Source organism: Salvia splendens, chromosome 3 (genome assembly GCF_004379255.2).
Source record: "Salvia splendens isolate huo1 chromosome 3, SspV2, whole genome shotgun sequence".
NCBI lineage: Eukaryota > Viridiplantae > Streptophyta > Magnoliopsida > Lamiales > Lamiaceae > Salvia > Salvia splendens.
The window spans coordinates 11,176,094-11,245,027 of NC_056034.1; the positions used below are offsets into that span (position 1 = coordinate 11,176,094).

At 38.9% G+C, this 68,934-nt stretch overlaps 8 protein-coding genes across 12 annotated transcripts in view; 5 read left to right on the top strand and 3 right to left on the bottom strand.

The window, feature by feature from the left end:
* The first annotated feature begins 10,179 nt into the window (after positions 1–10,179).
* On the top strand, positions 10,180–15,029 carry LOC121794921 (heat shock protein 90-5, chloroplastic-like). Its single transcript, XM_042193324.1, has 19 exons — positions 10,180–10,636; positions 10,846–10,919; positions 11,072–11,197; positions 11,271–11,364; positions 11,472–11,555; positions 11,670–11,813; positions 11,995–12,111; positions 12,257–12,301; positions 12,400–12,480; positions 12,576–12,680; positions 12,756–12,896; positions 13,016–13,108; positions 13,202–13,279; positions 13,368–13,622; positions 13,822–13,924; positions 14,065–14,239; positions 14,338–14,443; positions 14,533–14,622; positions 14,705–15,029. The coding sequence occupies exons 1-19, from the start codon at positions 10,358–10,360 to the stop codon at positions 14,894–14,896; spliced, it is 2,382 nt and encodes a 793-aa protein (XP_042049258.1). The 5' UTR covers positions 10,180–10,357; the 3' UTR covers positions 14,897–15,029.
* Positions 15,030–16,799: 1,770 nt separating this feature from the next.
* Positions 16,800–24,290, top strand: LOC121794923 (DNA-directed RNA polymerase 1B, mitochondrial-like). Its single transcript, XM_042193326.1, has 19 exons — positions 16,800–17,731; positions 17,884–18,093; positions 18,245–18,372; positions 18,479–18,545; positions 18,675–18,733; positions 19,865–19,982; positions 20,105–20,218; positions 20,404–20,535; positions 20,623–21,039; positions 21,245–21,295; positions 21,651–21,721; positions 22,072–22,156; positions 22,374–22,526; positions 22,692–22,766; positions 22,854–22,943; positions 23,053–23,100; positions 23,203–23,317; positions 23,401–23,504; positions 23,625–24,290. Exons 1-19 carry the CDS (start codon positions 16,925–16,927, stop codon positions 23,733–23,735), a joined length of 2,955 nt encoding a protein of 984 aa, XP_042049260.1. The 5' UTR covers positions 16,800–16,924; the 3' UTR covers positions 23,736–24,290.
* Positions 24,291–24,635: 345 nt separating this feature from the next.
* On the top strand, positions 24,636–28,660 carry LOC121794924 (putative U-box domain-containing protein 42). 2 transcript variants are annotated; one of them, XM_042193328.1, is made up of 4 exons: positions 24,636–25,024; positions 25,247–26,419; positions 26,560–26,869; positions 26,962–28,660. In XM_042193328.1, exons 1-4 carry the CDS (start codon positions 24,995–24,997, stop codon positions 28,569–28,571), a joined length of 3,123 nt encoding a protein of 1,040 aa, XP_042049262.1. In that variant the 5' UTR covers positions 24,636–24,994; the 3' UTR covers positions 28,572–28,660. The 2 variants fall into 2 exon arrangements, with proteins under 2 accessions (XP_042049262.1, XP_042049261.1); XM_042193327.1 differs by having other exon boundaries at positions 24,636–26,419.
* A 773-nt stretch (positions 28,661–29,433) lies between these two features.
* On the top strand, positions 29,434–31,044 carry LOC121794927. Its single transcript, XM_042193334.1, has 3 exons — positions 29,434–29,586; positions 29,680–30,308; positions 30,381–31,044. The coding sequence occupies exons 1-3, from the start codon at positions 29,434–29,436 to the stop codon at positions 30,529–30,531; spliced, it is 933 nt and encodes a 310-aa protein (XP_042049268.1). The 3' UTR covers positions 30,532–31,044.
* On the bottom strand, positions 30,176–34,135 carry LOC121794925 (putative pentatricopeptide repeat-containing protein At1g68930). 2 transcript variants are annotated; one of them, XM_042193331.1, is made up of 3 exons: positions 31,644–34,135; positions 30,819–30,962; positions 30,176–30,304 (listed from the first exon to the last, which is right to left on the bottom strand). In XM_042193331.1, the coding sequence occupies exon 1, from the start codon at positions 33,983–33,985 to the stop codon at positions 31,706–31,708; it is 2,280 nt and encodes a 759-aa protein (XP_042049265.1). In that variant the 5' UTR covers positions 33,986–34,135; the 3' UTR covers positions 30,176–30,304; positions 30,819–30,962; positions 31,644–31,705. The 2 variants fall into 2 exon arrangements, with proteins under 2 accessions (XP_042049265.1, XP_042049263.1); XM_042193329.1 differs by lacking the exons at positions 30,176–30,304; positions 30,819–30,962 and adding an exon at positions 31,129–31,259.
* Positions 34,136–34,259: 124 nt separating this feature from the next.
* Positions 34,260–37,846, bottom strand: LOC121794926 (transcription factor bHLH49-like). Of its 2 annotated transcripts, none has more exons than XM_042193333.1 (9): positions 37,595–37,846; positions 36,130–37,008; positions 35,793–36,020; positions 35,606–35,671; positions 35,454–35,522; positions 35,284–35,355; positions 34,990–35,184; positions 34,820–34,904; positions 34,260–34,743 (listed from the first exon to the last, which is right to left on the bottom strand). In XM_042193333.1, exons 2-9 carry the CDS (start codon positions 36,919–36,921, stop codon positions 34,706–34,708), a joined length of 1,545 nt encoding a protein of 514 aa, XP_042049267.1. In that variant the 5' UTR covers positions 36,922–37,008; positions 37,595–37,846; the 3' UTR covers positions 34,260–34,705. The 2 variants fall into 2 exon arrangements, with proteins under 2 accessions (XP_042049267.1, XP_042049266.1); XM_042193332.1 differs by having other exon boundaries at positions 34,820–34,910; positions 37,595–37,845.
* A 24,213-nt stretch (positions 37,847–62,059) lies between these two features.
* LOC121794929 (ubiquitin carboxyl-terminal hydrolase 15-like) lies at positions 62,060–68,222 on the top strand. The gene is made up of 13 exons (XM_042193337.1): positions 62,060–62,210; positions 64,016–64,459; positions 64,646–65,081; positions 65,205–65,465; positions 65,593–65,681; positions 65,781–65,866; positions 66,169–66,331; positions 66,470–66,593; positions 66,688–66,845; positions 66,924–67,008; positions 67,096–67,308; positions 67,397–67,458; positions 67,533–68,222. Exons 2-13 carry the CDS (start codon positions 64,173–64,175, stop codon positions 68,044–68,046), a joined length of 2,478 nt encoding a protein of 825 aa, XP_042049271.1. The 5' UTR covers positions 62,060–62,210; positions 64,016–64,172; the 3' UTR covers positions 68,047–68,222.
* Positions 68,223–68,282: 60 nt separating this feature from the next.
* LOC121794928 (protein PHYLLO, chloroplastic) overlaps positions 68,283–68,934 on the bottom strand; it is a 9,375-nt gene continuing 8,723 nt past the window's right edge. For both annotated transcript variants that reach the window (XM_042193335.1, XM_042193336.1), the window contains 3 exons: positions 68,866–68,934; positions 68,664–68,771; positions 68,283–68,564 (listed from right to left, as the gene is read on the bottom strand). The exon at positions 68,866–68,934 is cut by the window's right edge and continues 89 nt beyond it. In XM_042193335.1, the coding sequence (XP_042049269.1) occupies positions 68,333–68,564; positions 68,664–68,771; positions 68,866–68,934 (409 nt within the window). In that variant the 3' untranslated portion in view covers positions 68,283–68,332. The remainder of the gene's footprint in view (positions 68,565–68,663; positions 68,772–68,865) is intronic.

Below are 68,934 nucleotides of genomic sequence, written 5' to 3' on the forward strand. Positions count from 1 at the left end.
TTAAAAATTACATAATTAAACTCCTAAAAATAAAAAATTACATGATTATTGGCTAATATTACCCGAGGAAGACTACGCATCCGGCGACACCAACCCCAATTATTTTTAGAGACCCAATATCATGTCCTCGTGCGTTTGAAGTTGCGTGGGGGTCATAGTTGACCTATCGGCCATATTGAGTTGGGCCAAAAGGGCCCACAACGAGTTGTTCGGGGGTGGAGGTGGAACATAGGGTGTGGGTTCGGGGGCGGGGCCGATGGAGTCGCGGAGCCCCGGCGGTCGGCCGCCGCCTTCTTCCTTCCTTGCGGTCGGCGTTGGGAACCGCTTGGTCCGGCGTCGGGGCTACCCAAGTTAGCTCCGCCGAGTTGGCTAGCCACTTCTTCAGAGCCGGAGTCAGATAGGGATACCGACCTTGACCGTTTGGAGGAGCCGCTAGAGGAGGATGTTACGCCTCCCATATACCTCGGGTGGAACCGCGTTTCCTGCCAAACGTTGAGGTACTTGAACGACTTTCCGTTCAAGGATTGGTAGGTGCTCAGCGCGGCAATGATGATGTCGACCTCGCTCCGGCCGCTCCCGGCATTCCGCGACTCCTGGAGGAAATAGCGATTGAACTTGCTAATTTCTTCGTTGGCTCGGCCGATGCAGTTGCGCACCATACTCTCGTTGCGCTAGATCGTTCCCGGCGGCCGGTTTGCATTGTACCGGCGAGAGACGCGCCACCAAAAGTGATCGCCAGATTGGTTCGTGCCAACCGCCGCATCTTCGGAGATTTCGAAGTACGCCTTGAACAATTTATCCATCTCCGCCGGAGTGTACGGTGTGCGGACACCGGCACGAGTAGGAGGAGTCGGAGTTTGGGAAGGGGCGGTCGACCTAGGCTCCGGTGTCCACCCGTATCGCCCTTCGGAGGCACCTTGGTCGTCGATTGGGTATGACCGGTAGTCACCCGGAACGGCCGAATCTTGGGTGAGAGGAGGGGTCGAATATTCCATTTTCGGACTAGGAAACGGTTGTCCCCCGAACCATTGGGGGTTCCAACCGTGAGAGGGCGGGTTGTCATCGCCTTGGCCGGACATTGTTAGGGTATGAGAGAATGAAGATGAAAATGGATATGGGAGAATGAAGATGAGAATGGATATTGGAGAATGAAGATGAGAATTGTGTAGTTTGATGTGAATTTTTGGGTGTGAAAGTGGGGGTATTTATAGATGAAAGTGTGTATTTTTGGGGGGAAAAAATAAAAAAAAAGTGTAAAAAAAAGGTAATAAACGGTTATAATTTTTTTGGGAAGTGAATTTTTTTTTTTATCGGTTTTTTAATTAAAACCGATTTTAAATAAAAAAAATTTAATTTTGAAGGCAACGGCTATGCCGTTGCCCAATCCCATGCCGCCACGTCAGCTGCTCGCTGGCGCGGCGCGAGCGCAGCGGCGGCGGTGCTTCGCCTTGCTAGCGGCGCGGACGGCGGTGGCGACCGTCGCCACCGTTGCGGATGCTCTAAGGATTGTGCACGTGGATGAGAAATAAATAAATATTTTATTAAAAACTTAATGATGTTGGATTGGAAGAGGGTTATGATAAGTGGTTCAGCATTAAAGATAGTGAAAATTTACCTATGATTAAATAAACTATGATCAGTCTCGGGCCGAAATAATGGAGAATAGCATTCACTCCGTCTTACAAGAATATGCATCTTCAATTTAAGTTTTTTCTCTTTAATGAGGTGGAACTCAAACTCCACTAACAATACTTTAATTATTTTTTCTCTCTACTTCTCTCTTACTTTACTAATTTTACATTAAAATCTGTGGTGAACCCAAAGTGCATATTTTTTGGGAACGGCGGGGGTAATAAAATAGTAGTAGTAAAAAGTCCTTTTGCCAATTATCATTGGAGGATAATGGGTAAGGATCACCTACTCCACTAAGAGCATCCTTAACGCCGCGGGCAGGACCGCACCTGGGTCCCGGCCCGCGGCCCCGCGAGATGGAGGTGATGAATTTGCGACCCAGGCCGGTCCCGAGGACTCAGTCGCTGCCCAGGGACGCGCCCGGGGTCCGGCCTGCATGCGTTAAACCGTGTCGTGCCGCACGAGATGAGTCCCGGCCCGGCGTTGGATGTCTTCCGGGCCTGGCCGCAAGTCCCCAACATTTGATTTTTTTTCATTTTATTACCTATATATACTCCATTTGTGCCCCATTTTTTCCACACTTTCTCAATTTCAATCCTCTTGTATTATAATATTTTCGGCTTCTATGGATTGGTTTAACAGCGATCAACGACAGATGGACGATTTTGTCAACGCCAACAACTGGTAAGTGCCGCCGTCGCCCGACCCTAATGCAACGCCTAGTCCGATGTTGCCTACTAACATGGAAATAACATCGTCAGTTAGCACTGATGAGTACGAAATCAGTGATATGGAGCCCGCTGTAGAGAGGGGCAAGGGCAAGGTTGCGGATGATGAGGGGCCGAAGAAGTATAGTCTGCAGAAGACATTCTCGCTGGCCAAGAACTTTATCGACGCCTCCGAGGATCCTATCATCGGCAACCAGCAGAGCGTCAAAGCGTTCTAGGACCGGATTGCGGAGAAGTACAACGTTGGTTGACCTAGAGGGTCGTTCGAGCGTAGCTACGTGAAGCTACGCAAGCATTGGGGTCGGGTCCAGAAGGATGTGAACAAGTGGAATGGCAAGTGGACTAACGTAGTCCGGATGTGGCCGAGTGGGCACAGCGAGATGGACCTCGTGGAGAAGGCTAAGGTGGATTTCTTCTCTGACGTGAAGAAGCACTTCAAGTACTTCGACGTTTGGAAGCTAGTCGAGAAGAGCCCGAAGTACACCGGTGGGGCAGAACCGGCGGCAAGTGGGGCGCCGAAGAGAACCAAAGTTTCCGCCGCCGGACACTACTCTTCGAGCGAAGGAGGTCCGGCGATCGAGCTCAACGTGACAGACGACGACGTCTTCCTCTCATTCCTTAGCACTCAACGCCGTCCGATGGGAACAAAGACGGCAAAGAGGAAAGCGAAGGGGAAGAAAACTGCGAGCTACTCCGCTATGCCGCCACCGCCGCCCAATCAGTCTCTGGATAAGATCGCCGACTCTATGTCGGAGATGAGTATTACCTGGCGGATGAGCCACCTGACGGAGTTGACATCGAGGGATATCTAAACAATGTCGGAGTTAGATCTCGAATTGCACCATGAGATGATCGCCTATCTTCGCGCACAAATGAAGAAGTAGTAGTTTTATCCTTTTTTTAAAAAAATGTATGACTTGTGTTTTTATTTTCTAGGATTTTAAATTTGCTTTGTTTAGGATTTGTAATTTTAATTTCTACTGAACAATGTATTTTCCCGATTTGAATTGTTCAACGTATTGCATTTACGAGTAAAATAGGTTGAAGTTGTGAATAGTGCAATTTATTAGTTGTGGCCCGGGTTCGGGCCTGCAGGGTTAGAGCAGTTGTGGCCTGGGACTCAAATTTAGGGGAATGATGACGTGGAGGGGACTTGGGGCCTGAATCCTGGCCAGGGTTAATCCTAATCCTAATCCATTACTACTCCACACTCACAATAAGATAAAATAATCTTATAAACATGAGCAATTTTAATAAGTGATGATGGGTCCATTTTATTTTATTGTGAGTGTGGAATAGGTATGGATTATGATTAGTAGAGTAGGTGATCCTTACAGGAGGATAATTGCAAATGCTGAAATGGCAAAATCCACACCATTTAATTTATCAGAGCATCCACTACGCGTCCCGTCACCGTCCTTCGTTCCGTCACGGAGGGACGAAACGGTGGCGGGACGCGTTGCAGCAAGTCGTTCCTTCCCCAGCCCGTCCCCGTAACGTCCCGAGACCCGTCACGCCGCGACGCGGGACGCGACGTCTCGCCACGCGCCGAGGCAACGTGGCGAGCTCCCAGGCCATGCGTGACGCCCACTCGCTGGCTAGCGAGTGGGTTTCGTCACGTTGAAGTAATAATTCATTTTTTTTAAAAAAAATCGAATTTAAAAATAACTTTTTTTTAAACGGTAATGTTACTGTTTTTAGCCATTTTTCAATTTGTTTTTAATTTTTTTAGTTTCTTTACTCTATAAATACTCCTATTTCATACTCATTTCACACACAAACACGCATCTATTCCTCTCAAATCCTCTCTATATCCACTCCAATTTCCATCTCAAATCAACTCAAACTAATGGATCCTTTTGAGCAAATGCGTCAAATAATGGAACAATCACTTGAAGAAGATCGACGCCGGGAGGCGGAGGAAGCCACGCCGCACCAACTAGGGGTGTGTATTCGGGTTTCGGTTCGGATTTTGTCAAAGCCGAACCAAAACCGAAAAACTGAATTTAGTTCACCAAACCGAACCGAACCCGAAAAACCGAAAAACTGAAAACCGAACTTAAAAATTGAAAAACCCGAACAAAACCGAAAAAACTGAAAAACCTGAAAAAATAAATATAATATTAATATATATATGTGTGTAATTTATTTTATTTTATATATACTAATAGAATATTTATATATAATATAAAATTAATAATACATATAATATATATAATATAGTAGAATTTATTAAAAGAATATACTATATATTATATATAATATAATATATTAAATTAATAGAATATATATATATAATTCGGTTATTCGGTTTTTCGATTTTTTTCTTCGCCCGAACCGAACCGAACCGAAAAACCAAAAATTTTGTATTTTCAAAACCGAACAGAACCGAACCGAAAAGAAAAACCGAAATAACCGAACCGAATTTCAAAATTTCGGTTTGGTTCGGTTCGGATATTCGGTTTCCGATTTTTTTGCTCACCCCTAGCACCAACGACGCTCCCGGACGTACATCCATCGTAACCGGGAGGAAGCCGCCGCAAGGTTAGTACGCGACTACTTCTGCGATAACCCGGTTTGGGGAGATACCTACTTCCGTCGCCGTTTCCGCATGGGGAAACCGCTATTTCTCTACATCGCGAATACTTTGGCGGCCAGGGAAGAGTTCTTCCGAGAAGGGTTCGACGCGGTCGGCAGTCCCAGCCACACGACGCTGCAGAAATGTACTGCAGCAATCCGTCAGCTTGCGACTGGACAAACGACCGACATGTTCGACGAATACCTCCACATCAGAGACACCACTATGCACACGTGCTTGCTCAAATTCTGCAAAAGCGTCCGGGTAGCCTTCTCCGACGAATTTTTCCGGAGGCCAAGAACGACCGATTGTCAGTTCCTCCTCGACCTGCATGAACAAGTGCACGGATTCCCCGGGATGCTTGGCAGTGTCGATTGCATGCACTGGCAATGGAAGAATTGCCTGGTGGCGTGGAGGGGGTCCTACACGAGCGGCCACAAAGACACCCACCCAACCGTTGTACTCGAGGCCGTTGCCGACTACCGACTTTGGATCTAGCACGCGTACTTCGGGGTCCCGGGGTCGAACAACGATGTAAACGTGCTCCACCAGTCTGACCTCTTTACCGAAGTTTTGGACGGTAAAGCGTCGGCCATCAACTTCGTCGCCAACAACCGACTGTATAAACTGGAGTACTATCTCGCCGACGGCATCTACCCAAAGTGGCTGACCTTCGTGAAGACGTGCAGTAGGCCTGCGAATCCAAAGCAGACTCTTTTTGCGCAGAAGCAGGAGGCTGCTCGCAAGGATGTGGAGAGGGCATTCGGGGTTCTCCAAGCGCGTTTCAACATCATCAAAGCTCCGGCTCCTTCGTGGTTCATGGAGAGCATGGTCGACACCATGCATACGTGCATAATCTTGCACAACATGATTGTCCAAGAGGAAGGACCCGAGGTGGGAAATTGGTTCGACCACGAATCCCGGGAAGCTCAACCGCAAGTAGTCCGCCTCGAAGCGGAGCGCATCCGTCTATACAAGACTGGTTATCTATTCGTGCAAGGACACGCGACTCTAGCGTCCACACCCAACTCCAAGAGGATCTAATCGAGCACATTTGGGCAAACTTTAGCGGATGAAATTATTAAATTATGTATTTTTATTTTTTAGGAAATTATTAAATTATGTTTTTTTACGAATTTTATGTTGTAAGTTTATTTTATTTAATTAAGTGTGTTTTTATTAATTGAATTTGGTTGGAAATAAAAAAAATGAAATTGAATGAATAGTAATTTAAGGGACGGATAAGGGACGGAGGGTTGCAGGTTCCGTCCCTTAGTTAAGTGATGGAGTAAAAAAGGACAGTGAGGGCCCTCAAATAGTAGTTTAAGGGACGGTTAGACATCACCACTGTTCGGGAACCGGCGGTTCACGGTTCGGAACCGCCGGTTCCGGTTCAAGAAATGAGTGAACCTGAACCGGCCCGGCCAAGGTTCGGCGGTTTCGGTTCGTGAACCGTGAACCGCTGGAACCGCCGGTGCATATCTGGTTCGTCCGGTTCGGTGGTTCATTTTAATTTTTTTTATACATTGTAAATTTGTAATTCAAGTAAAAAATGTAAATATATTTGCATAAATAAATTAGAATAAAGCGATGTACAAATGCAATTTTATTGATACAAATTACAACTTCAAAATTACAAATTACAACTTTAAAATTGTAAATTACAACTTTAAAATTACAACTTAAAATTTACAAATTACAACTTTAAAATTACAAATTACAACTTAAAAATTCTAAATTACAAAAGACTTAAAGTCTTGATTACAATTTACAAATTACATATTCGAAACAAAGGGGAGAAAAAAGAAATAAAGGAAAAGGACTTGAGCTCAACTTAAATTTAAAATTTAAGTTGAGATGCCTACGTATCCTCAATGCTCAATTGCATTTTGGAATCAAAGTCCACGTAGTTCTCTTACCTTGCTTACCTATTTGGCTTGATCGGAGGAATTGGCGCCTACTCTTCTTCGTCGGAGAAGTAGTCTTGGTCGGGTTGTACTACTTGATTGTCCCAATCCGGTTCTTGGTCTCTAATTTCGGCGGAGCACCAATCATCAAGTAACATGGTGGCTTCCGTGTTTTGCCAGGTGAGTCTACTTCTTCTGTCGTCCAAGACGTTGCCTCCAACACTAAAGGCGGACTCGACGGCGACAGTGGAAGCCGGAACCGAAAAGATCTCCTTGGCCATTGATGCAAGGATGGGAAAATCTTTCTCGTGTGATCCCCACCAATCTAGGACGTCGATTTGTTGGGGAACAGGACCTCCTTCTTCCTCATTGAATGAAAAGTATGAGTCAAAATATAAATCTAACTCACTTGCCGAATTTGCCGTCCTTCCTCTGCTGCTGAAGCCGTATAGGTCCGCCAATTGGGATTGGGCGTCGGGGCCATCAACTTGGAAGAAGCCAAAGTTATGTGTTTGACGGGGGGTCTAGGTCTCACTTGGTGGGTACTATTGTACTTGTCTTCGTAATCGTGAAAGAGAGCCCGTAAGTCGAACTCAAAACTTTTTTGGAGGGTTGGGAGGTGGGGGAGGTTTATTTGGAATGTTTGGGCTAGGTTTATGTAGTTTTCGTCCTCGTCATTTTGCAAAGCTTGGAGTGGTTCAAGATCAATAGAAGCCAAATTGTTGTAATAAAATTCTAAAATTTTTAAAGTACCAACTAGTTTCCATTTTGGATCCAAAACTTTGGCAAGCAAAAAAAACGTTGGGATCTCATTGAAATACTTGAGCCATTTTTCAACCATGTAATATAAAACACACATTAACTCAAGATTGTTTGTGGAATTTTTCATTGCAGTTTTAAAACCAAGTGATATGTACATGCAATATTCTAAAACACGAACGGATGTGCAATAATACACACCCGATAACTCAACGGTGGCATTTCGAAAACATTTGAATAATTTAAATAAGCTCATGCTTTGATCCCAACAAGAAGAGGTTAGATATAAATCATCAACAGAGCAAGTTCTATAAAAATCAACCAAATATTCTATATGCTCTAATGTAGAATGTAACATATCATATGTAGAGTTCCATCTAGTAGACACGTCTAAAGTAAAAGTTGTGTACCTTATTTTCTTCGAGTGGCAATACTTTTTCCACGCCTTGCCAATTTGAGGCTTTCAGTGGATCAATGATACAACTGTTGTAATAGGTTGAATATGTCTTTACCATAATGACAAAGCATATTGTACACATAAATTTAATATATGACAAATACATCGTTGGTGAAAATACTTACCACTTATCACCGGGGAGCAAGCCGCAATTAAATCGGGTATACTTGCGGTGTTAGCGGTTGCGTTATCAAAACCAACCGAAAATATCTTGTTGCATAACTCATAATCATTCAAAACTTGAATAATTAAAGATGCAATTGCTTGTGCGGTGTGTGGTGAAGGAAATTGTCTAAAACCAATCAAACGTTTATTTAAAGACCAACTATTGTCTATAAAATGACATGAAATTCCCATGTAAGAATTTCGTTGGAAAGAATCCGTCCACACATCAGAGCAAATATTAACTTTGTGCCCCAAGTTGGATAGAAATTTTCCAACCTCTCTTTTTTTATCAAAAAACTGCCGGTTGTTAGATCTTTGAGCAGTTGAGGGGGAAATTCTTTTTTGTTGCAACATTAAAAGCGGTTTGCATAGTAACTTCATATTTTTGTCATTAAAAAATTGAACGGCAAATGTTTCATTGCCGCACATCTTACCATGGCATCGGTAACATTTTTGGGATCATATTTAAATAGAGGCGTACCTGTTTGAGACGATGAGCTGACGGGGAAGTTTATTTGGCTTTGGGACTTAGTATGCCCATATTCCACGGGGTGTTTTGTCTTCAAATGGCGATGGAGAGTACCATATCCCCCACCGGTTCCAAATGGATAGACTTTATCGCAATAGTTGCAGTATGCTTTGAACTCACTTGTCTCCACGGTAGTGGTCGGATCATTAGGATTTGAAATTACCACCGGGATCTTCTTGTAATGTTTGGTGAAGATATCGGATTTCAACTTGGGATGCATCTTCTTCTTTTGTCGTCCTGCGGAAGGAGGATCATCGACCTCCTCATCATTTTCGCCAACTTGGCCGGTGCTAGAAGGAGGGAATTGATGCGATCCATCATCGCATTCGTCCGACGATAGATTCACATCGTACTCGAAACGCGAAGCCGAATGTGAATGCCCCCCTTGTTGGTCGTCGTCGGCGAGGGCAAGTAACAAGGCCGCATTTCGATCTTCTTCCTCTTACGAAAATTATACAACTAAGTAAAAATACTAACACAAAAATAAAACACATAGACACATAGATGTTGAAGAATGAAATTATGAATTTAATAAAAATGAATTAACAAAAAACAAAAACATATTAGAACTTACTTGTGCTCGAAGAGCGGCTACCTTCCCACCTCCTCCGCAACTTGTGCTCTAGTAGGGGTACGTCGACGACGAGTATCACTTTGAACTTGGGCAATTCCCTTGGCCCGATCACCACGACGACGAGATGAAGACATGATATTTATGGAAATTGAAAGTGCAGAATAGATAGTAGTGTGATTGTGTGAAGATGATAACGTGAACAACGTGAGTAAATTATGAGCGCAAATAACGTAAACAACTTGAGAGAATGAGGATGGAGAATAGAGAAATTGAGATTGAGAAGAGAAATTCTTATTAACACAAGAATGCGGTGAGTAGAAATGAAGAGGAGGGGGTATTTATAGGGGAAAATTGTGATTAAATTTTAAAAAAAATCAAAATTTTGAAAAAAATAGTGGAATCAGCGGTTTTTCGATGGATTCAAAATTTCAAATTTTTTAAAACAATGGCGGAACCGCCGGTTTCGTCAACGGTTTTCTGACGAAAACCGGCGGTTTCTGTAAAGGCCTTTGCTAGGGGTAGGTCGGAAATAGGCCTGAAAAGTTGTCTAGAACCGCCGAACCACCGGTTCCGAACCGGCGGTTCTGAATCGCCGGTTACGGTTTGCGCAAAAATTAAACCTGAACCGGCGGTTCCGGTCACGGTTCAAACTGCCGCCGACGGTTCCAGTTCCGGTTCCGAACCACCGGTGAAGGTTCCGGGCTGGTTCGGTTCGGTTCGGTTTGGGGACCTCTAGGGACGATATAGTGACAGCGTAGTGGATGGCCTCTGCAGTACTTCCAAATTAAACCCTAGCCCCCTAATTCAGAAAATTCTAGAACCCTCCACCCCTCCCCTTAAACCCCATTTTCACTACGCAACTCTCACTCCTCTTATCTACTTCACCAGTTCACTTCCAACCTATGCTACCTAACCACGTGAAATAGCCCCCTTTCTGCCTCTAATTCGATTGACCCACCAAGGAAAGAGACTGAATTTCAGACGAAAACACAAAGATTTCACCCGCACTTTCTCTAGAAATTGACAAGATGGCGCATGTGTTAAGCAGAAGTCTGGCCTCCGCGGCGATGACCGTAACCCCAAATATGTCGTCCTTTTCTATCAAGAGTGCTGGGAAGAGCAATAGGGGTTTTCTGAGAAGCGCCTTTCTGCCTAATTGTGGGCTAAAGAACACTTTTTTAAGGAGCGGGTTGGAGTGGAAGGTGGAGGGGCGGCGGAGCGGAGTGGTGGTGAGATGTGAAGCCGCCGCCGTGGCTGAGAAGGAGGCTCCGGAGAGCTCTGCAGAAACATTTGAATATCAGGCGGAGGTGAGAATCCTTTCCTTTTTACATTTTTGTGTGGGGATTGAAAGAAAAATGATGTTAGGAGCGAATAGTATTGTTATAAGCATTACTACTTATGATAGTTGGTGATTGAATTGTTTTGCTTTGGGTTGTTAACTCATGTAATTATGTAATTTACTTATTGAGGTATTGGATTTTGATGTTGTGGTGTTGGATGTTTTTCTTGATTTTAGGTTAGTCGATTGATGGACTTAATAGTCCACAGCTTATACAGCCATAAGGAAGTTTTTCTCCGGGAGCTTGTAAGGTGAGGCGCTGTTGTTTCGTGTCTTGTTATTTCATATTTTGAGTTTTGTGTATTGTTTTACAGACTCCATTTTGAGGAAGGGAATGTGTATATTATGTTTACAAGAGTTTGCTGCAACTCGACCTGAGTTTTTACAATTTTGTTTTCTGCAGCAATGCAAGTGATGCTCTCGATAAACTGAGGTTTTTGAGTGTGACTCAGCCGGAATTACTTGGAGATTCAGGTGACCTAGAGATTCGTATCAAACCTGATCCAGACAATGGGACTATTACCATAACGTATGTATTTGTTTATCTTCTTTGTAGTTACTGTAATGGTTGATTAGCTTAATGTTGCTTCGTCCTTTTTCAGGGATACTGGTATTGGAATGACAAAGGAGGAGCTGATAGACTGTCTTGGAACCATTGCACAGAGTGGCACTTCTCGATTCCTGAAGGCGTTGAAGGTCGTTACTTCTTGTCATATTGTGTTTGGATGTCCATCTGCTTTCCATGCTTAATGACTTAACTAGCTAAACCTTACATGTGAAATTCAATTTTTCACTTCGTGCAGGAGAACCAGGACCTTGGGTCTGACAATAGCTTGATTGGCCAATTTGGTGTGGGGTTCTATTCTGCTTTTCTGATTGCCAAAAGGGTATTCTTGGGCTCTCACATCCTCTAATGCACATTCCTGATAGTTTGTTGAATGTTTTTTCTGTTCTTTCTGTTGATACCGGTTTGATGTAATTTGTATTTTCTATTATCATAGGTAGTCGTGTCGACAAAGAGCCCCAAGTCTGACAAGCAGTATGTTTGGGAATCTGTCGCCGATAGCAGCTCCTACTCAATTAGAGAGGAAACTGATCCCAGCAAGCTCATCAGTCGAGGCACCCAGATCACTCTTTATCTCAGGGTATGATCTTTTTTCACTTCACATTCAGATTTTCCTTGTGTCAAATGGCTCAGCCTATTAGTATAATAGTATGTTTTAAAAACTTATACATTTACTAAGATTCACATTTGATTTGTTCTTTAGAATTTGATAGTAGTGCCTGTTTTCGTGTTAAATCAACATAGTAATTTTTGGTTTGCAGGATGACGATAAGTATGAGTACTCCGAGCCTATGAAGATCCAGAGTTTGGTCAAGAATTATTCACAATTCGTATCATTCCCCATCTATACCTGGCAAGAGAAGTCAAGGACCATTGAGGTTCGACTTTTATATCATGACTAGTAGGCTTGGACTATGCTTTGCTACTGATGACAATGTTGCTGAGTCAATTGTTACTTTAAGACTGCCGTAAGGTTGTGCGGGAAAAGCTTAAGACCGATTTACAGTTTTCAATTTTTGGCAGGTAGAAGAAGAGAAAGAACCAAAAGAGGGAGAAGAAGTACCCGAGGTAATGGAAATTTCAATACAGTTGTCGATGATTTTGCTTCTTCTCTTATTAAGGATATGATGATCATACCAATTTTTACTTACTGGTGCTTTTCCCAGGGAGAGAAGAGAAAGGTGAAGAAGACCAAAACTGAAAAATATTGGGACTGGGAATTGACAAATGAAACAAAACCTATATGGGTATGTCACTACTTGAATCAATCTCGTATTTTTGCGTCTCACATTTGAATCTTTATGCATGCTTTATGCTTTTCTTTTTTGTATTTAATATGCAGATGTGCAACCCGAAGGAAGTTGAAAAAGAACAATATCAAGAATTTTACAAAAAGGCATTCAATGAGTTTTTGGACCCACTTACTTATACCCATTTCACAACAGAGGTATGAATGTTCGTGTTGATGAGTTGGTGGAACTATCAATGTCTCCGCTGTGATTTTGATCGGGTACTTCTGCAGGGTGAGGTGGAGTTCAGAAGTGTGCTCTACATTCCTGGAATGGCACCTCTTAACAATGAAGAAGTTATCAATACCAAGACAAAAAACATCCGTTTATATGTGAAACGTGTATTTATTTCAGATGATTTTGATGGTGAACTGGTGAGAACCTCCTCTGTTGCATTGAGACTTAGTTACTTGAGTTTGACCTTATGATTATAGCAACCATATTTTGATCTTTTACGCTTGTGTTAATATAAAACTAATCTGATGACCTGCAGTTTCCAAGATACTTGAGCTTTGTGAAGGGTGTGGTGGACTCGGACGACCTTCCCCTAAATGTTTCCAGGGAGATTCTTCAGGAGAGCCGAATTGTAAGGAATTTATTGCTTATCGCGAAATTTTAATCGTATTATAACTTGTCATTCCTTTTAAATTAACAGATTTATTCGTTTTTCTTCATCCAGGTGAGGATAATGAGGAAAAGACTCGTTAGGAAAGCATTCGACATGATTCAAGATCTTTCTGAGAGTGAGAGCAAAGAGGTTGGTTGATTGTGAATGAATGAAAGAAAGTAAATGCATCTTTTTCTTATTTTCTGCAACTTAAACCTATGCCATTGGTGTAATTTAGGATTACAAAAAATTCTGGGAGAATTTTGGTAAGTTTTTGAAGCTGGGTTGCATCGAGGACACTGGGAACCACAAGAGAATAACACCATTGTTGAGATTTCTGTCTTCCAAGAGCGACGAAGACCTGATAAGTTTGGATGATTATATCGAGAACATGGGTGAGAATCAGAAGGCTATCTATTACTTGGCAACAGACAGCTTAAAAAGTGCTAAATCTGCTCCTTTCGTGGAAAAATTAATACAGAAAGGCATTGAGGTATGTTCACAAACTGAAATCGGCAAGTCCTACTTTCTCTGGTGATATGTTAATGGGTTGTTTGGAATGGAGCATAAACTCATCCATTTGCTTGATCAGTCGAATGTACTCCAGCCTCGTTCTTGTTCAGTTTGGAGTGTATGTCATGCTTCTGTATGTCATGCAATGCATCACACAAGCTTATCACTTATATATGCAGGTTCTTTACTTAGTCGAGCCAATTGATGAAGTTGCGATCCAGAATTTAGATACATACAAAGGGAAAAAATTTGTTGACATCAGCAAGGAAGATCTGGAGCTTGGTCAGTATCTCTTACTATTCAAAACTGATTTAAATTGATTTGTTAACCGAAATGTTTGTTTTCTATTTAAAAACGAAATGTTTGTTTTCTGGATGAGCTTTTATCGACACTGAGGTTATGCTCGCATCTGAACGACACAGGTGATGAAGATGAGGTGAGTGAAAGGGAAAATAAGCAAGAGTATAATCTCCTCTGCGATTGGATCAAACAACAGCTTGGCGAAAAGGTAGCTAAAGTTCAAGTCTCGAAACGTTTAGCCTCATCCCCATGTGTGCTTGTTTCCGGCAAATTTGGATGGTCAGCCAACATGGAAAGGTGCTGTTTTTACTCATGTACATGTATTGATTTGCAAAGGCCTTATTATATTGTTTCTAATAGCTACAGCTACCCTCCATTTTTTGATCCTTGGGCAGATTAATGAGAGCACAAACACTTGGCGACCAATCGAGTCTCGAATTCATGAGGGGTCGAAGAATACTTGAGATCAATCCAGATCATCCAGTCGTCAAGGATTTAAACGTATGATAAATGCATATTTCAAAATTCAAGACCTAATCTTCTCTTTCTACATCAAATTTAGTCAGCCATTTGCCTTTTATTTTTTGCAGGCCGCTTGCAAGAACGCCCCTGAGAATGTAGACGCCAAGAGGGCTGTCGAACTTCTATACGATACGGCCTTAATCTCCAGTGGATTCACTGTAAGTATCAGAAATCATTACACAAATCTATCCTCTTATATTGTCCTTGTCTAAAATTTCTCCTCACTTGCTGTAACGACAGCCTGATAGCCCTGCCGAGCTCAGCAACAAGATATACGAAATGATGGCGATGGCCCTCGGTGGAAGATGGGGGAGATCGGAGGATGACGAGGAGGGTGAAAGTGCTGAACCGAATCCCACCTCAGAGGCTGTCAAATCGCAGGTCGTCGAGCCGTCGGAAGTGAGGACTGAGAGTGATCCTTGGAGTGACTAAATTTTTGTGCCACAGTTGGAAGAAACATACATGGTAGGGCTTCTGATGATGCAAAATTTTCTAAAACATTTTATTGTTTTGCTTTTTTACAAGTTAATTATTTACACTTTTATTTGAGATATCTATTTAACCAGTTGTGTGTGTGAGAGAGATAGAGAGAGAACTTGTTTATTATTGCAAAAATATGTAGTAAGTAGTAAATAAAATCTAAATCAATGTTTCTTGATCAATTTTGCACACACAGCGACCATTTTCACAAAATTTTTTTTCTGAACAATCGCTATTCTTGAGTGGATTACCACACTCTTCATGGCCAATGCATCTCATTCCAATTTTTGGAATTCCAAAACCAAAACTAATCAATTGTCGTGAAGCTGCATCGCACGATGGTGATGAACCTATTCATTGGAGAATAAGTCAGATAATTTTAATTATAATCACAGCAAATAGTTTTTTTTGGTGAATTTAACAAATAGAAGAAAATTTACTATATAAATTGGATTTAAGAACGGGAAAGACAAACCTAGGATGAACGCCATGAACATGCAAGCCAAGCAAACAACCTTAGTAGAAGCCATTCCTCTTCGATGATGATAGTAATTATTAATTTTTTAGTAGTAGTACAATTTTAATGTCTGGAGCCTTTATAGAGTGTGACAATGTTCTTCTTATAATATGATCCTGAAAATTGGTTACTAATTTATGTGATTTTATAAAGTCTTGGCAATCGCATTAAAATCTGATTATGGCGGTAGTTGGCGTAGTAGGATTGTTTTGATGTTGAGGAAATATTTAAACAAAACTTGTATGCTGATTATGTGGATATTTACACTATTTTGATTTGATAATATATGATTAATAGCGGTTATATAGAATAATGAGTCTTTGCAAATGTTTTATTATAATTATTATTATTATTATTATTATTATTATTATTATTATTATTTTCTCATACTTTCAGACAAGACTCCTTTCGTCTAATAATAGATGTCATATTCGGATGATGACGTAGGAATTTAGCAGATGTTGTTTTGTGTGTTATGTGGTGAAAGAAAATATATTTTTATTTATTGATGTGAGAGAAAAAATTTCAAAAAAAATATGACATCTTTCATAAAATAAACTTAAAAGAAAAATGTGACATCTTTTGGCACATTTTCGGCATCACCGACGCCTATTGTTGGAACTGCATTAGTTAATGTAGTTCATCATAATATAGGATTGTTTTGATTTTTAGGTAATATTCAACAAATATTTAGGTATATATTTACACTATTCTGATAATATAGTATTAATACTACTAATATTTATGTTTTTGTAGAGTATTTGCATAATGTTTTATTATTATTACATTTTATCGCCAGAAATTGTTTTTTAATGTTTAGTATATTATTCAAATTCACTCTTCTAGTTTTGGACTTTTTTTTAAAACCGATGATAAATGACTATTTAATTGGTTTAACAATTTGCGTTTATTTATTAAAATATATTCCCTTTGTCCAATAAATTTTGTCACACTTTGATCGGGCAAGAGTTTTAAAAAATGTAATAATGAAAAGTGAGTGGATATAAGTCCTATTTTTATATATTAATTTTATAATAAAATGTGAGTGAAAATGATTTAGTGGAATATGAGATCCACTAGTAAAATGTGACAAATTTTGTGGGACGGACGAAAATGAAAAATGTGAAAAACTTTCATGGACGGGGGTACAATTTATCTATTTTTATTCTTCTCCTTTTCTACCTAGTCTTTTTCTGTTAAATTGGGAGAAGAAAGAAAAAGAGAAGGAAAGAAAGAGGAATAATAAAGAAAAATAGATAAATTTAAAGTACAGTAGTTTAAATAAATCTACCAAAAAAAAATGGAAATTAGTAATAAATTGGGCTTAGGTTTTGGAAGGGTTTAAAGCGGCCATAGCCTCCGGTTTGTCTCTCCTCTCCTCTGTTGAACCCTCCGCGATCTAAAATGCTCTAATTCCGCCATTTTTTTTATCTCTTTTGCTCAGTTGGTTCATCCGTCGCAATATGTGGAGAAATCTATCCAAACATTCTTCTCTGAGAAGGTTTAAGATTTTAGCAGAATCCAACTCACCAATCAATGCGTTTACCTCAGCTAAATCCTCTCAGCATTCAATCCTTTGTGAGGAGGCCACACATTTCCAGACCCGGCGCGGTGAAAGCACAGGCAGCTCAGAATTAGGTTTTTTCCAAGATACAACCTTGCGACGGAAGCGCGATGTGGGACCTCTTAAACGCGGGTTCTCCACTGACCCTTTCAGATTTCCTTTGTATACAAGAGGTTACGCCGCCGCAGCCGAGGCTTTAGTGTCGACTTCCGAAGAAGAGGTTGATGAAATTCAGGAATTGGTGGATGAGCTTAACAAAGAAATCGATGCAAGAAGCCCAGAAATGAACCAGGGGCGGAGGCAGCCGCAGAAACTGGTGGGAGGGATGGGGTTGGGGAAGTACAATATTCTTAGGAGGAGGCAGATCAAGACGGAGACGGAGGCGTGGGAGGAGGCGGCGAAGGAGTACCAAGAGCTTTTAGTTGACATGTGCGAGCAAAAATTGGCTCCTAACTTGCCTTACATCAAGTCCTTGTTCTTGGGGTGGTTTGAGCCTTTGAGAGATGCGATTGCTGCTGAGCAAGACTTGTGCCAGGATGGAAAGAACAGGGCTGCCTATGCGCCTTACTTTGATCAGCTGCCTGCAGATATGATGGCAGTTATTACAATGCATAAGTTGATGGCTCTGTTGATGACTGGAGGAGGCAATGGCAGTGCCAGAGTTGTACAAGCAGCATGTCATATTGGCGAAGCCATCGAACATGAGGTTGGCTTGAGAAATAGACGTACAATTGCCATTTCGATTTATTTGGTTTACACTGTATATTTACTCATGCTAGATGATTGTTTGCAGTAAGTAGATGACTAATGGAAATTAATGTCCTGGATGTTCAATGATCAATGTTTATTATTGAGCAGGTTAGGATTCATAAGTTTTTGGAGAACTGCAAGAGGAAAAATGCATTAAATAGAACTTGTGATGAGGAACCTGATGCTGGGGCTAAGGAGCAAGAGAGACTAAAGAAAAAGGTCCAGCTTTTGATGAAGAAACAAAAGGTACAGCAAGTCAGGAGAATAGTAAGCCGGCAAGATGATTTGAAGGCCTGGGGACAGGATGCTCAAGTCAAGGTAATTGGCATAGTACCCCCAAGTTCTTGTGTGTATAGATGCTGCTGTACTATTGCATTTATGTCTGTATTAGTTTTTCATTTGCTCAAGGTTATTTGACACATCTTTCTTAGAAGTAAGACTGAAGACGCGTACACGGTATATTTTATAGGTTGGCAGTCGGTTGATTCAGATATTAATGGAAACTGCCTACATACAACCTCCGGTTGATCAGATGGAGGATACCCCTCCTGATGTCCGACCTGCATTTGTGCACACGCTCAAATCTGTTGAAACAGTGTGAGTGCGACTGCATGGTTCCTATTTGAGATTTTGAAACAGTGTGACTACCTTATTTTACAAATATAAACTGCTCGGGGCTGTTTTCATGATGAACTTTTTGTAGGAAAGGGACCCGGAGATATGGGGTGATCGAGTGTGATCCTCTAGTTCGGAAAGGACTGGAAAAAACTGTAAGCATCAACATTTTGTAAGCTTTGAGCAGTTTTTGTACTTCTTGTTGATGATCAAAACGATTTTGCTCTCTTTTGAGAAACACCGGATTCTAAGAAAATTTTATATTTCTTATTTTTTCTTTACAGGCAAGGCACATGGTGATTCCATATATGCCAATGTTGGTTCCTCCATTAAATTGGACAGGGTATGCTGCTCTATGTTTCTCTCAGAAAAAAAGTTTTTATGTTCAGTAGTTTTGATGAGTGTTCATGATGTGCTGCCTTGGTCATTTTCTTACTAAATGACATGGTTTGCTACAAGCTATTTTCTTTCGGTAATGCAGTTGTTTTTTCCCTCTTTATATAATGATCATCTATGTTGTTATATCTCCAAGGAAAGTCTGGGATGTTAATCATGTTATTAGGGTTATATCTTTTTGGTGGTAACAGAAGTGAAGAAACTTACAAGTATGCTATTATGTAAATTGTTGATCTTAATAAGTGGGAGGTTGGTTGTGGAAGCAAGATGTGGTCTTGGTGGAATGACTAAAGTATCATAAACTAAGGGTACAAAATGAGCTCAACTGAGGGAGGGCTTCCAAAATGTGCTTTGGATTTTTCAGAGCGGTGAGCGTGTATCTATTTTTCCTAATATGGCCATAGCTTTTAACTGATTGTAATCCTGGCAGCCACTTGTAGTGTTTATAGAGAAACTTCCTGCTTGATATCATTGGTGTATATATATATATCTAATTTCTTCCTAAGGAGTCTAGCTAATCCAGTGTTATCAATCTCGTATGGCGGCTTATGGCGGTTCGCCTAAAAACCGCCACAGGGATATGGCGTATTAGTATATGGCGGATATGGCGGTCAATAATTAAATAAATAAAATAATGCTTATTATTTATACATAATTCAAAAATTGGAAAATAACAAAAATATAACATCTAAAACTCTTAAAACAATTAATAAAGCATAAAATACAGCTCTAACATCCATGTTTCTTGCATAATGCCCCATTCCTAAATGCAGTACACACGCAATGTTGTCAAATGGCGGATATGGCGGTGCTATGGCAGCGCCATGTTGCTATAGCATTTCCACCACAGAACGCCATGCCATAGCGCCATGGCGCCGCCATATCCGCTATTTGATAACATTGAGCTAATCCATCAACATAATCATCCCCTAAACATAGGACCTTTAAAAATGGAACTTTCGAATGACTTTACCGACGAGAGTGCTCGTGAACATGATTTAGAGTTTGCTGTTATGTTGCATATATTGTAAACAAAAGCTGGCCCTACAACTTTATTAATATTCTGAATTGTTGGTAGGTATGAGCGAGGTGCTTATCTATTTCTACCGTCATATATTATGCGAACACATGGAGCAAAACAGCAACGCGAGGCTGTTAAAAGAACTCAAAAGGAACAATTAGAACCTGTCTATCAGGTGCCACTTTGTACTTTCTTCTGCATTATTTCTTGTAAATTTGTAATTTGGATTTGGTGTATTTTCTATTTTGTTTTCATTCTCCATTGAGAAGCTTCTAATTTTATTATTATCTTATCCAGGCCCTTAACACTCTAGGCAGTACTAAGTGGAGAGTGAACAAAAGAATATTGAGTCTTGTGGACAGAATCTGGGCTAATGGAGGTCAGCTTGCTGACTTGGTAGACCGTGAAGATGTAAGTAATGTTTGCATGGAAAAAATGATATAATGCATTTTCCTTTCTCTTTAAAATCTCAATGTTCTTTGTTGGAAGAGGTTTCTATTATCTTTTAGTTTCTATATTCCTCTCACACAGTTGACAAAACAATGATATTTTTTGCTTTAAGTTCATTGATGTCCCCTCATCTGATGGTTGGTCAGGTCCCTTTACCAGAGGAACCTGATACAGAAGATGAATCAGAAATAAAGAAATGGAGGTGGAAAGTTAAAGCTGTGAAAAAGGAGAACAGTGAAAGGCATTCACAGCGGTGTGATATAGAACTTAAACTTACTGTAAGAAGCTCCTTCTGTTAGTTTGAATGGCACTTAGTAAAATTCTGCAGTATTGCATATTAATTAATAACCTTTATGGAAGAGTAGGTGGCCAGAAAAATGAAGGACGAAGAAGGATTTTACTACCCTCACAATTTAGATTTCCGAGGGCGTGCATATCCCATGCATCCGTATCTGAACCATCTTGGTTCTGACCTCTGCCGGGGAATATTAGAATTTGCAGAAGGTCGTCCGCTTGGCAAGTCTGGCTTACGCTGGTTAAAAATACATCTAGCAAATTTATACGGTGGTGGCGTTGACAAATTGCCTTATGAGGGTCGGGTATCATTTACTGAAAACCATCTGGAGGATATATTTGACTCTGCTGATCGGCCTCTTGAAGGGAGACGATGGTGGTTAAATGCAGAGGATCCTTTCCAATGCTTGGCCACTTGCATGAGCCTGTCTGAGGCATTAAGAAGTCCATATCCTGAGACTGCAATATCACATATGCCTGTCCACCAGGTAATAGATTTTCAAGTCCGACTTTAGATAATAGATTAACGGAAGTTTTACTATATGGCTAGCATTTAAGTTCCAAAGCTTACTTATTTTTTCCCTGCAAGTTTAATTTTGTTAAAGATTTGTTACCTGCATTCCGTTTGAGCAAAACTGTTCATTTCATTGTTTGAGCTGAACCTGCTTCCCTCTTTCTATTTTCATTTTCAAGGATGGTTCGTGTAATGGTTTGCAACACTATGCCGCTCTTGGAAGGGATAAGGTAATTAATTACATCACTAACTCAATCCATGTATAGTGCATAAAGATCTAGTGTCATGTTTCTTAGCATGCCTAATATCCGGAGGTGTCTGTCTTTCAACTAATTAATATTTGATTGTTTCACATTGATGTAACATTTTATTTCAAATGGATCGATTTGTGATATTTCTGAAAATTTTAATGTTACTGTTATGTATAAACATGTGTCTTAAGCATTGCAACTATATATTTCTTCATTTAATCATTACATCTATATACCTATTACCTATTAGGTTTGGAAGGATGAAATTCAGTTAATTGGAGAGTTACACAATGTTTCCTTCCCTTTTGACATGAAATTCATTATATTTATCTAGCTTGGAGCAGCTGCAGTCAATCTTGTTGCTGGAGATAAGCCAGCTGATGTTTACTCAGGGATAGCAGCAAGGTAAGTCTTAAAACCATGATGCGCTGTTTTCATTGTGACTTTAACTACTGACTTCATGCCTGTATTGCACAAGGGAATATCATAAATGACTTTGATTGTAAAAGTGGATTAAATACATACTCAATCACAGCTAAATTCTTGAACTAGGGGCTGCACTACACTCTCTTATTGCAAACATCTAGCCAAAACTTTAGTGTGCTTAATCTTGCTATTTTTTAATTCTGAGCTATGCTCATAGATGACTTATTTGGAGTAAATGACTTCAATGAACAATAATATAGTGATGTTACTTTGGACATTCCAGTCAAACTATCCAAGGCTAATTTTTCAGTGAAATGTTTCTGATGCAGAGTTCTTGAGATAATGAAGACAGATGCAGCTGGAGACCCTGATATTGATCCCAATGCCAAGCATGCTAGACTGCTAATTGATCAGGTTTATCTATATGTTTTTGTCTTTTATTATGTACTATAAAAGTACAAGTATTTTATTTCAAAATAGAATAGAAATTGCAGTTGTTTGTTTTTCCCCAGTTACTATGGTGTTATGTTTGACATGAATTTCTCTTGGTTTCTGTGAATTTGTAAGATTTCATTTTGACACACTGGCTTTGGTCAGTATGCTCATTGAATCTACTCTTAATTTGTCACAGGTGGATAGAAAGTTAGTTAAGCAAACAGTCATGACATCAGTGTATGGTGTCACATATATAGGTGCACGTGACCAAATCAAGAGGAGGTTAAAGGAGCGCCATGCTATGGATGATGATGCAGAGTTGTTTGCATGTGCTTGCTATGCTGCAAAAGTTAGTGCTTTCTGCTTCATCTTTCAGACTAATTTTTAAACTCGAACTGTTATGTGCTCCTCAAACGGCTTAGATGCCTTTTATGGTGGTACAAATTTCATCGTGCATTTATTCAAATTCCGACTTATAATGGTTTGTGCTAATATCCTTTGGAACTGTCAACAGACAACCTTAACTGCTTTAGGAGAAATGTTTGAGGCTGCAAGAAGTATAATGGGCTGGCTGGGAGACTGTGCAAAGGTTTGTCCACTGTGTTTTCTGTCTCTCTCTTTAAGCTCGGAGTTTCTATTTATACCATTATGAACCCTGTGTTATGTGTGTCTGCAGATTATAGCAACAGAAAATGAACCAGTTCGTTGGACGACACCACTTGGGCTTCCTGTTGTCCAACCTTACCGCAAATTAGGAAAGCACATGGTATCTTGCTTTTTATAACCACTGGACCTCTTCTTTCAATGCCTGCATCAACTATAATTCAATTCAATAACCATTTCCTTCAAAATATTGATCATTGGTTTTCATGCAGATTAAGACTTCACTTCAGGTTTTAACTCTTCAACGCGAAACTGACAAGGTAGCTTTACATGTTGTCTCTTCTTTTTTTCTTCCCCTGTCAAGAAGGTTATATAGTAAGAACAAAAGCATCATAATTTGTATTTTTTGCAATCATTTCTAGGTGATGACCAAGCGACAGAGAACTGCTTTTCCTCCAAATTTTGTGCATTCTCTCGATGGCTCACATATGATGATGACTGCCATTGCTTGCTCTCAGGCAGGCTTAAGTTTTGCAGGTCTGTAAGAACTGACTTTGATTTTCTGGTGGTGATTATTTTTACTGTACCGGTAACATATTAACCCTGTAAATCGAACCCAGGAGTACATGATTCATATTGGACTCACGCTTGTGATGTTGACCAAATGAACAAGATTCTAAGAGAGAAGTTCGTTGAGCTCTACGAGGCACCTATATTGGAGAATGTAAGTTCATTTCTCTGTTACATGGTTTCTTCTCGTTTATTCTCCCAATTCTCTATTCTGGTAACTTTTTAATAATTATTTATAATTATAAGATCACTGATCAATTCATCTCCCAAACAGTTGTTGGAGAGTTTTGAGAAGTCATTCCCAGACCTAAATTTCCCTTCGTTGCCAGAACGAGGAGACTTCGATCTGAAGGAAGTTCTAGACTCCACCTATTTCTTCAACTAGACAATACAGATATTGATTATCATTCTTTGAGTATCCAATCCCTCTTATCATTTGATTACCATGGACATCATGATTTTCTTGGATCGTTGCTGCTGCCAGTACCATTGTCTTGATCTGGAAGATCTCTGGATAGCAGGATGCTTGCTAATCCTGCACGCTTCTGACCGCGTTTCTAGGTACTGAGGCGTACAGCTTCGATCAGAATAAGACGAAATCGGATGCTAATACCGTAGCATAAACTTATAAGGCGCGCCACAGCCTTGCAAGTTCTCTTTTTGTAGCTGCTCGTAGGAGCAGTGTTGTAGTTGAGTAAGCAATGCTCTTGTACATGGCAAAGCCAGCAGTGGAAGCTGAGCTAAATTACTGTATATATGTTTTTAGATTTGATGAAAGCAAAAGATAAATGAGTTTACTAGAGATGGTGGTCAGTTCCATAGATACTTTCATAATCATTAGGATCTTATTAATGTATGCTTTTTATAGGCAGAATCTGGAGAAATGCCTCTAGAATCTGGAGTAATTTCTATCAATTTTACATTCATCAAAGTTTTGTAATTGATGGCTAGTATACTTGGGTTTCCCTCGAATAAGCTTATTAATGGTATCTTCTTGAAGCTGTAATTATTTGTATTCATAAACCCAAAAAAAAATTTCTATGATTTACTACTTGTAACAGCAGAACAAAGTATTTTGGTTATAACTGATAAGAGAGTCAATTGTAATCTCAGAGGATTGGATCTAATTTCCAAAATCTGTTACCTTCGGAAGAATAGGAAAGAAGAAAACTGCAGTTTGATTAAATAATATCAGTTGACTTAGTGAATGAATTCATCCACTCAATTCATTGTATTTTAAACATAATGCAACTTGGTAAAAAAAAATGTAAAAGGCAGAAATATCTACTCAATTCATGGTGAATTTTGACACATTGTGTTGAGCTACTAACATTTTATATAATAGTGAGTTGGTGCAAAAGGCTAGGAAGATGAAACCTTGATCAGTTCTATTGTAGACTCTTGACGGCTGACTGAGTCCATCTCCTGTGACATCCTGTTTCATTAAATAATCAACACTGATAGTATATCATACAAGAATATATAGCATGCTGCATTATTCTAACAAAATGGAGCTGTCAAGAAATGAAAGTATTTCCTGGACTGTTTCAATGATCTACATATTACAATTTCCTTTACCAACTGCAGAAATGAGGCACCACTTTCTCATCTTTGAGAGTTGAGTTTCTTGCGCTGCTAACAAACATGTCCGACAATAGCTCCAACTGGTCGCAGGTATTGCCTCTCTCTCTCTCTCGCTCTTTCGCTCACACGCACACATCAGTTCTTGGACCAGTTCAATCGTACTTCAAAACGAAGCAGAAATCATAAGATCATATAAGAAACTCTAGAATGAAAGGCTTGCCAATCTTCAGAAAAATTCTCAATGTTTTTTTAGTGTATTTAGATTTTTCCTTTTGTGTGTGTCCGATAACTCTGATTTTCCCGTTTCTCCAGTCGAGGGAAGAGAGGAGTCCACTTAGCAGCCTTGCTGAGTCCTTGTTGGGGAGTATTGCAGAAATCATGAAGTCAGTGATATACATACAAGTAGAGAAGGAGATTTTCACTGAAATCGGCTGCTACTTTTATCGGGTGTCTGTCATAGTCATGGAGCTTCACATAAACTGGAGTACTCCAACAAATACAACTGAGATCATACAATCTCTCTGCAAAAAAGTGGAGTTGGCCAAGAGCTTTACTGCAAACTTAGGGGAAAATGCACAGATTATAAGACATGCTGAATTAGCAAGTGTGGTGAAGCAGCTTGAAGATGTTATGAGAGGTATAGGGGAAAACCTTAGCCTAATACCTTTGTCAACATATGGGAACCATGAATATGCGGAATGGGCAGCTAAGGCACTTTCAAAGGAGATGAAGGATGTGTCGTTTGTTGTCAGCCCGTCTCATGGCTCAGAGTCCAAAGACCAGCAGCTTCATAGGTTTCCTCCCAGGGAAGAAATGAAACAAGTGGAAACAGATCTGTATTCCATCGATGCTGATGCTTCTGCTATGAATCTTCAGTTATCAGATACGTCACAGTCGTATATGAGTGCCAACCAAGACCAGGAAAGACCGATCATTCTGGACAGAAATGATCCCAAAAGTTTGAGTGGTGGCTCCTCATTGAAGGCATTCCCACAGCTGGCTCAGTACATGGAGCCATTATACGACACTTTTTTCTGTCCTCTGACGAAGAAGGTCATGGAAGATCCTGTAACAATTGAAAGTGGAGTGACATATGAGAGAGAGGCGATAACTGAGTGGTTCAACAAATTTGGTGATGGAGCGGAAATTGTCTGCCCAAAATCAGGAGAAACTCTAAAGAGCAGAAATATCAAAAGCAATGTTGCATTCAAAGCAACGATTGATGAGTGGAAAGAGAGAAATGAAGCTGCAAGAATTAAGGTTGCCCGAGCAGCACTCTCTTTGGCCAGTACGGAAAATATGGTGCTTGAAGCAATCGATGATCTACAAAGCATCTGCAAGAGTAAGCCATACAACAAGGTGCAGGTTCGCAGCATCGGAATAATTCCACTACTTACCAAGTTTCTTGAATACAGAAGCAGAGGCGTAAGAAATGTAACGCTGGAGCTACTGAGACAGTTAGCCGAGGATGATGCAGATGGGAAGGTGATTCACTTTAAATGTTTAATTTCAGTTTCAGCAGCTTCATGCTCTCATGCCATATGTAATACATCTTGATTCATATTTATTTTCTGCAATAGTAAACTCATGCCATATGTAATACATCGTGGTGCTTCTCTGTATAGGATGAAATCGTGAAGACAGTTGATATATCAACAATAATAAAGATGCTGTCAAGTAATCACACACCTGTGAGACATGCATCTGCATCGCTCCTGCTTGAGCTGTCGAAAAGCCAGTCTTCGTGTTATAAGATTGGGACAGTAGCTGGAGGTATTCTGATGCTGATCACTGTCAAATACAGACAATCCTCAGATGCATTTGCTTCAGAAACAGCCGATCAGATCTTGAAGAACTTGGAGATTCTACCTGGTAATATCAAGATCATGGCAGAAAATGGATATTGGGAGCCATTGCTAGCTCATCTATTCGAAGGTAATAGTTCGCTTCGTTTCTTCCTGCAATGTGATAGGTAAAAGAATTATGACTTATATACAAGTAAATGTATAACGATGTTGAATAAACAGGAAGCGAGGAGATGAAAATGGAGATGGCGAGTTATCTTGGGGAGATTGTTATTGGACCTGATAGGATGGCGTTCGTAGCAGAGACAGCTTCTCCAGCTCTGATCCAAATGGTGCAAAGTGGAAATTCTCTGACCAGAAATGCAGCATTCAAGGCCTTGAAGCAGATATCTTGTTACCATCCGAATGCTGGGATACTCGTTGAAGCTGGCATAATGCAGACTATGGTAGACGAGATGTTCACAAGAATGACCCACAGCGAACCAATGAATTCAAAATCTGAGGCAGCTATAATACTTGCTAACATACTCGAGTCTGGTCTGGAGCTCGAGAATTTCCCAGTCAGCACGCAAGGCCACACGATGTCATCAGACTACATAGTATACAACGTTATCTACAGAATCAAGAGCATAAGCCCTGATGACCTGAACATCAACTTCATCCGAATCCTGCTGTGCTTGATCAAGTTCCCAAAGGCATCAGCTACCATTGTTTCAATTGTCAAAGAGACAGAAGCCAGTTACAATTTGATCGAACTGATCAATACTACAAATGAAGAACTTGGTGTAGCATCAATCAAGCTACTCATCGCGCTCTCAGCTTTCATGGGACACACATTGTCAGACAGACTCTGCAGAACTCAAGGACAACCTGAGAAGTTAATCAAGAACCCATCCGAAATTAGTAGGATCACAGAATTACATGCTGTTTCAGCTAATCTTTTGGCGAAGCTTCCTCATCAAAACCTGACGCTCAACCTCGCCTTGGTTAACAGCAACACTGTTCCCACAGTCATAAAAAGCCTCAATCAGATACAGAGGAGCGGGACAAGGTCAAGCAGACATGCAAGTTCTTATTTTGAAGGGTTGGTGGGCGTTCTTGTCAGATTGACAACGACATTGTATGACCATCAGATCTTGCTTACAGCAAGAACCTACAACTTGGTCGAAGTTCTGACAGAGCTCTTAACCCGAGCATTCACAGATGAGGTACAGAAGCTATCTGCAATAGGGCTGGAGAATCTGTCAAGACAATCCATCACTCTATCAAGACCACCAGAGAGGAAGAAAACCAAGATTCTAAAACTCTTCATTTTCCAAAAATGTGTATCAATCAATCTGTCCAAAGTGAAAGGGAAAGGAGAAGATTTCTCACTTTGCCCCATCCATGGAGGGGTTTGCTCTTCCCAGGAAACATTCTGCCTCCTCGATGCAGAGGCTGTGGAGAGACTGCTGGCTTGTTTGGACCACGAGAACGTGGAGGTGATCGAGGCAGCACTATCTGCACTTTCCTCATTGCTAGATGACAAAGTTAATGTGGACAACAGCATAAGCTTGTTGTCTGAAAAACATGCTCTCTCGTATGTGCTGAACGTCGTGAAGGAGCACAAAGAAGAATCTGTATTGCAGAAAGCATTTTGGGTGATAGAGAGATTCTTGGTAAAAGGTGGAGATGTGTCTGTTTCAAATGTCTCACAGGACAGACTGTTTCCTGCTACATTGGTGAGTTCATTGCATCACGGAGATGAATACACCAGGCAGATGGCAGAGAAAATTTTGAGGCATTTGAACAAAATGCCTAATGTATCAAATACCATGAGCTTTAACATGTAAAACCTATCCATTGTTCAAGAAATATGTCTGTATACAGTTTTCAGCAGAACCACATAATTTCCTTAAACTAGGTTCTGGACTTCCTAGTTCTTACTGTGATTAGTCCGAATTCGCCTCCTCATTAACATCTTTATCCCATGTGCCATTTAATCTTCTTATAGATTCTGTTTCTGAAAGTTTTAAAAAATTATTGTTCGAAGTCATATGACTCAAATATAACAGACAAACCTCCCTCATATATGCAACCATGTAGTTGTAAAAACAAAAAAGTGAAAAACAAAACAAGGGATACGCTTTATGTTGTACTATTTGCATGAGAAATGTTTCTATTATGCGTTACCATGATGATGGGAGTATATTTAGAGCTCAGGAATTACAATGTGGAGTTGGTTTGGCCGGCAAAGCCGAAAGGATCCCCCATTCAAATATAGAAAATGTTGATAAAATAATTTCTTCGGACATTTGAAAGATTCCAATTATAATAAGACAAAAACAGAGGTGGTTGCCTAGATTTGATCCTGTCAAATATAAGAAATGGAAGATAATCTTAATAAAATTGTAGTTTTCTCTTACCTCATGGATAGCCCACTTAACACCAACAGCTCCAAAATAAAACCAATTAGACTCTTTTCAGCAAGTATCCAACCACATCCGACATCAAGAAAATACCTACTTTCTATGGAACAAGAAAATCTTGTTGCAAAAAACTAAATAAAATAAAAAGAAGTTTAATTGAGAACTCAACAGGGGGGAGTGCGACAAATGTCGTACATATAATTCTTATGTTGACATCATCTAATGAGATGCAAGTCAGTAACTTATAAAGGGTGACTGGGAGAAATGTACTAACTTAAACAACAAAATGTCTTCTTTCTCAATAGAAGATTTTGTTGGGAATGGATGTCTGAAAGAATTGTTGCCAAGGCTGCTAGGTGAAGGCTGGGACGATGTACCTACTTTGAAGGTAATGAATTCGGAAGACATGGATGATATCGGCCTGACTCGACAGCAGAAGGTTGGTTTCTCTATCAAAATACTATTCTATCCATTCTCATGCTATTCAGTTTTGAAGTAACTGTGCTAACAACTTCAATCTACCCTGCTCAAGGATGCAATTGAAATTAGGTCATACCTGCATGACCGGACGCTGATGCAGTACGGGGATCAGTTAGAGGCCTCTAGGAAGAGTTTGCCTGAGCTTCTTGGCTTGAGTAATGACGATCTTGCTTCTCAATTTGGTATGAAACGAGGCCATATTGCTCGTTTCATGAACAGAAGCACAGCGTGCTCACTGGATCCATTGCCAGCATCGTATACCCTCCCAGCAAGGAGGCGAAACAGCTTGCCATCCAGAAATAGTAGCATACATAAGAGTCAGCTCACACCTGCGAATTCCAATAAACTTGTTACGCTGAGATCGTCTGGAAGAAGCAGTTCTGGTTCTGATTTTACCGTGGAACGGTCCATGGCAAGCTTTAAAATAAAAGATGGATATGTCTTCAAGGGGATCGTTGCAGCAATGCCGGCAGAGCCTAGGGCCTGTGGCTGTGTGGAACCTCCCCCAGTAGTCGAGAATGTAGCTCCTTACTCCACGATAGAGAATATCTCCGTCCAGAAACTAACTCCCGAATACAAGATTGGAATGGAGCGGTTGATCAAGTCAAAGACACCACCGATGAAGGCTTCAGAGCTGTGGCGAGAGAAACCGGCTCTCTTTGTCTGCATTCGTAGGCCTGGGTACGATTTCATTCAAATAAGCGCGAAACTTCCAAGTCATAAACTATAATTAACCCATATCTATGAAATCAGGTGCATCATGTGCCGAGCTGAAGTGCATCAACTCTACTCCAAGAAACCTATATTTGATGCTCTTGGAGTTCAACTGTTTGCAGTTCTTCATGAGCACATAGACTCAGAGGTTCAACATCTCCCTCGGATTATTATGCATCATGAGAAATGACTAAACAATGTTTACTAAAACAAGTTGAATGGTTTCAGATAAAAGATTTCTGGCCGCGATACTGGGGTGGTGTTGTGCTCTATGACAGGGGGCAGGAGTTCTTCAAGGCTCTTGGTGGAGGGAAGCTGCTCAAAGAAAAGTTCATATCTGGTTTCCTACTCAATCCTAGAGCGATCGCAAACTACAGGAGAGCAAAGGCTTCCGGCATTCAAAATAATTTCAAGGGTGAAGGTGAGATCAAGGGTGGACTCTTCATAGTAGGCAAAGGTAAAAGTGGAATCGCGTACCAGTTCATCGAGAGAAACTTTGGCGACTGGGCACCACTTCCTGAAGTCATAGACATCTGCACTCATATTCAGGTAATCTCGCGTTACATCTTTCTAGTCCATCAACATTGATCGTGGTTTTGCACAAACACTCATCATCATGAGCTGATTTAAGCAGAGCAACCAGTTAGACTCAACGAAAACATGGAAAGAAGAATCAAAAGAATGAAGTGAACGGACCAGAGTACATCTCGTATCAGCTTCCACATCTGTCCTTCATCAAGTTTCAGTTTCAAGATCTCTGAGATTTAATACAAATATCTTGTAGTTTGGCTTTCAGTATGATTTTCTTTGACATAAATTCAATTTCCTTATTGTTTTAAGCAGTTCAAGCATGGAAAATCATACGAGCAACTCATTACTTGATCTTAACTCACTCGAATCCAGTCCTGAACTTTGCAACTGCTATCATAAATTAGAACAAAAGTAAAAATAATAATTGCTGTTAATTTAACGTGTTAATTCATACTATTAACAACGAATAAAACGGTGTTCTATCTTGCGAATTATAGAAGTATATATGTAGATTCGAAGGGCGCTGAAAAATTCAATATCAAGCACAAAAGGTATATATAGAATACACAAAATATTCAATATAATCAGCTCCTCTGGAGTTGCTTGATATCATATCAGTAACCAATTATAAAACGCCTAAAAAATCATAGAGAAATAAATGTCAGAATCAATGCATTATTCTCCATAGGAGATGAAGCTTGAATCTCTAACAAAATGTGATGCTGTATTAAAATTCTGTATTTCAGAATCTGTATGATACTCATACATTACCTTCAGCCATCCAGGAACAAGTTTGGAGGCTTACGGCATCTCTTTAGCCCGATCGCCATCCACTACCAAAAGTCTCCACAAGAACATTCCCCATTTTTGAATAAATGGAACCGGACAGCATCTCTAACGAGAATCTCTCGTTGTGTGATCTTTGAAATTATTTTGGTTGCATTATGGCAATCATCACAAACACGGAGGTTTTTTACCACTTTTATCTGCAACTCGGGAGGAACGAAAATCAAGCCAAACGCAATCGCTAGCCTTTCACTATGATGGTTCAGCATCTTCAGTTTCTCCGACTCCTGAACATCGTGCAGAACAGATTTCACATCAGGCACATATCCACCCTCTCTCATTTTATCACCAAGTTTCTCCAACTCCCGATATATCTGACCAGAAAACGGGCTTGAATTGTCATCAGCAGTGAAAATGTGCACTCTGTTCTTATACTTGATCCAACTACATCCCGGCTCTTTCCTGACTCCCTTCTCTTTCATTCCTTTTCTCAACTGAGCTACCTCGTCCCATTTCCCTTTAGCAGCGTAGATGCTGACAAGCAACACATGGCCAGCAGAGTTTTGTGGATCCAATTCTAGAAGAGATTCTGCGGCCCATTTCCCTATTTCCATGTTACCACGGTTTCTGCACGAGCTCAGCAGCGTAGACCAACCAATTGTATCAGGACGGAAAGGCATTTCAAGTATGAATTTTTTCGCTTCTTCCAACTGCCCAGCTCGACTGTACAGATCAATCATGCAAGTATAGTGATCAAGAACTGGCCTAATCCCATATTTATCCACCATTAAAGCGAAATAATGGCGGCCTTTGTCCACGAAGCCAGCCCTGCTGCAGGCCGAGAGAACCCCAACAAAGGTAACTCCATCTGGCTGGAGACCACGAACCAACATTTCCTCGAACAAACTGATAGTTTCATTAGCCTTTCCAAACTGGGCATAGCATGAAATCAATGCGGTCCAAGTCACTTGATCCTTCACTTTGATCGCATTGAACAACTGATGTGACTCCTTGATGTTGCCGCATTTACCATACATGGTTACAAGTGCATTTGAGACGGTAATGAAGGCAATCAAACCGGATCGCAATGCTTGACCGTGAAACTGAGCTCCCTCTTCGATACTAGCCAGATTTGCACAGGAGCTTATCACACTGCCTAAAGTGAAATAATCCGGCTCACCTCCGTTTCTCTGCATCTCGCATAATATCCTAACAGCTTCCTCGCTGTACCCGTTCTGACTGTAACCTACTAACATGGCAGTCCACGACACAATATTCTTGTACGACATTTTCCTGAAAACCCTCTCAGCATTCTTGATGTCACCACACTTTGAGTACATATCAACAAGTGCACTCGACACAAAAACATTGTCCATATAATCAGTTCTAGTCAGATAAGCATGAATCTGCTTCCCTTCTTGCAATGCAGAAAGACCTCCACAAGCAGTCAAGACACTTCCAAAGGTAAATTGATCCATATTCACTGCATTCATTCTCATCTCTTGTAACAGCTCTAGTGCCTCTCTATACATTGTATTCTGTGTTAGCCCGGTGATCATGGTCGTCCAAGAAATCAAGTCCTTCTCAGTCATACTTCCAAACAAACTGTATGCTTCTTGCAGCATCCCACACCCCAGAAAGCCCATAAGCATCGTGTTGTTAACAACCAAATTCCTCTCCGGCAACTCGTCAAACACACGCTTTGCCTCACTTATCAATCCGCATTTCGCATACATATCAACTAAAGGACTCCCCACAAAAACATAAGACTCGAATCCGAGCTTTACTACTTGGGCATGAATCACCTCTCCCAAATCCACCCAACCCTTTTTCGACAGCATTATTATAACTGTAGAAAGCGTGATCCTGTTCAAACTCTCCAACCCCTGCCTCAACATCAATTTGTAAGCCTCCAACGCCTTCTCGATCAATCCGCATTTTATATAACCCGATATAACCAGGTTCCACGACACCCCATCTTTACGTGGGATCAAATTAAACATCTTCTCCATATTCACAACGTCCCCCTGCTTCGAGTAGACTGATAGAACAGTGTTCCAAGAGAAATGGTTTGGTCTGCGCATTTGATCGAACACTTGGCGTGCATAGGCGATGTTGCCCAGCTTGTTGTACCCATTGATGAGATTGTTTAGCAAGAAAGGCTCCGGGTCCACAAGGTTCTTGATGATGTGTGCATGGAGCTGTTTCACTTGCCGTATGCTGTAGGCTTCGCAGCATTGCTTCAGCCACGAAACATAGTAATCGGAAACCTTCGATGCGGCATTGTCCAAGATATGCCTCGGCGGAAACGGTGTGTTCCCTCTCATAGCCTCGACTTAATGATGCTTTAATTTTACTCTGCTTTGGTTTTACCATTTATCCAAAAACCTAATGCCTATCAGATTTTCCCCAATTTTGAAAAGGTGAGAAGAAAATGATACTCGAGAAAATGATACTCAACCTCTTGCTACAAGGTTTTGCAAATATTACAACGCGTGTGATTGTATCTAAACGTTTTTAGAAAATCCAGAGGGGTGGATTCACTTTGCACTAATTTTTTGCTTTATATTTGAACAAGCACTATTAATGAACAGATTCATATGCAACCTGGAAAACGAAAACGAAAACAATGCACAAATTTTTATACTACAAATTTGAGGCACCCATTTAACAAGGCCAAATCTTTCTGATCATAACACATTTGAGCAAAGACAACATTTTTATACTTGATTTTTATGAATATCATGTGCAGAAATCTCTCCCAGCATAACTCAAGAATGTACAATTCTCATTTGTCGACATAATGGAGCTGGAGATGACGGCTCTGAAGTAGAACTGCTTGAATACTACGCAGTCGTTTGTTGCTACGCCTTTTCGCCCAGAGAGTTCCAACTCCAGAATCCAGTATATGTAAGTTTTCAATTGCCAGACAAGGATAAGTATGTACTAGTGAGAATCCTAATCTGCCTGAGCTCAGGAATACATTCAATTGCTTCGTTCTAGGTAATCCACTCCGAAGATATTAGATTACAGGGATTGATGATTGGTCAGGGCTCGGCTTTCATGTGTCCTGGTGGCAGAGAGCCTGAAAGGAAAGGAAGCCGTCAAGAACTGAGATCATCAAGCAAGATTTTGTGATGGTGATTTTGATTGTTATTTACCACTTAAATCCTGGCTACTGGAAGGAGCACTCGAGGTGAAGCCCATGTGCACGACATTGTGAAGTTCATCCTCCCAGTTGGATACCTGAGGCTGATGAATTCAGTTGGAAATCTTCAATTAGGAGAAGATGTGAATAGAAATCTACTTCAGAGATTGATGAAATGCTTACTTGAGAAGAAGGTTCTTTGAATCCTGCACAGACGGATGGTGATTGAATATTGATTGGTCTACGAAGAGCTTCAGCAGAGTTACTTGGAATACATGTCTGGATTAGTCCCAGTTGTGGCGGATGAATTGGAGGAAACGGCATAGTCATATCTGGCAATAATCCTAGTGACGACATACCACCTCTAGATTGTAGCATCTGTCGTCAATTTGTCACTTTTTTCAGATAAACGAGGATCTAACTGCATGAGTGCTCCAACAATATAATGATTTGGGTGTAGGAGGTGTGTAATCTTACATCTTTAGTTAGGAACCCTTCAACGTTGAACTCCAAACGAGGATTTACAGTCGCGAGCTTCATTGATAGGAACTGAAACACAAGTGAATCAATTCTCATGATAAACTCCACAAATCACTAATGTCTAGTATAATTACGAACCATTGAAAATTAGGCGAACTTATCCATACCTCAACTTGCCGTTGTAGTGATTGCACATAATTGATGATTTCATCGAGCATTACAGCTTTTCCGGTGACCTTATACACGAAAACAAAAGAGAAATCAGCAACTAACAATGAATTTCTGTGCTAATTTTGACCCTTAATTAACAATACAATACCTTGCTGCAACCAGGCACAAGATCCTGAAGGAATTTCATCCTTTCACTGATCTTTTCCCTTCTCACCTGCATCATCAACAGGTCATTTATCTAGTTTCGATTCAAGAAACAAAATAGTAGGTCACAGTAATCATGGAAGTTGTCGCATTTCGAGTGTCGAGCAAAGAACTGATCACAAGATTGTTACCCTCTCAGCGAGACTGTGGCTGTTCGTTGCTTGACCTCTCCGTGCTCTAACATGTATGTAATCTTCCTTAGGCGGATCCGAGCCTCGAGACCCCTGCTTCCCATTCTTGCTGCCAGGATTGCTGTTTGATGTAGTGTTGTGATCACCTTTTTGTTTCATCTCCCTGGTGTCCTTTGTCGTCTCAGCGGACTGCGTTGGGGTTTCATTATTCTCATCATTCTGAGCATTCTGGCAAGGCAAACACAACTGAATAAAAAATCACTAAAGACTGGCTAGCTGCACGCATTTTTGCTGCAGTGTGGAAATGAAATAACGAACAACTGAACAAGATCAAAACCTGCACCCCTCCTCTCTTCCTCTTCTTAGGGCCAAGCCCTTTGCCAGGAGACTCTCCCGTCATGCAGGCCACCTCCTCTTGAGGGCCACGGCCGCTACACTCAGCCTCGTCAGAGTCATTACCCGCTATCCCAACTCCCTGTTTGGCCTCATCATGTAAACTCTCGCTCCTCTTCTCATTCTTGAAAGGGCTCCCTTCAGCCCCCGGCTTCCCCATAAACAGACCACCCTCTTTGGACAACTCGGCCATGTTCATTTCATGCCTCTGCGAGTGAACCACACCCAACCCCTGAGAGAACGGATTCAGCGGGTCAGGAACAGCAAACAGGTTCATCATTTCACCGAAATTCCCTCCACTGAAGCACGAAAATCTCGCTGCCCTCTCAATGAAACCAGAATCAGCCGGAAAGTTAGGCAGCATACCCGAAACAGGCGGCATGAACATACCCCCTCGCATCATTGCACTTGGGTTCCAACCCAAATCAGCCCTCACAGAACCAAGGTTACTAGAAGTGCTAACATCATTCTGTACATTCACATCGCAATACCCCAAACTCTGTCCGTTAATCGAATGGTCCCAAACCGTAGGGCAAAATGAATCAACCATCGAGGGCGAGGAGCAAGCAGAGGACTCCACCATTGAATTGCAGACGGACGTCATCCCAATAGACGTGTTAGTTAAATTATTTCCATTAACTTGCCACTCTGGAGCTATATTAGGAGTGTGATAGTTTAAAGAATCATCATTTGCATTAGAAGGCTCAACACTAGCATCTTTTCCAACAACATCCATAGCTAGAGGTAGAGAGATAGAGAGAGAGGAGAAGAAGAAACCACCAAGCAAAGGACTAATTACACTCCTTCAAAGAATCACAACCTCCTGGTAACAAGCAAAATGAAACCCAAATTAGAAGTGCCCTAAATTATCAACCCTAATGATCAACAAATTCCAAGAATTCTCATAAAAAGCATTCAAGACATTATTGTGATACTCGATAAATGAGCCCAGCTAGAACACCAAAACACATAGTCAAAGTAGTCTATCAGAAACAGCTGGGCAGATTAGGGATTAAATATCTCTCTCCAAGTTCTATGACTCGTGAATTGAAGAGGAGAGAAACAAAACACCACACAGAGCCAAAAACATGTAACGGAATGCCACAACTACACCACTGAAAACTACTGTTCCCAAAGCTATTTCTCTCTGAAATTAAAGCACCAAAAACCCCATTAATGCAGAGAGGGAAAAACATAGCTATGCTCAATTAAAGAGCTCAAAGACATTAAATGAAAGCAGAGAGAGGAAACTGAGTCAATAGAAGCAGAGACATTAAATTGAGCATCATAAATACGAGTAGGCACCCCCATTTACTCGTTCAAAAACAAACCCTATGGAGAAAAGGGGATTCCAGTAAGTGCTCTGGTGAGGCAGAACTTAAAAGGGAACAAAAGCAAAGAAAAGATACCATTTTGAGATTGTGGGCTGCCTTTAAGAGCTTCTGTACTGTTTTTGAGCAGCCCTTCCAGAATTCTTTTTTTTCTTCAAAATTTGAATTGGTTTCGTTCAAAGCTGAGACTGTTTATGTACTGAGCACAGTGACCTGAGAGCATTCAAGAAAACAATAAAGAAGAGAGAGAAAGAGGGGAAACAAGATCAGGGAGCGCAGAGAGAGAGAGGAAGCAAAATAAATGGGTGATTTGAAGGAAATGAAAAGGATAACTTATTAGGAAAGATGCTGCATTTATACCCACGCCTTGCATAAAAAACAGAGCACTTCATGCTTCAAAACAAAATCAAAAAAGAGAAAATTTCTACTCCCTCCGTCCCAAGGAAGATGACCCCTTCCTTGGACGGCACGGGATTTTAGGTAGCTTTATTTTGTGTGTTAAGTGGAGAGAGTAAAGTAAGATAGATGGAATAAAGTAGAGATAAAAGTGTTTCTATTTTTAGTAATGGGTCATCTTGATTGGGACAAACTAAAAAGGAAAGTGAGTCATCTTCAATGGGACGGAGGGAGTATTTATTAGGAGTAAAATTCTTGATCAATAATTATTTAGTAAACCATCGCCACAGCTGTTAGTTAAATTTCTATTTAATTATATTATACTCCTGGTTAGTTATTTTAATTTATTTCAAGTTATTTTAAATTAAAACTCTTGAATTTCTTCAAAATCGGATAATTGCAATGTATATTACGAACCGAACATATATAGACATATCGTTCTACTAATTCATTTCCAATTTCAACATTTTTGGAAGAGTAATTTGATTGTTGACTGTCAATTTCAACCCAAAATCAAGAAAAATATGGAGTAGAAGATTGAGAAAAACTGTTAAAAACAAAACAACGAGAACAAGTTTTAAATCAAAATCGGTTTAAGAAATTCTTAAACCGCTTCAGTAAAAAATAGTCTTTTCCTTTTTCTTTGACTTGGAAATAACAAAATGGTGAAATTTGATGTTAGACAACTCTATTCAGTCATTTTGAGTTTTAAAGATTAATGTCTTAGTTGACTTTTATTATTACGATGTGTCATTTGAAATTGGTTACACTCCATATTCATAAACTTACTTCAAAATAAAATTGGTATATATGGAATTTCGAGTCATAAATACACAAATTTTCATAGTGCTCACCGCTCAATCAAATACTATTTCATGTTATCCTCACAAAAATATCCTACCTAACAAAATTTCCATTTACTCAAAATAGAAAAGAAATATCCCACAATCCTGAGCAAAGCCGTAGTAGGTATGAAATAGTACAAAATTAATGGTGAATGCATGAGTATGTGACACTTATACATGGCATAAATACTTTCCCATTACATAATAATATTAATTTATGTAGGTTTCTCTTTAATGTCTGAATAAAAATAATACGTATATCTTCCACTTTTAACTCTCACCCAATATATTGTTATCCAAACTTTACTTTTAAGTCTCATGATTTGTACCTTAAGGGCATGTACATTATTGTTACAGCCTTTTATGTATTTAACTTTACTTTTGTTTGTACTTATGTTTTTAAATTAATAAAGATAAGACTGGATTGAGCTAGCAACTGACAGTGCCAACTCTTAATGTTAAATTACTATTATCATAAAACAATTAAATTTGGACAATGACATTCATTACACCTAGGAATGTGAGTTTATAATATTTGTTCTTATTTTAAGGTTTATTTGGTCAAGAGACCTATATCTAGCTACTAGCTTGGTTTCACACCCTTCATGACCAACTTGGATTGCTTCTAGAGCTACTCTACCTCTCTAGGCTCTCTCATTATTTTGATAACTTACGGCATCATTAACCTGTCCTCTAAAACCCAAGTCCCCTCCATATCATCATTCCTCTACAGTTACGGCTCAAGCCTCAACTGCTCTAACCTTGAAGCCTCAATTGGTGGAAGAATGTTGAAGAAATGGGTAAAAATAGGCAAAAAAAATAAAAAAATAAAAACAGAAAAATAATTTTTTTGGGGGTTTGCGGCACGTCCCGAAGCAATTAACCCTAGGCCGGGCCGGACCCCGGGAGCGTCACCGGGCCACAAATGCGGCCCCGGGACCGGCCTGGGCCGGAACTTCCTCTCCTCCAACGCTTAGGACAGGCCGGGACTCGCATTTTGCGGCCCGGCCCAGTGCGTTAGCGATGCTCTTAGGGCATCATTAACCCCGTCCCCATTTCCGGCCACAAGTCCCCTCCACGTCATCATTCCTCTACAGTTGCGGCCCAGGCCCCAACTGCTGTAACCCTGCAGGTTGCGGCCCGGGCCGCAACTAATAAATGACACTATTCACAACTTCAACCTATTTTATTCGTAAATGCAATACGTTGAACAATTCAAACCGGGAAAATACATTGTTCAGTCGAAAAAAGAAATTACAAATCCTAGAAAAAAAATACAAATCCTAGAGAAAAAAAATTACAAATCCTAAAAAAAAATATTAAATCCTAAAAAATAAAAATTACACGTCCTAGAAAAAATATTGAAATAATTTAGAGGATAGAAATGGAGAAATTGGTGGAAGAATATTGAAGAAATGGGTATAAATGGACAAAAAAATAAAAAAAAAATACATTTTGGGGGTTTGCGGCCCGTCCCGCACCGTGTAACCCTAGGCCGGGCCGGGCCGCGGGATGCTCACCAGGCCGGGAACGCGGCCCCGGGAGCGGCCTGGGCCGTGACTCGCCTCCGTGTAACGCATGGGACGGGCCGGGACTCGCGATTTGCGGCCCGGCCCCTAGCGTTACCGATGCTCTTAACTCCCTTACTAAAATTTTATTTTACACTACTACATACATATACTCCTATATGTGTGTGTTACGTGTTGTACTTGTATCCCACCTTATGCCAAATCTTATTTTCCGTTGATTATTCTTGTATATGTGTGGAATCTTTGCCCAATTCTTTGGAGAACAGTACATAGTAGTAGTATGTTGTTTTTTACACTCTGGAAAAGTAACATTTTCTATTAATTCTTTTGGATGTACTCCCTCCGTCCCCTAATAGGAGTCGCTCTTTGACCGGGCACGAGTTTTAAGAAATATAGAGAAAAGATGGTTGAAAAAGTTAGTGGAATGTGGGACCCATATTTTTATATTGGTTTTATAATAAAATGTGAGTGGAGTGAATTAGTGAAATGTGGGGCCTACTACCATTTATGGTAAAAATGAAGAGTGACTCTTAATGGGGGGACGTCCCAAAATGGAAATTAGCGACTCTTATTTAGGGACGGATGGAGTATTTTTTTAGGAATGGGACAGAAAGAGTAGGTGGAAATTGATCATGTTTCTTAATACAAATTTCAAAATGAAAAATTATCCACTTCCAATACATGGAGTATGTGTTAAGACTATAACATTTATCTAAAAATAAAGCATATTACAATATTTTAGAGAGTAAAAATATCCACAACGATGAACATTCAGTGTGCAATCTTTACATTAATCATATGCTTTTGAACAATATCTATATTACCCTTATATATTAAGAATTAAAATATTAAAAAAATAAAAATAATGCCACATGATAGACTTTGATTAGACAATAGCGCATGCCGATACATGCTCAATAAGCGCCGGTACGCTTGGCCTAATTAAAGAGTTAAAATATGTACCATCTTTTTTTTGCTTTTTATTTCATTCTTGTAGTATGTAATTATATTATACTATATCATACTCCTATAGTCCTATTATCTTCTCTTCACTTTCTAAGTGGAAGTTTTTTTTTCTCCTTGCATGAGTTGCAGTTTAGTATTTTGAAATTGCGTGTATGATTTGATTCTTCCTTAAATAGACGCAAATCTAGAAAGATCTTGGATCCTCAAAGAGCAACTAATCACTACCGAATTAAAATTTATAATTTTTTGTTATATTTTGGAGGTGCACATCGTTCGAATTTATGTTTTATTTGATCTTTTCCCACAGTTTTCTTGTTGTTTGTAGGATATAATTTAATAATTCTCTTTATTATATGTATTCACAAATAATGATTTGAGCAATGCAAAAAAATGCAGAAAGAATAATGGGACCAATGTGTTAGAGATTCCTCTATCAGATTTTATGGTGTTTTCTGGCGTCATTGTACAGCCTAAGGTTCCAATGAAGGTACAAATTTACGTCAATTTTTCAGAATAGTTAATGCATCGTTATTATTCGTTTCTTAACCGTCTCATCTCTTAATTATTCATGGCCTCACTATACTTTTCACTCCATCTCTTAACTAAGAGACAGAACCTCCATCTCTTATCCGTCTGTTAATCATCTCGTCCCTTAACTATTCATTCAATTTCATTTTTTTATTTTTATTTCCAACAAATTCAATTAATAAAAACACACTTCATTAAATAAAATAAAAATTACAACTTAAAATCCTAAAAAAATACATAATTAAATTCGTGGAAAAATAAATAAAAAAAGACATAATTTAAAATACAATTTTATAGAAAATTATAAAAACTACTTCGCCGGCGAATCATCCGCCGGAGGCGGTGGAGGCGGAATACCAAGTTGTCCCGTCAGATACACAATGCCGGCATGATGGGCTTGAAATTGGGCAGGCGTCATGCGTGAAGTGTCCGCCATCGTGGCGGTGAAGTACATGAACATTAAGGAGGAGGGCGGCCTTTGGGAAACCGCATGGCTTGATTCGCCTCGGCCCCTCCTCCCTCTAGCCGCCTTCGCCGCCTTGGTGCCTTGCGGCCGACGACGCCCACGGGAGGACCCCCCCTGCATCGTCCGTCGTGCACTCAACCTCCTGCGAGGCAACCTCTTGTGCGGCGCTACCTGAACCGCCCCCACTAGACGAGTATTGGCCACCCGCGTGTGCTTCGTGCGCTTCGAGGTCGAGCCCGTGCTAGACTGGACACCGCCGGCCCACCTTGCCTCGTCTTTAACGACCTCCAAAATATCGACATGTTTGAATTCTTTGTCGGTGTCGTCGAAATAGACTCGCAAAGCCGATCTCAGAATGTCGGCTCTCGTGGCTCCGCTTTGGTAATGAGCCGCTTCAGTCTTGTAGATGTCGTAGAATTTTTTGACCTCTCTGTCGACTCGGTCAAAGTGAGCGCGGAGCATCTTCAATGTGCGGCGGCGGGACCCCTTCGGCTTAATCTCGTTGTAGGCCTCAGTGACCTATTCCCAGAAGCATTTCCGGGTTTGTTGATTCCCGACGATGGGATCGTACGAGACGCTAATCCAGGCATTGTACACAACCATTGTGTCCTTGCGGCTGTACGGATGTCTGCCTACATCCTCCTCCTCCTCGGCCGCCTCCGCCTCTTCCTCCACGGCGTCGAATGCCCTGGAGGTTCCACCGCCTCGTCCTCCTTCCGGAGTGGGTTCATCCGGATAATCCTCCCTAATTTGGGATAATCCCTGCGAATACATCGGGGCGGAGGGACGGGCGTATGCATCCACATCAAAATGAGGCGGGTGGTACCCCGCCGGCGTCGACGAGCCTTGGGTGCCCGGCGTCGACGAACCGGAACCCGAACCACCCAATACATTATACATGCCCCCCAGTCGCCAAACGCGTTGATGTCAAACCAGCCGGAGCCGCCACCGCCAGAGTTTCCGTCGCTAGACATTTTGGGATGAAAATTGGAGAGGTTAGATGAATATTGAAGAGGAAACGGAGATGATTTGAGAAGAATAGATGTGTGTTTGTGTGTGTAATGAGAATGAAATAGGAGTATTTATAGATTAAAAAAATAAATAAAAAAAATTGCCGAAAACGGTAATATTACCGTTTGATTTTTTATTTTTTATTTATTAAATTTGAATTTTTTTTAAAAATGATTTATTGCATCAGCGTGACGAAGCCCACTCGCGGGCCGGTGAGTGTGCGTCACGCGTGGCGCCAGTGCGCGGCACATCGCGCGGGCGAGACGGCTCGCCATCCGTCTCGGTGGGACGAGCGTCTCGGCGGGATGGTGATGAGACGGGACGCAGAACGCGTCCCGCGTCCGTCTCGTCTCGGAGGGACGAGATAAGAGACACCCGCAATATGCGTTGCGGGTGCTCTAAAATTAATGTTTTTGCCCGTTAAATTTGAGGAAATTCTATAATTTAATTTAGACACTACACTACACTTACTCCACCACAACGAAATTAATGCCAAGATCTCTTGAGAGACTTGTGTTAGCTTATTGGCTATAGCGAATGGGAATATGGGCTAAAAGATGGTGTCTAAACTTCCTTTCGCATCAAGTCTTTTGATGGATAACTTGAAAGGAATTACTTATTAGGAACTTGATGGTACACGGAACACACAATAAGGTATGTCCATTTGATTGCGGTAGCAGTTGAACCTTAGAGCATCCACAATGGCGGCGAGCGGACCGACTAGCCGATTCTCGGCGCTGGCAGGTCCGCTCGCCGAACCATTGCAGCAGGCGAGCGCCAAATCGGCGAGAAAAATAGCGAGCGCACGCTGATTCCCGAGCGCTGGCCGATGTGCTCGCCGATCGGCTGGCCGCCATTGCAGGCTCGCTATCGGCCAGGCGATTTTTTATTTATTTTTATTTAATTTTCGAAACACTATATATACGCGATTTGCACGTCATTTTCATTCGCACCACTTGTTTTAACGAGTTCTCTCTCTATCTTAATTTATGTACAAGAGCAACAACGCGAAATGGAGCACAACAACGAGTCTACTCCAGTGACGAGCGGATTTCAAACTCCCATGGTACCCTTGGGAAGTGGATGGGGTCCGATGGCCGGGTACTACAACATGTACCCTTGGCAGCAGATGATGCCCGGGATGGCATCCGGGGGTAGTATGCAGGGATAGCAGGGGATGCAGGGCTGACAGGGGGTACCCGGGATGCAGATGATGCCGGGGTGGGCACCTGGGATGCAGATGATGCGGGGGGGGACAACGTTCCCCAGTTTTGATTTTTTGACTGCTTCTTCGCACACATCGACCCCATCGGAGACACAGTTCACTGGGTGTGATACTTTCTCCTTAGAGGAGTTGGGGATAGATTTCGGGGATGCGGACACTCCCGTTCAAACGGGGGAGTAGGGCGGGGTCGGGGCGCACCAAAGAAGAAGAAGGGCAAGGGCAAGAGGGTGGTCGGCGAGTCGTCGCAGCCGATTGATGACGAGAGCCCGGCACTGAGGAAGTGGACGGACGCGGAGAACGTCGCGCTGTCCAAGGCTTGGGTGAGTGTTTGCGATGATCCCATCGCCTTGAACAATCAGAGGATCGTCAACTTGTGGGCTAAAATAGCAGCAGCCTACAAGGCATTTTGCCCAGAGGGGAGGCCACGCAGTGGGGAGGAGTGTCGGAAGGGGTGTGACCGAATCAGGGATGCGGTCTCCCAATTTTTGGGCTTGTACACCAACGCCCTCCGCTTGCAGACCAGTGGCCAAACTGACGAGGACTGCAGGAGGATAGCGGAGAAAGCCTTCCCCGTGCCCGGGCTTTATAAAGAGTTCACCTACTGGAACTGCTATGAGGTGCTGATGGACTCCGAGAAGTTTCGGGCAGGTGTCGATGCTGGCTGGCCGAAGAAGCTGCGACTGAACTATACTGGTGATTACAGCGGCGGCGCTTCCCACGACCTCCCCGAGGATGTTAAGGAGTTCTCGTCCCCTCCCGCGTTTACTCGCCGCACTCGCCCGGTTGGTCAAAGGCAGGCGCAACGGGCTTGCCAAGAGTCCCAGGAGGTCCAGTCGGCATCCCCCTGTTAGGGCTGTCAATTTTCGACACGACACGATAATCTGACACGAATCCGCACGAAATTATTGGGTTGGGTCAAGTCTTATTGGATCCGAGTCCTTATCGGGTTGACCCATTAAGAACCCGATAATTTCGGGTTGGGTTCGGGTCGGATGCGGGTCGGATACGGGTAACCTATTAAGAAATAATATTATTATTTTTATTATTATTTAAAAAAATATATATTACTTTAATTTTTTAATTTCTTATAAATTAAGTTTAAATAGTATAAAACGAATTTTAATTGTGTAAATTAGGTTAAAAATTAAGGTTTAATCGTGTAATATTAGGTTTTAATCGTGTAATATCAGGTTCGGGTTGTTATCGTGTCGTGTCAACCCATATTATATCGTGTCGATAACGGGTTCGTGTCGGGTGCGGGTCGTGTTCGGATTTGAAGGTAGCAGGTCGGGTTCGTGTTCGGATTTACAGTTTCCTTAACAGGTCGGGTTCAGGTTAGGCCTTATTGGGTTGGGTCATTATCAGGTTGACCCGATAACGACCCAATCCGCACGATTTGCCAGCCCTACCCCCTGTTGGCAAGTCGACAGCCGAGCTCGCCTTCTTCGCGCGTCAACAAACGCTGGCTCAGATGTACAAGATCTTAGCTGACTGGAAGGTGGCAACTGACCCCGAGGAGCAGAGTTTTCTTCACTCAATGCTCGTGAGTATGCGGATCGATTTGGATGCCGCCGCGGCATAGTTGGGGGGCTCATAAGCGGGCTCAGATGCCGCAGATTTGGGGGTCCCGGATAGCGGCGACAACGGCGAGGAGTGAGGAGGAGGCAGGGGGCTCGTGTGTGGAATATGAGTTTTTTTTAATTAATGTAATTTTTAAAATTAATGTACTTTTTTTAATCTTAATATTATTATTGAATTTTCCCGTATCTGTGTCATAAATTTAATTCCGTATTTTGTGTGATTGTTAATTATTTGTTTTTATAATTTTGTTTATTGGCTAGTCATATTGCTTGTCCAGTTGCTTGTCCTGATGATATGGCAGGAAGGGTTTTTAAGTGCTGATGATGTGGCATGAGGAGTTGTGGCTAGCCTATAACTGACCTATTTACCATTGTCGATGCTCATAGTTTTAGATTGGCGTCTATTCTGAACTTCTGGTACTTAGGAGCTTTGACGTAGCTGTTTGTGGGTTTAGTTTGTGCTTATTGCTAACTTGGTTAGGGCATGTTGTTGGGTCTCGTTTTTTTTTTTGATGCATTTAAGCTGCAGTAGCTTTTGACGTTCAAGCTGCAAGTTACTATTAGGGCGTGTTCACTCTACCATATTTCATTTCCGTCGATTTGGGCCCGTAAAGATTTGGGTATTAGTTTTGGAAAAATGCTTATATTGCTAAGGTGTTCAGTATACCAGATATAAATTCAATATGCAACAAAGATAGTAAATGACAATGACCATTTTACCCTCCACCATTTGTAACCGGATGTGTTGTTAGAGCGTGAGAGCAAGCACAGCTGTGCCGACGGAGATGAACCAGCCATTTTTTTCTGATGGTGGCGCTGGTCTACTTTTTTTTTTTAATCGAAACTCCAATATTCAGTTAAACGATTCATAAGCAACAATTTTATACAATCGAAAACGAGAATTAATCCTAGCACCAGCTGATACTATAATCAAATCAGAACAACCAATTTTTTTTCAATTGTTATGCTGGAAAAAATTGTTCACCTCAAACCCAAAATAATTTAGCATTATAGAAACAATCCCAAGCTAGAATACAAACTCATGCTAATTCCTCAACATATTCCTCTTTCTTAGCACTTCTTCAATGGTGAGAGAGAGTCTAGGCACCTATCAATTGGTATTTTTCTTCAACTCTTCAATTGGTTTTCCTTCATGGCCTTGAGATTGCGAATAAATTCGGAAGGAAATATGGAATTCAATGGCATCCTTGTAGGTCAATTGTGTTGAGAAGAGGATTGACGGCAGTAGGTTGCCGGAGATGTATGAATTAAGAGAACTGAAAGCAAAATCATAGATCACCTTGTTTTGTTAGGGGAGATGTGCAGGGACTGCCCTGGAGGACTCGGAGCTTTAGAGCCGCTGTCGTCGAGCTCATGACGGTGGCCAAGGCTCGGAGTTGACGAATCTGGGGGCTTCGAAAGAATTGTCGGGTCTGCGGGAGGGAGCCGACGCAGAGAGAGAGAGTTCGCGAGGGAGGGACAGAGAGAGAGAGAGGATGGGGGAGGTTGTTGGTGGCGAGCTGTCACACGCCAGCGTCGACGGTGGTGCCACCGGTAGTAGCCGAAAGTGGACAGAGAGGGAGCCGAGTTGGAGAAAGGGAAGAGAGAGAAGAAGGAAGCTTGGTAATTTGTGTAGGAGATGATGAGGTGGAAAGTAAGGTTAGCTTTGTCAATTCAGTATCAATTCTTGGTTCACTCATCGATGCATATAGCAAATCTTACCTATTTTGCAAGAAATAAATTTGCTTTATTTCTTATGAATAGTGCGGGCTTACCATCAATTCTCGGGCTTTGAATGAATTAATTCAAAGAAAGCGAACAACGGAAATGAACAGATTTGCCTCCATTTCTTGGCATTTCTGGTAGAGTGAACACGCCCTTAGGGTTGTGTTTTCTCTTGGTATAATATTACTCCCTCTGTTTTTTAAAAATAACAACTATTTCTATTTTTTATGGTTCCTTAAAAATAAAAATTTTAGAATCTTTCTATTTTAGGACATGGACCCCACAATCCATTAACTCTATTTTCACTATTTTTTCTCTTCCTCTATCTTACTTTTTTTTAATAAAAAACGCCATTTGTGGGCGGGAGGTTTAGGCAGACCTCCAACCCATAAATAATATCAAAATAAAATGTTCTAACAACATGATCTTAGCCCAAAAGTGACTAGGATCTAAACAAGAACATGAAGAAGCCAAATAGAGGTCCCACATGTAAAGATCCTCCGTACTATCAAGTGGAAAAAAACTGACTATATATACACGAGGGATAAACGAAAAATTATCAAAACCAGCCACCAAAGAAGCTGGATCAACCCACATCTCTACGTCGGAAACGTCTTCCTCTATCTTACTTTACTCATTTGCTTTTTCCTCTCTCTTACTTTACCAATTGTAAATTAAAATCGGTGTCGTTTTAAATATTTATATATTTTTAATATGGAGGGAGTATTTTTTGTCTAATTTGGTGCTACACTAGAAAAAAGTCTTGTTCTTGTCTTTAATCCATGACTTTTCCCCTTGTGGTTGAGGATTGTGTCTTACTGTTGGCCTCTTTGAATGGATTGGGCATTTTTTTTTATCAAAATAAAGAATTAAGAATACGTCAAAAATACAAAAACAAAGTTTACCAATAAATTGAATCCGGGAGATAATAATTAATAAACAACCGATGTTGATTAAATAAGCCTTAAATCAGTCCCTACTCAATAAGATATGACAGTCAAACAAAACCTTTTGATAAAAAAAGGGATTGGAAGCAACTAGCAAGCAAGATTAAAAAATAATTTATGGTAAGTTTATATTCTCAAATCTAAATAAGATTTGATTTAAAAATGTTGGCAGGTCTGTAGATGGACTGTCTCTTTCTTCCTTTCTCTCATGTCATTATTAGTTGGCATCGGGACTTGCATATATATGTAAATATTTCAAAGATCTAAATCGTAGAATCATGAATCTGCTTCACAAATTCCTAATAGGACTACTAAAATACTTAATCCAAGGGTTTAATTTAATAATCCACTACGCGTCGCGCCGGCGTCCCACGACGCGTTGCAGCTTGCCGTCCGGTCCCATCCCGTCCGGTCCCGCGTCCCGTGTCGCCGAGACAAGCGACGGGCCGTCTCGCCACGCGCCTAGGCGACGTGGCGTGACCCGGCGTCGTGCGTGACGCTCACTCGCCGGCTCGCGAGTGGACATCGTCACGTGCTGACGCAATAAATATTTTTTTTACAAAATTGAATTTTTTTAAAAATAAAATAAATGGAAATTATGTTGTGTGTTTTTTTTATCAACATTTGTATTTTAAATTAAGTTGTGTGTTTTTTAATAAAGTGTGTTTTTTAATAAAGTGTGTTTGTTTTAATTGAATTGAGTTGAGAAAAAAATAAAAAATGAAATTGAATGAATAGCAATTTAAGGGACGGAATAAGTGACGGTTAACGGACAGAGCGTTACAGATTTCGTCCCTTAGTTAAGGGATGGAGGAATAAAGTACACTGTAACCCTCAAATAGTAGTTTAAGGGACGGTGGGGAGACAGCGTAGTGGATGCTCTAAAGGACCGGGAAATGATTTGTATTGATTGGGTTAGTTTTACTAGGAATTTTTGGAAAACCCATTTACGAATTTTAAATGAGCAGACCTACTCTTTTACATTTTTTTTATTATGGGTGTATATAGTAATAGTATCAATAATGTAGTACTAATAAAAGTATGATGAATAAACAACTATAAATTTGAGTTCTGTATTAATCAAAATTTACATATATACTGTGTAATTTTCATGGATTTAGTTATAACCAATCCACTATATATACCCCACTCAAAATTATTATTGAATTTAATGCAAAATACTAACATTTCTAGTCAACATTTATACTTTTATAAACGTAGATTATTTTTGGAGATAAAAGGGGATATTATCTTTGTTTACGAAAAGTAATTTTACTAGTAAATGTCACATATATTAATCCAGAATTGATCAAGACATTGAAAGAAATGGAAAGTACGGTTATATATTTTTTTGACCAGAAGTACTATTTTAGTACATTATGGTGGCGTTCGGTTGACATAATTAATATCATGAGACTATCCATCTAGGATTAAGTTGTGAGATTATTTTAGTTGGAGGGGGAGACTATGACTAATTATCATGAGACTATCCATCTAGGATTAAGTTGAAGGTTTCAATCTTATGAACCAAACATCATACATATTTAATCATGAGATTTAATCTTGCCAACCGAACACCCCCTATGCGTGAAAAAGTTATCAAATTATCTTTGTATTTATTTAATTAATTCATTAATTACCCGAACAACGCGTTACGACTAGTTGTTGTTTCATAAATCGTAGTAATAGTAATAATTTGTAGCCCTCTATCCATGAATAGGAGTCCTGTTTTTCCATTTTAGTTCGTCCGCAAATAGGAGTCACCGGTAATATGATCTCACCTTCTACTAACTCATTCCACCCCACATTTCATTTAAAACTAATATACACAAATGAGATCCTTATTCCACTAACTTTTTTCTACCCATTTTTTTTAACATTTCTTAAAACTCGTGCAGCCCATAAATGGGACTCCTAATGGCGGACATGAGGAGTAGTAATTTATTTCGAAAAAACATACATGTGAAATAGAGTAAAACTAGTGGCGGATCCAGACCCCGAAAATAGCGGAGGCGGAATTTATTATTTAAATATTAAATATTTAATTTAGTATTATTTTTAATAATAAAATAAATAATATTATATTAATATTAGTAGCAATAACTTAGTTAATAAAATATAAACATGCATTAGCTTGCAAATATGTATTATTCATGTAAAAAAAATTATTGTATATATTATATACATTCGAAATTAATGTAAATATTATATAAAAAGTGATATAAGTAGAGCAGTAAATATTTAGATTACAAAAATATTTAAAAGTTTATTTGGTTACATAGAGAATAATTAAGATGCATGGATCACAAATTATAAGTACTTTAGGACAATAAAACATATCATAAGATTAAAAATAATTTTAACTAAATAATAAATATAACAACATAATATATGCAAATTAGTAAAAGTTTAGATTTCATAAAATATTTAAAGGTATTATTTTGATAATAAAGAGAAATATGCATTGATAAAATAAAAAAAGTAAAAAATGGAATAGGTATGCTCTTGTTGAGGGTTCAAGCCTCGACCTCTTAGTTAAAAACTCATTAACCAAATTGTTGGACTATTACATTTTATATGTCTTTTATTGAAAACAAATAGGTTTTACACTCCATGGAGGGAGCGGATATGCTATTTTTGACTCGATTCAAAGGAAATTTAAGCTCTCCGAATGGCCGGGAGGGGACGACCACCTGCCCCCCCGTGAGTAATACTATACCTTTATTTTCCATTCCGCAAAAGATGACTCTACACTTCACTATCGGTAGTAGTACTCCCTCTTTTATAGCAGTAGATTAATTTTTTATTTTGATCGTTTCATAATAGTATAGTCATTTTCATTTTTAATAAAAGGTCATATTTTCTCACACTTACTTTTCCCTCTCTCTTATTGTATTCTCATACTTTTTCCTTTCTCCTACTTTATTATCTTTTTACTTAATACTTATACACTTCATTTTGGAAAGAAATGTCTCCACTATTATAAATAGATGGAGTAATATTTATAGATGTAAATATTTCCTTTTAACTTCTGAAAAAATAAATATTACATATACATGTATTGTACACACGCAAGAAACCATAAACAAAAATCTACAACAAGCTAGTACAGAGATGAAGACATTGAATAAAAACAACTTGCTGCTGCTACTACTTCTTCCTACTTTTATTAATAAAGAAATCAAAGTTGATTAGATTCTCTAGAAGAGGACCTTATTGCAAATATTATTTTTTATTAATAAAAAATAGACTAATTTTATAATTTTGGGATGTTCACTAACATTAGACAAATTCTAATTATGTAAAGTTTTAAACAAATATTAACCATAGACATCATTTTACATGTGGACTCCATAATTCACTAATACTACTTCCACAATTTTTTCTCTCCATCTCTTATTTTATTAATTGTACATTAAAATCCGTGTCATTTATAATTTTGTCTATTTTTTTGGACGGAGATAATATAGTACTATTAACCAATTAAAAAAGAAGAAGCCAATAACGTCACGAATTGGTCGTTGCCACGTGGAATTTTGTGCACTTATTTATTACGGCCTATTGATTAATGTCGTACATATAAATTAGGACAAGTGTGAGAGTTGTTTCATAGTTGGCATTTGGTTCTTCTTTTTGAAAACTTAACAATATAGTATACTAGTACTCCTACTACTTATTTAATAAAATAAATTATCAAATTTTATATACCCCCCTTAAAGCAACGTGGAATTGTAGTTGGTGATTCGAGAGATCTCTTACCAATTAAGAGCTTTACATTTCTTTAACAAAGAATCAAAGCCTGTTTCTTTGATTATTACTTTCTGTCTCACACACACTAAGATATTTATGCCTCCGTCTCATTAAATATGAAACATTTGGTTTTTAGCACGAGATTTTACGTAGTGTTGTTTTGTTAGTTAATGAAAAGAGACTAAAGTAAGAAAGTGAAAAAAATTAGAGATATGTTGTTTCTATTTTAAGAAATATTTTATTTTTAATGCAACAACCTCTAAAGGAAAATATTTATTTTTAATGGAACAAATATAATGTATATATATGGTTGAGGGAAAGCACATTTGGAAGTTCAAATAATGTAGAGTCCGTTTTTGTACTATGTTGCAGCAAATATTTAGAATTTTGTGCAGATATATAATTAGACCAAATGACTATTATGATCACTTATTGCATGCCAATTAGTATAAAAGAATATTCAGTGATAAACTTTTGGTCAAACCGACTAAGTGAAGCGTTCAGATTCATAACAGCTCATTTCACATTAAATCAGTGTTTACATTGCTAATTAATTCGGTCCACTTTCTCTAACCATAAAAAAATAATAATAAAATTAAAATAAGATGCATAGACTAGTTAGTTCTTCAATATAATCTCATAAAAGTTAAAGCCGAAGCATTGTTATAATAACAAGACTTTTATTTTTTAACAAATTCCTATAGTATATCCCATACATGCATGGATTAATCCAAATGATTTTTTCAAATCTAATGTGAAACTTGTACAAGTAATTTGTTTAGACCAAACTAGTACATTTTGGGCGGCCTTATAGCACAATATTATAAATTTGGTTGAAATCAAGAAATTGAGCAGTCACAAATCACAAGCAAAGAGTGACATCGCATGTTCTAATGTTATACCACGATATCTACTCTACATAAGTAGTATGGTCCATATTGGAAAATATTGTTGTGACAGCCCGTATAAAAGCATTTGTTGTTTCAACAATTGTTGGCTCGACTTTGTGTTTAATTTCTGCCTCTACAAATTAATTCATGCGCACACAAAATTCAATAATTAAATGCTTAGCTTGTAATCCAAAAGGTACATTGATTTCCATTATGGTAGAGTGGGATGGAATCAAATCTTTACATCACAATTCAACAAATCATTTTTCTAAATTTTATGCACATATGTACTTGAGTTTAGTGAATAAATGATTATATGAAGAGGATTACAAAGCAAAAAGGTAGGTTGTTAAATAAAAGAGAACTTTTTATATGTCCAATTAACAAATATTGATTGTGATAAGAGTAGTGCCTAACACTTACAAAATTAATTAAACCCTTTAAAAGGTCACTGTATTGCTCTTAATATCATATAATTTCTTTATGATAATGACGGAGCTTGATATAGAATAGGGACATCAATCCGCTTTGTTTAATTTCTTCAAATAATTTGACTTTGAAATGTAAAGTTACGATGAAAACCTATGCTAAGAAGAAGTATATCTATATAATTTATTTTTCTATTTTTTCATGCTGGGTCCACTTTCGTTCATCATTCAGTCGTCCATTGCTAGTAACGATCGATTGCGTCTTTGCTTTTCCGAGTCGACAATAATTAACATGTGAGTTTGTTGTCTGAACCAGACATTGCTTGTGGATTCTATTCTACTTCGCTCATAGTAAAAATTAACTATTTAGAATTTAGGATCTCGGTCATTTATTTTGAGGGCACGAATCTCAATTGAAAGCAGTGAAACAAGCAACAGCCATGGTACAACAATTGAAATTGGAATTGGCATGTTGCTTTGGGAAGTCTAGGGTTTGCCAAATGAGAGCAAACTTTGTCACATTTGTTCCTCCATTACGTTAGATATGGAATGGTATGTTAGGTCAATGTGGGCTGATTGTTAATAGCATCAAACTGCAATAAATGGATTATAGATCTGAAAAATGAAAGGGACAGCTAATAATATTTTGCTTACTTTATTGGAAAGGAAAATTGGTGCTGTCTCTATCACTAAGCCTATTAATCATAAAGATTGTGACACATGAGTACAATCATTTTATTTCACAAATTTACTATCCACTGAAACAGGATTAAAGTGGTGGGATTTTCAATTTTTATCATAATACTTCTAAGCCCTACCATAAAGATTGTGCCTAACTATCCCAAATTCTATGGGATAGATAGAGCTAAGGTTGGTTAAATGTCTAATCATTCTTTCTGATTAAAAAAGAAGAAACCAATATGCACCAATTACCATTTTGTACTATTAAATATCTGTATAAATTAATTATTAATTACTACCATAATTGCCTACATACGCAAATGGTTAGAATATGTTATGCTGATGTATTCACGATTTTCTACACAAATCTTAGTAGATGTGTCTTACTCAAAAATGTTTCACCAAATGAAGTATCATATCATATTATATCATATTCTCGACCAGCAAGTTGTATGAGATAATAAAATTAATCGTAACAAAATATATTGTTAAAAAGATTCATTTTTCTCTCAAGCCAATATTTGGTGAAACGTTGGAAACGGGCCGAATAGTTCGGGCTTATGCAAGGAACTAGAGCCCGTCTAATAAAAGCCCAAATATTTAATCGCCCTGTATGGAACGGCCCACTCTCATATAATAAAAGCCCAAATAGATCCAGCCCATAGTGATAGTGCACAATAATATATGATTCAAATATATTCGATAATGATCAATTATGATCCACTCCATAGGCATTCAATTCAATTTAGATGATTAGTATCAACTAATCAACTTTCTGGCGTCTAAAAAATTGTCGACATAGACATGCAAATTTTTATCTGACATCAATTTCCTAAAACATAACTGTATCGTATTTACTACATTAATCAACGAAACTGATAAATTCCATCAAATTTGTCTTTCCTAAAAAAGTGTAAAAGAGAAAAAAAAAAACGGCTAATTATATGCATTCATCTATCCAATTAATAAATATGTTGGATTCAAATTATTATTATTACTAAATAAATGTCACAGTGTTTACCATAGTAACCGCTTCTTCTTCTTTGTGAAAAATGTTATTATTTCCCTTCTATTCTATGTATGATCAAATAATATAAAAATGAAAGCACCATAAAATCAAGAACACCACATAATAGAAAGAGTAGTGCTAAATGGCCACATTATGGCCAACCATAAAAATAAAAAAATAATAAAAGATAGTGTATTTAATGTCATTTCATTGAAATCAATACTTCTAAAAAGTATCAATTTTATGTGTACAATTGTACCCTTAGTTATGAAATATAAATATGAAGAGACTAGAATTTATTCAATTGGATCATTAGTTAACTCATGTTGCATGAAATTTATATAAATAAAAATTAATATTTATTAAGGTTACATGATAATTAATTTAATTCTTTCTTATATTTATAATACCAATGCATCGTGGTAATACTTTTATTTTTCATATTTACTTAAAATACTCTAAATGTTTGTATATTTACAAATAAGTAAAATTGAGCTTTGATCAATATACTTATTTATATTAATAATCATGGGTTAATATTATAAATGATCACTAAACTACAGAGCATGTATCAAATTAGTTCCAAATAAATTTATTTCATAACGAGTACAAAACTTTATTGATTCCAACTTGGTATAATAGGAAAACATTTTTAAAAGGACAAAATTTTAATCCTAAATTAAAAAATAGTGTAAAAATAAATTATTGAAAACATAAAAATAAAAAAATGAATGAATCTACTAAAAGAAATACGTATAAAAGTGTAAAATTTGGATTAGAGAAATGAAATAAAAAACAACTAGAATTAAGTAAAAGGGTAATAGTGTAAAATTATTTAAGCAGTAAATGACTTATTTAAAACATTAATAGCCATACTATCTAAATTTACTAAAATGCCATTTTATGGCCAGCCATAATGTGGCTGCATAGCATTTCCCTAATAGAAATGAGATGCATAATTCTTAAATTTTGCACCTAACAGAAATGTACCAAGTAGCTTGAGAATTAGTAAAAATTAAATTTGCTACAAAATTCCTTACAAACATTTTTTTCACAACTAAAAATCCTTGCAAACATTTTTCTCATAACCCCATAACATATAGATATATTCCAAACTAAAAAATAACTTCTCCAAAATCAATCTCGGTCTTGTCACCCATATAACGCACTCTATCCCATGTAGAATATTGCATTTTAAGTCCAGATTCTTCGTGTACTTAGTAAAGAAATTAATATGAAAAGGGAGAGAGATGAATGATGCACATGTATATTACATGCATTTTTATTTATGTAATAATTGGGCTTATTAATAGGCTGACAGACAAATTTAAGGAATTAATGGGCCGAGCTTCATGAATTCTAATGTGCTAATCTGATTTAATATTTTAATGAGTTAATATAGTTAGCTTTATTAACTATTGGGCCTAACCCGCTTAAAACTAGAGGTGAGGAAAAATACTGAAATACCACACTTACCGTACACCGAAAATACCGATTTTCGGTGTGCCACAATTTTTGGTACAGTATCATATTGTGCAAAAATATTTCGGTATGTTAACGGTATCAATTTTCCTATACCGCGGTATACCTTGGTATGCCGACTTTTCGTTATACCGCTTATATGTATAGATTGAAATTCTATATTTAGGTAAATGATTGAAATTCTTTGGGCCTATTTTATTCAAATGCACTGGGCCACCTAAAATGTTATTGGGTAATAAATTATATAGATTGGCTCATTTTTGTGGATTAACTAAATATAATTATATTTTTTTAATTTTTGGGCAATAAATTAAATAAATTGGTTCATTTTTGTGGGTTAACTAAATATAATTATTTTATAATTTTTGTTTCGTCAACTACAGGTTCATTTAATTTTGTATTTTACTTACTAATTTTTTAAAACTATTACTATTAAAATATTTGGTGCTAACAATTTTGAATTGCTGTTTTATATAGAGATAATTATTTTTAAAATGTTTTATTTAAATATTAGTATTTATTATTAATTACTTCAATATAATATATACACAGATATTTTACTTATAATTCTGATCTCACAAAAATTTATGTAACAATTAATAAAAGTAAAAAAAACACCTTAGGGATTATGTATGTTATCCATTTGTTGGCTTGATAGTAAAATCCTCTCTGGAGATTACGTATGTTATCCATTTGTTGACTTTACAGTGAAATTCTCGAAAGAAACACATGGAATTACCTCAAATTCAAACAATATAAATACATACTGTATATCACTAAATATCACTAAACTTGATAAAATATAATTAGAAAAAATAAATTCTGTGTGTATGAGAGAGATGTTAAATGTACAATTTCAATTGTATAAGACTTAATGATTTTTGTCGTATAAATAAAATTGATGTGTAGATTTAATCTTTTATTTTCTTATAAAAGAACAAGAAATCTTAAAACAAAATTCACTGCATAATAAGCTTGCTTTTACTTATATAAAAAAAATGATGGATGGATGTTTTATTGTAGTGTATATAAATTATGTTTAATCGATTAAGAATATATTCCAATGGTCGTCAAACTAAATAAATTTAATTTTAACCGGGGGAAAAATGATTATGGAAATCGGACTTACTCAATTGTGGAGAAAGAGGAACTATATGAGTATTACTCTCTCCGTTTCCATAAAATAGAAACTTTTGGAACAACACGAATTTTGATATAAAATTGGTAAAGTAATAGAAAAATATAAAGAACAAAGTATGTTAATGAAAAATGGATCTCACTTCGTATAAAAAGAACTTTCCTAAAATCGAGTGTTTCTATTGTTAGGAAATTAAAGAAGTATTAAATAATGCTAAAATAAACTAAAATCAAATTACCGATATTCTGACGTGGCAAGAAAAAAATAATAGTACTGCTCCGTATATTGGAAAAGCTAATAAATTTACGATTCATCCCTAATTTTTTTCATAAATAAATAAGATTAAGATTATTGGGACCAAATAAAATAAATTTGGGCGTAGAAAGTGGATGATAAATTCATGAGATCAAACTTTAAACTAATTAAACATTTTATTTTTCTAAGTCTTGATTTTAAGCTGTCAAATGAACCCTTAACATGATAAGTTTAATTTCCCTTAACAGAGATTGCAAGTATGTATATGAATCAAAAATCGGAAATTCCAACAACTAAACCTTACTATTAATATGCGTAGATAACATATGATAGCACCAAATAAATTCCTAGATTTTCACAACTAATTAAGAATATATTTGTGTTGACGAAACTATAGTAGGTTTGCAATCACTTCTAATCAGTCATGATGTTGGCAAGAATTTAGAATATGAGATTTCTAGGGCATTAGCAATGGGGCGCCTCATAGGACGCCCTATGTACCGCCACATCATCATTTTATCCTCTACCCTTCCACCTGCAGTGGGGCGCCCTATAAACCGCCCTATAGGTTTCACTATTGTTTTGTTAATTAATTTAAATGTTTTCGAATATGTCAATGCAAAATAATTAACAAAACACCACGATTAATTTAAAACGGCAAATCCTACATTGATTAAAAAAAGTTACACGAGTTAGAAATGAAAAAAAGTTGACTACTCTACAAAAGTCCCAACTTGCGGCGCAGCTCATCGATCATCCCCTGGAGGTATTCGGCTTTGGCCGGGTCCTGACACTGCATGAGGGCGTTGTGCGTGTCCAACAACGTCCTCCGGTTGGCGGCCGTTGCCAACTCTGCGTAGGCAAGTGACGCCGGGGTCGGGATCGGCGATGGGGGGGGGGGGCGGCCGCGGCTTGTGAGGAGGATGTCGCCTTCGCCTTCCCCTTGTTCTTCGCAGCCTTGACGCCAACGGGACGCTGAGAGGACACCGGTGTGCCGGAACTCTCTTCCTCCTCATACATCGTCCGGTTGAGGTCCACCGGATATGCGCCGCTTTCGCTGCTCGTGTAAGCACCGACTTCGGTGGTCGTCGTCCTCTTTGGTGCATCCGATGGCAGAATCCAGCCTTGGAACTTCTGCTTGTCCTTCAAGAGCACCCAGATGTTGAAATGCTTGAAGTCGCCGTACAATGACTGGTACGACAACAACGCTCTATTGCGCACATCGCTCAAACTCTCTCCGCTTCCCTGCTCCCTCAAGCACTTCTCGTACTCCGCCGAGAACAGGTTGACTTGCTTCTTCACCTGATCCCAGTGCTTGCGGAGCTGCTCCCTATGTCGCTTGTACACGCTCGGTGGCTTCGCCTCATTGTAGCGCTCGGCGACGCTCCCAGTACACAACCTGCTTTTGGTTGTTCGCAAATACCAGGTCCTCCGAAATATCCACCCAACACCTCGCCAAGACGAGGGTTTCATCCGGTTGGTAGTTCGTCCTCCCGGGGGCGTACTCTTCATTCGTTTCCGGAGGTGGTAACTTGTACGCCCGGTGCCGGTTCCGCTTCTTTATGGCGGGGCGGCGGTGCGGCGGGAAGGGGCGGGTTGGAGACGGCTCAATGTCAGACAGACCGTACAAATCTGTATTGAATTCGGGATCGTACTGCTTGTTGGAGTCGAAGAGCCGATATCCGTCAGGGTCTGTACCCGGCCAACGAGCACCACCCCCAAACATCGGACTATTCGGACTTGGGTATTCACCGGAATCCATTGTATAGTGTAATTTGAGAGTGGAAATGTGAATGGAAATGTTAAAAATGTGAATGTGGGGTAGGGGGTATTTATATAAAAATAATTTTCGAATTTAAAAATAAAAAAAATAAAAACGCGTTGCATCGTCCGCGCCATCGTCCGTGTCGCCCACAGTCGGCCGACGATGGCGCAGACGATGCCCTATCGTCCGCGGACGATCTATAGGGCGCAGACGATGCATCGGGCATCATCCGCACACCCACAGTAACGGACGATGGCGCGCCCGAGGCATCGGGCGGCCTATCGTCCGCCCCATTGCGGATGCCCTAAGGTCAAAATGGTCCCCATCAAAAGTGTGTCAAAAGGGAAAGATTTGGTCACGGCCAACACAAGTATCTCAACTAGAACATCCATGTAAAAACATGGTGTTATTTATCAATTAAATTAAATGATTTTTTGAAAATGGAAAATAATAAAATAATAATTTGATTGAGGCCTTTCACCGAACTAGATAAATAGCTAGGGCACCAATCAAGAAAAATGGTACATGGCCTCTCCTTATATTTCATGTAGTATTATTTAATGGAGTAATTTTTAAATTTTTTTGATTTCCTTTATAAATACCTCATTTCAAACTTTTAAAATTTCTTCTTATATATGTATTTTTGTCCCCGTCGAATTGAAATTCTGGCTCCGCCCTTGCATGGCCTTTCGGAGATATTGATGAGCCTTGTACAAAATTAAAGGTCACCAACAAATCAAGTTTTTACATCCTCCACAAAAATAAATAAATGCTACACAAAAAAAACTTAATTTGTAAGACCACCACGAAGATTAAAAAGCAAAAGAATATGACAAAGAATAAACCAAGGATAGAATAAATAAAGGCCAAAAATAAATTTAATAAAGACTTAGGATATGCATGTCTTTACTCTGAAATATTCCCAATCTGCATATTTTGTTCATAATGCACATGCTCCCTATTATTGCATGTAGCTGTCAAAAACTTTATCATTCATTCATCAATGCTTATTTTTTCTAATAATTATTAGTATTGTTCATCTATATGGTTCATATGTTTCATTACCTAATTATGGTCCCAAACGTGCGACATGAATTCTTCTGTTTTGATGAATTATAAAATTATGACATACTTCCTGTGTTTATTACTTAAGTGTCCCCATCAGTCAAATCATAAATATTAAGAGAATAAATGTTTTTCCCTTTATAACCTTATCATCATTTATCATAGTATGTAATTAATTGCAATTTTACAAATTAAATAGAGATAAAATCATAAAATAGAAAAGGTGCCATAATTATCAATGAGATTCTTATTAGAGTACAAAAGAATTAAAGAGAGTGACTCTTAAAAAAACTTGAATATTAATAACAACAATAATAAAAAGACTGACAACATATATTCGGACCCACTCGAAGTAAGACAATGTTAGCATAAATATTTTATGCAATTATTGCCTTGAAATATTTTAGTGCTGCCTGCCTTCTCACAAATTAAAACGGTGTTTCATCAAAGTTTATTTACAAACTTTTATAGTACACATTATATTAAAATAAATATAAAGTTGTTAAACTTTCGTGATACCATGATTTATAATACTATAAAATTAATACGTGATCTTAACCACAAATTTAGTTATATATATCTTCAAGTATAAGTTTAATTTCTTCCCCACACAGAAAAACTAATCACACTCACTCTACTCGACTTAATATTTGAATTTGTATTTTGATTTTTAAATGACACAGGTAGGATTGTACTGTACTTACTTTCTAAATCAAGTTAGTCGCTAATAAAAAATAAAATAATCACAATAACTATTATTAGTATTATTATTATAGAAAATTGGGTATCGGAGTGAGTCCACCTTCATACATTCAAGCCAATGAAAAGCTTCCACCTCAGCTTTCTGGAAATTGATACGGTGCACCTGTGATGAGGGTACATGGAATCATTTCCCTGCCTTAAAAGTTGAACAAAGAAGAAAGCATCACTGAGAAACTGGTTTGCTGAAATGGAAGACTAATTTAACTGCGTTTTAAAATTTTTTTTCCTACAATCTGAGAACCTAAAGAAAGGTACCGTTTCTGCAGCTCACTTCTCTGTGTCATTTTTCAAAGCTAGGTTAATTTTTTTTGTATTTATTCTTATGTTTATGTGATTTCCACATAAAATTTCATATGTAAGTATTTTCTGTATATGCATTCACATTTTTCGTGACAGAATCTTTGGGTTGAATATAATTTTGATGTGGGTTTTCTTTGTTTTCACGAAATCTACGCAAAGATTGAAACTTTAATGACGTGATGTTGGATAAAAAATTAACCTCAGGGGAAATAAATTACTTGGGTTTAATTTGTTGCTAGGAGCTTCCCATATAAGAGACTAATTCTGATTTTTTTAGGTTAAATGGGGTAATCTACTTTAGCATTTTGAAGTTGATGAGTTTCTATGGCATGTATAGTTAGATGCCTCTGACATGGTTGTTCAAACTGGAATAATTGCTTCTTTATGCAATTTTTTATTCACCTGAAGCTGTGGTATTCTCATTTTAGACTTCTATGTTTTTTTGGTTTTCCAGTCAAATGAGATTTTTGTGAACCTGTTTCTTGACAACCTCTAATGCGTTGAAACATTGGCAGTTTAGCATGAAACTTAATGAGATTTAGGGTAAATGACTAATTTTTATGATAAGTTAAACTTTGTTGTCGTTATCGAGTAAATGAAGTCTCGATCCAGAAGATGATTAACATGCCAAAATGAGCCTAAAGTGGAGTATCTTATCACATACCTTGCTTACTAGCATTTATCACGCTGGTTACGAATGCAGACAAAGGATACAATTTTTTGTTTGTTGTAGCTATTTGAAGATATGCCCTCCGTGACTCACTTTTGAAGCCCTAAGCTAAACTGCTCATAAATTTCCCTCTTCATGTTTTTTTGAATACTGATCTTTCTGTAATAATTTATAAATTATACAGTACTATATTAATATGGGATGAAAAACTCCATAATTAAAAAAAAAAAAAAAATAGACAAATGTGATCTTAAATGTGTTACTTCTAGGTTCCGTGTTCCAATGACTGTACGAAAAAAGTAACTTTATTAACGTTTGCATTTGGACGGAAAACACGTGTAACGTTGTAAGGCATGCTTTGGTGGAATCTCGTCTGTGATATTAATAATTTTTGTATGATACCTATAACCTAGGGAATCTTTTTGTACACCTCGATGTTCCTCTACAAGGAAATAATTTGATACTTTCCGTCCATAACTGATGGTTCCATTCATGATTTGTGTATACACGGTAGCAACACTACTTTCTGAAGCGTTATTGGATAGCGATAGTGCTTTTTTGGACATAACCTTATCTTTGCGACTTAACCTTTTTGATGCCATAATGGAGAAACATTATATTATGTGCAACATTACTAGATGAACTGCTACCTTGTCTTGCATAGGTTTCATGATACAGCATTAAATAGTCATTTGCTACCTTTGCATGTTTCTGTGAATCTCAATGATTGAGATGGTCTCTTATGGAAATCTTGTTATCTAGACGCTTGGTTTTAGTGCTATTATGTAACATTATTTCATAGGAATCATTTTTCCACTTGACATCTGTTATATATTATGATTGAGTGATTTTTTGACCTGTTGATTGGTTTTCTATGTAATGGAATTAAAGATTCAGATCCAAATGTCGACTAAATTACAGAATTATTGTAGGAGATTTATCAAAGGAATATATTTAGAGTTTTAAACAATACATATTCATGACAGGGATTTAGTTTTTAAATGTGATCGAACACGCAGTTTGTTTGGTTTATGGTTGGATTTTCCAGTTTCGTTTTCATTAATTATTTCACTTGTGTTTCTGAAGTAAGGAGCACCTACATTGAAGTGTAACAGATGGTTATGTGCGCTACATATCATTGATACCTGATCTTTTGAGCGACTGAGTGTAACTAAGGTGGTTCACTGTTTGAAAGAACACCATTTTCTGCTGTTGTACTGGACATGAGTACGATTGGTAGGACATGCTTACGCCAAGGGAAACCGATGTACCAGCTTTATTTGTTGTATTTGTTGTCCTTCCCCTGGTTACCTATTTCATACTAGGAAAATGGAGTGAGACTTCCAAAAGAAAGGAGGGGATAAGTTTGATTGCTAGTGAAGCAGCCGAGGAAGCTCTGCAAGTTGACCCTATGGCTGTTGGTGGTATTTTACCCGTAGTGCATATGCCAAACAGTGGGATTCATCAATGTGCAAGATGCTTCAACCCAGCTGGGACCCGTTGCTCACAATGCAAGTCTGTTTGGTATTGGTATGCCAATTTCTCGACTTTACCCTACAATTCACCATACTACTAGAAGTTTTCAACAATTTTTATATTAATATTATATGGTAATTCATCAAAAATAATTCAAAAGCTGTCAGGACACTTTTGAATCTTTCATCAACTGTCAGCTTGATTATCACTATGTCGCTACTAACTCAAACATCTCTGCAGTTCTGGAAGGTGTCAGATCGTTCATTGGAGGGATGTTCACAAGCTTGAGTGCCAGCAAATGGGTAAAGACTGCCATAGATCATTCCTTAAGTGTGGCTCAGAGGAAGGATCTCGTGGAAGGGAGTCATATGGTGAAACTACCAAACAATCTACCTTCCAATACAATGTGCAGCAGCCTAGTATTGACGGTGCTTTCTCAGAGGATTTAGCGTTGCATCCTCTAACTGCACTGACTCCTACAACTACTTCAGCAATGGTGCTAAGTGCATCTCAGAAATCTGTCATAAACAAACTATCAGCAGAGTTTGGCACATTTCTTACTGGCCAGATAGACTCCTCAAAAACAGCAGATGGTGCTGGATTGAGCTCCTTCGTTGAAGCCTGTGGCAGTAGTTTCACTCTCCCTAATTCATCTCAGCCGTCAGAAGATCCTTATGTGAGAAACATTACCCCGTCCCATATTTTTACTTGTGTGTGTATATATATCCCTCCACATATAGATGATATTGGAAACTTGGAAAACAAATTTTCTGAAAATTTCAATGATTGTTTGTTGCAGCTGAGAGAGGTGAACTTTCCCCTCTCAGAACGTCATGCTAACAATCCTCATGCGTCCAAGGATGGAACTGATAGGGCAGAAATAGAATGTCAAAATGCATTAGATGGTGGGAACAATTTTGGGATAGTAAACTCATCAACTGCAGCAAGTAACTGTGAATCAAACCTAGATATGATGAGGATGAAGGGTATGAAAAAGTTGGCAAAAGTTGACAATCATCAACATTTAGAAGATAGTACAACCAAGAAAAGAAAGTTCAAGGTGAGTTAAAAGAAGTTGTTTGCTAGAGTTCCAGGATTCCAACTGCCTTTCTTAATGAAATACTATGTACTGTATCATATATATACGTTGACAAAATTTTTCATATCGGGCTTCTCTTATCTGCCAGATGATTTTCCCCTATGAAGAATTTGTGAAGTGCTTTCAGTATGAAAATTTCACTGTGACTCCTAGAGGACTTGTAAATTGCGGGAATAGGTAAAATTACATCTTGTGCTCTCATACAAAATGAACACTGGGAAAATACTGCAATGTGAAAGTGAGAGTTGCAAACTGACCCATTGTATTCTTCTGCAGCTGTTACGCAAATGCCGTATTGCAGTGTTTAATATTCACAAAGCCTCTGATCATTTACCTTCTTTGCCAAACACATTCCAGAACTGGTATTTGTTTTTCCATCATGAAGTCGCTAAACTATATCTTTTGTGATCAGTCCAGGGGCGGACGCAGAAATAAACATTAGTAAGGGCTATATTTTCAAAATATAGTTTGAAAATGTTTTTCTAGGTAATTTATGTGATTAATAATGGCTTTAATATAAATATAGGTATAAAATAGGAATAAATTATAAAAATTTATTAAAAAAAATTTCAAAAAAAACAATTCATTAAGGGCTAAAGCCCCACCCTTTGTCTATGTGGGTCCGCCCATGGTGATCACCCGTTGATGTCCTTTGTGCATGCAGGATGTGCCAAAGATTGGTGTCTAACGTGTGAGCTCGAGCAGCTTGTAATGATGCTGGGACAAAATGGGGGTCCTCTATCTCCCGTAAATATTCTTTTGTATATTAGAAGTCTTAATGCTCAGATTGGTTATGGAAGTCAGGAAGATGCTCATGAATTTTTAAGGTCTTTTTCTTTTAGCATTTGATCAAATTTCTCGTATATTTTAACTGATATAGCCTTTACTGTTAAAGAACTTTATCTGTGAAAGGAAAACTTGTGCATTTCCTTTATAGTTAACGTGGCAATGCTGTGCATACTCAGGCTTCTCGTGGCCTCAATGCAAACAATATGTCTCGAGGGTTTTGGTGGAGAAAATGCCGTTGATCCCAGGCAGCAGGATACGACTTTTATACAACATACATTTGGTGGAACTCTCAGATCAAAGGTGCTTGATCTTGCTTACTATACTAGCGGAAATATTTATTATCGAGATGCCCCTTTTTCCGTTCAATAACTCACAGCATCCCTTTGTAAAATAGGTCAAATGTATGATATGTCACCATGAATCTGAAAGGTATGAGAAAATGATGGATCTTACTCTGGAGATATTCGGTTGGGTGAAGTCGTTGGAGGATGCGCTAACACAGTTTACCAGCGAAGAAGATCTTGTCGGGGACAATATGTATAGATGTGCAAGGTATATTTTATTATCCATGCATCAACTTTTTCTTTGATAATACAAAATTTATTTGTTCTTATAATTTTTGAATAAAAGGTGTGCTACATATGTTCACGCTCGGAAGCAACTACACATAAAAGAGGCTCCCAACATCCTAACTATAGTGTTAAAGAGATTTCAGGTATCGTCTTATTGCCATTGTGTTTGTGTGGATGCATTGAATTTCTGCATTTTATATTGCCCTAACCCTATTTTTGGAAAAATATAGGAAGGAAACTATGGTAAGATAAATAAGCTCATAACTTTTCCTGAAATGCTGGATATGATTCCATTCATGACTGGCACCGACGACATACCTCCGCTCTACATGCTCTATGCTGTCGTTGTTCACCACGACACATCCAATGCGTCTTTTTCTGGTCACTACACCTCGTACGTGAAAGATCTACAGGGCAACTGGTTCAAGGTTGACGACACAGAGGTAGAAATCTCCCCTCATTTACTCAATGTTGCTTCGTTTTCACTACCATGTATCACAATCCCTCTCTGTTTCGCCTCTATTTATGTAGGTTCAACCGGTCGAACTGAGCCATGTCATGTCCGAAGGAGCATACATTCTGTTCTACATGAGGTAAGCTTCGAAAGAAAACAATGATTTCTGAGATGTTGATAAAGAAACAGAGATGATATCGTGTTTCTCTGCAGGTCGCATCCGCGCCCTACTAGATGTGGGAAGTCCAGCCGTAACCAGGCTCCTCGCAATAGGTCGTTGAAGGGCCAAAGGACGTCAAGGCCAGAGCCGAACAACCTCGTTGGAAATGAGACGATTCCTGAGAGCAGCAATGGGATGCTGATAAGGGAAAGCAGAAGCAGGCCGTTGAGTCTGAGAAATTACACAGAGTTCTCGGATGCTGCGTCGAGCGACTGGTCCGTGTTCACAAACTCGGACGACTCGTCGTTCACGACAGAGAGCACGAGGGACTCGTTCAGCACGGTGGACCACGGGGAGGCGGCGTTCTCATCCATCTACCAGTCGATGTACCCTGTGGATTCGCCGACGAGGCAGAACATCTCGTGCAGCATGTTCCCCGGAAGCAAGGCGCTGACGGGATTTGCTGCCTGCGAAGAGAGGGGATTCGTTTCGGTTTCGTGTGTAAATTATGGTAGCAAGGCAAGGACAGAAGGTGTGCCTCAAACTTCAGTTGATTGTTCGATTTAGTGATGAAGATTCCTAGGATTGATTTTTCGGATTCTTTTTAAATTTTGCTAAAAGCAGCTAGAACTACAGTTTGCCTCATATTTTTGGCTTCCAATATTGGCATGAGGCAGAGTCGGAATATGATTAATTATACATTATTTCTTTCTTTTTATGGGAAAATATGCATATTTCCTCCCTCTCTCTCTCTCTCATACTGTGTAAGAAGATGGATCTTATTACAAACGAGATAGACGACATTGAAATTAACTAATGCTTTTATTGAAAGAGTACAAAAATCAAAATCAACTCAAGTAGTCTTCACTGTCTTAACAAACTGTGTTATAGCAGTTATAACAGCAAGGGGGTTCTCAACATGTACAGCATGCCCAGCACTTGGAATTTCGACCACTAATGGAAAGCTGTTTTCGTGGATGATTCTTGCTTGCATCTCAATCGCGATTGCCTTGAACTTGGCATCCTTTTCTCCCACGACGAGCTGAAGTGGCACTTTGCACTGCTTCAGATCTTCCCACAGTGATCTATTATGAGACGGAAAAGGAAGAGAATGATTGATTCTTAGTCTCGAGCAAATAGTGAGATGAATCACACACAATGTGTAGATAAGTTTAGAAACTAACGGTTGCCTTCCGATGCTTAAATCGGACAGCACTTTCCCCAGAGTGTGTAAGTCTTGGTGCTTCAAACGTTTGGTCACTGTCTTTTTGAAGTGGGGATGGCTTCTCAAGCTGTTGATGGAGTAAACGGTAGCAACGAGTTCATAGACATTCAGCCAAAAAAATACAACAAATGCACAAATTGATAGTGTTGCGACACATTTACCTAGTCCAGAGTTCTTCAGCATACCAAGTGTCTAAAAAGAATTCTAAGCCGTTTGAGACGAGCGTGCTA

What these genes read in the sequence shown, in the direction of transcription:
- LOC121794927 (XM_042193334.1), top strand. Translation starts at nt 29,434, where the DNA reads ATGTCTTCTTTCTCAATAGAAGATTTTGTTGGGAATGGATGTCTGAAA. An exon ending in GCCTGACTCGACAGCAGAAG is followed by an intron (nt 29,587 to 29,679) that starts GTTGGTTTCTCT and finishes ACCCTGCTCAAG; the next exon opens with GATGCAATTGAAATTAGGTC. An exon ending in GTCTGCATTCGTAGGCCTGG is followed by an intron (nt 30,309 to 30,380) that starts GTACGATTTCAT and finishes CTATGAAATCAG; the next exon opens with GTGCATCATGTGCCGAGCTG.
- LOC121794923 (XM_042193326.1), top strand. Translation starts at nt 16,925, where the DNA reads ATGTGGAGAAATCTATCCAAACATTCTTCTCTGAGAAGGTTTAAGATT. An exon ending in CTCAAATCTGTTGAAACAGT is followed by an intron (nt 18,373 to 18,478) that starts GTGAGTGCGACT and finishes AACTTTTTGTAG; the next exon opens with GAAAGGGACCCGGAGATATG. An exon ending in GGCAGGCTTAAGTTTTGCAG is followed by an intron (nt 23,318 to 23,400) that starts GTCTGTAAGAAC and finishes AATCGAACCCAG; the next exon opens with GAGTACATGATTCATATTGG.
- LOC121794925 (XM_042193331.1), bottom strand. Translation starts at nt 33,985, where the DNA reads ATGAGAGGGAACACACCGTTTCCGCCGAGGCATATCTTGGACAATGCC.
- LOC121794929 (XM_042193337.1), top strand. Translation starts at nt 64,173, where the DNA reads ATGCTTACGCCAAGGGAAACCGATGTACCAGCTTTATTTGTTGTATTT. An exon ending in AGCCGTCAGAAGATCCTTAT is followed by an intron (nt 65,082 to 65,204) that starts GTGAGAAACATT and finishes TGTTTGTTGCAG; the next exon opens with CTGAGAGAGGTGAACTTTCC. An exon ending in CTTGTAAATTGCGGGAATAG is followed by an intron (nt 65,682 to 65,780) that starts GTAAAATTACAT and finishes ATTCTTCTGCAG; the next exon opens with CTGTTACGCAAATGCCGTAT.
- LOC121794926 (XM_042193332.1), bottom strand. Translation starts at nt 36,921, where the DNA reads ATGGATGTTGTTGGAAAAGATGCTAGTGTTGAGCCTTCTAATGCAAAT. An exon ending in GCCACAGTCTCGCTGAGAGG is followed by an intron (nt 35,672 to 35,792) that starts GTAACAATCTTG and finishes TTGATGATGCAG; the next exon opens with GTGAGAAGGGAAAAGATCAG. An exon ending in CACTACAACGGCAAGTTGAG is followed by an intron (nt 35,356 to 35,453) that starts GTATGGATAAGT and finishes CTTGTGTTTCAG; the next exon opens with TTCCTATCAATGAAGCTCGC.
- LOC121794921 (XM_042193324.1), top strand. Translation starts at nt 10,358, where the DNA reads ATGGCGCATGTGTTAAGCAGAAGTCTGGCCTCCGCGGCGATGACCGTA. An exon ending in CATTTGAATATCAGGCGGAG is followed by an intron (nt 10,637 to 10,845) that starts GTGAGAATCCTT and finishes TCTTGATTTTAG; the next exon opens with GTTAGTCGATTGATGGACTT. An exon ending in ATGATTTTGATGGTGAACTG is followed by an intron (nt 12,897 to 13,015) that starts GTGAGAACCTCC and finishes GATGACCTGCAG; the next exon opens with TTTCCAAGATACTTGAGCTT.
- LOC121794924 (XM_042193327.1), top strand. Translation starts at nt 25,142, where the DNA reads ATGAAAGGCTTGCCAATCTTCAGAAAAATTCTCAATGTTTTTTTAGTG. An exon ending in AGGATGATGCAGATGGGAAG is followed by an intron (nt 26,420 to 26,559) that starts GTGATTCACTTT and finishes TTCTCTGTATAG; the next exon opens with GATGAAATCGTGAAGACAGT. An exon ending in GCTAGCTCATCTATTCGAAG is followed by an intron (nt 26,870 to 26,961) that starts GTAATAGTTCGC and finishes TTGAATAAACAG; the next exon opens with GAAGCGAGGAGATGAAAATG.